This window comes from Pseudophryne corroboree, unplaced genomic scaffold (genome assembly GCF_028390025.1).
Source record: "Pseudophryne corroboree isolate aPseCor3 unplaced genomic scaffold, aPseCor3.hap2 scaffold_213, whole genome shotgun sequence".
Lineage (NCBI taxonomy): Eukaryota > Metazoa > Chordata > Amphibia > Anura > Myobatrachidae > Pseudophryne > Pseudophryne corroboree.
In genome coordinates this window covers 192,222-263,197 of record NW_026968774.1, presented here as the reverse complement: position 1 = coordinate 263,197, position 70,976 = coordinate 192,222, and the positions used below count along the sequence as shown (strand labels likewise).

The 70,976-nt window shown below is 40.3% G+C and overlaps 19 non-coding genes and 1 pseudogene across 19 annotated transcripts; 12 read left to right on the top strand and 8 right to left on the bottom strand.

The window, feature by feature from the left end:
• The first annotated feature begins 24,429 nt into the window (after window positions 1-24,429).
• LOC135006394 (U1 spliceosomal RNA) lies at window positions 24,430-24,593 on the top strand. Its single transcript, XR_010206594.1, has one exon. It is a non-coding gene; the product is annotated as a U1 spliceosomal RNA (small nuclear RNA).
• Window positions 24,594-24,745: 152 nt separating this feature from the next.
• On the top strand, window positions 24,746-24,908 carry LOC135006445 (U1 spliceosomal RNA). Its single transcript, XR_010206644.1, has one exon. It is a non-coding gene; the product is annotated as a U1 spliceosomal RNA (small nuclear RNA).
• Window positions 24,909-25,563: 655 nt separating this feature from the next.
• On the top strand, window positions 25,564-25,727 carry LOC135006355 (U1 spliceosomal RNA). The gene has a single exon (XR_010206557.1). It is a non-coding gene; the product is annotated as a U1 spliceosomal RNA (small nuclear RNA).
• Window positions 25,728-32,459: 6,732 nt separating this feature from the next.
• On the top strand, window positions 32,460-32,623 carry LOC135006375 (U1 spliceosomal RNA). The gene has a single exon (XR_010206577.1). It is a non-coding gene; the product is annotated as a U1 spliceosomal RNA (small nuclear RNA).
• Window positions 32,624-32,775: 152 nt separating this feature from the next.
• On the top strand, window positions 32,776-32,910 carry LOC135006539 (U1 spliceosomal RNA; annotated as a pseudogene).
• A 702-nt stretch (window positions 32,911-33,612) lies between these two features.
• Window positions 33,613-33,776, top strand: LOC135006631 (U1 spliceosomal RNA). The gene has a single exon (XR_010206806.1). It is a non-coding gene; the product is annotated as a U1 spliceosomal RNA (small nuclear RNA).
• A 152-nt stretch (window positions 33,777-33,928) lies between these two features.
• Window positions 33,929-34,091, top strand: LOC135006461 (U1 spliceosomal RNA). The gene has a single exon (XR_010206659.1). It is a non-coding gene; the product is annotated as a U1 spliceosomal RNA (small nuclear RNA).
• Window positions 34,092-34,762: 671 nt separating this feature from the next.
• LOC135006347 (U1 spliceosomal RNA) lies at window positions 34,763-34,926 on the top strand. The gene has a single exon (XR_010206550.1). It is a non-coding gene; the product is annotated as a U1 spliceosomal RNA (small nuclear RNA).
• A 152-nt stretch (window positions 34,927-35,078) lies between these two features.
• LOC135006547 (U1 spliceosomal RNA) lies at window positions 35,079-35,241 on the top strand. The gene has a single exon (XR_010206732.1). It is a non-coding gene; the product is annotated as a U1 spliceosomal RNA (small nuclear RNA).
• Window positions 35,242-35,912: 671 nt separating this feature from the next.
• On the top strand, window positions 35,913-36,076 carry LOC135006623 (U1 spliceosomal RNA). Its single transcript, XR_010206799.1, has one exon. It is a non-coding gene; the product is annotated as a U1 spliceosomal RNA (small nuclear RNA).
• Window positions 36,077-42,707: 6,631 nt separating this feature from the next.
• On the bottom strand, window positions 42,708-42,823 carry LOC135006567 (U5 spliceosomal RNA). The gene has a single exon (XR_010206745.1). It is a non-coding gene; the product is annotated as a U5 spliceosomal RNA (small nuclear RNA).
• A 286-nt stretch (window positions 42,824-43,109) lies between these two features.
• LOC135006609 (U5 spliceosomal RNA) lies at window positions 43,110-43,226 on the bottom strand. The gene has a single exon (XR_010206786.1). It is a non-coding gene; the product is annotated as a U5 spliceosomal RNA (small nuclear RNA).
• Window positions 43,227-43,496: 270 nt separating this feature from the next.
• On the bottom strand, window positions 43,497-43,612 carry LOC135006564 (U5 spliceosomal RNA). Its single transcript, XR_010206742.1, has one exon. It is a non-coding gene; the product is annotated as a U5 spliceosomal RNA (small nuclear RNA).
• Window positions 43,613-43,756: 144 nt separating this feature from the next.
• LOC135006454 (U1 spliceosomal RNA) lies at window positions 43,757-43,920 on the top strand. Its single transcript, XR_010206652.1, has one exon. It is a non-coding gene; the product is annotated as a U1 spliceosomal RNA (small nuclear RNA).
• A 3,841-nt stretch (window positions 43,921-47,761) lies between these two features.
• On the bottom strand, window positions 47,762-47,874 carry LOC135006614 (U5 spliceosomal RNA). Its single transcript, XR_010206790.1, has one exon. It is a non-coding gene; the product is annotated as a U5 spliceosomal RNA (small nuclear RNA).
• A 275-nt stretch (window positions 47,875-48,149) lies between these two features.
• Window positions 48,150-48,265, bottom strand: LOC135006587 (U5 spliceosomal RNA). Its single transcript, XR_010206764.1, has one exon. It is a non-coding gene; the product is annotated as a U5 spliceosomal RNA (small nuclear RNA).
• A 275-nt stretch (window positions 48,266-48,540) lies between these two features.
• LOC135006590 (U5 spliceosomal RNA) lies at window positions 48,541-48,656 on the bottom strand. The gene has a single exon (XR_010206767.1). It is a non-coding gene; the product is annotated as a U5 spliceosomal RNA (small nuclear RNA).
• A 2,437-nt stretch (window positions 48,657-51,093) lies between these two features.
• Window positions 51,094-51,209, bottom strand: LOC135006599 (U5 spliceosomal RNA). Its single transcript, XR_010206776.1, has one exon. It is a non-coding gene; the product is annotated as a U5 spliceosomal RNA (small nuclear RNA).
• A 270-nt stretch (window positions 51,210-51,479) lies between these two features.
• Window positions 51,480-51,595, bottom strand: LOC135006563 (U5 spliceosomal RNA). The gene has a single exon (XR_010206740.1). It is a non-coding gene; the product is annotated as a U5 spliceosomal RNA (small nuclear RNA).
• A 144-nt stretch (window positions 51,596-51,739) lies between these two features.
• Window positions 51,740-51,903, top strand: LOC135006442 (U1 spliceosomal RNA). The gene has a single exon (XR_010206640.1). It is a non-coding gene; the product is annotated as a U1 spliceosomal RNA (small nuclear RNA).
• The last annotated feature ends 19,073 nt before the right edge of the window (window positions 51,904-70,976 follow it).

Here is a 70,976-nt window from a genome sequence, read left to right as displayed (position 1 = left end):
TCTGCCTACCTCTGGGTTATGGACCCAGCATGCTTCCATTACAGTACTCTGCTGCACATGTAAGTGCAAGAGATCCTGAAGCACTCACTCATCATGGGAAAGTACCAATGTGTTTCTTCATTGGTTGATGGAAGAAACATCTTACAAAAACTCTCCACATTATTGACTTTTTAAAATGTTTCTAGGAATCGTTCTAGATGAATGCTTATTAGCCTTTGTCAGTAAGTACTTTTGCAAAGTGTCGCTGTGGCGCAATCAGTTAGTGTGTAAGGCTATTAACCAAAAGGTTGGTGGTTCAATCCCACCCAGGGACTTAATTGACCTTGTTATCAGATTTTGGTGATCTTTAAGCAGACAAGTCAAAATTTCAAACCCCCTGTTATGGTGTAGGGTACCTGGCCTTCTCTGATGTAATCAGAGTTAGATTTGATTCAGTGATTTTATAAAAACAGCTAGGAAGCACAATTTAGCAGTGGGTTGCAGAGAAAAAGAAATATGCTGGCAGAAAAATCCAATTGAGTGATTAAACAGCTCTTCATTTTCTGGCTTTATTTTTATGCTAACTAATTTGTTCTCTGAAAAGTGTCCACAAAGCCAAGTATCTGATTAACATCTTTGTAGGGATGGTTTTTCACCTATTACTAAATTAAACTTGCTTCATTGGAAAGGCAGCAAGATGCATCCTCATTTCAATATCTACTGAAATAATACAGGTTGACACCAGGAAACATTAACGCCACTGCATCCTTGCTGCTTTCTCATGTGGAAGTCTGTTTAATGTGAAAACAAGGTGATATCTAATTAGCACACAGGTAAGGAATTAAGAAAATCTTTATTTAAGGGTGAAGATGTTTCTCACATAATCGTTGCCCCAATGCATCATTGAAATTCAAGCTGGAAAGATGATTTTAATGTATCACTTGTACATTTTGTATTGCTCTTCTGGTGACAATGTAGTTTGTTTTTGTCAATTACCATTTTAATAATAGGGTAAAGAAAATTAAGTGGATTTTTGAAAGAAAACAATACTGTCAATATACTATTAAAACAAATTAAAATGGTAAAAGTTATTGTACTTTAAGTAAAAATAAAAGCTAAAATATCAATCCCAGTTTTGGATTACTTTAATGAACAAAAAAAAATGCATATAGCAAAGGATAGTTTCAATCTGCCTACCTCTGGGTTATGGGCCCAGCATGCTTCCATTGCAGTACTCTGCTGCACATTTAAGTGCAAGAGATCCTGAAGCACTCACTCATCATGCGAAAGTACCAATGTGTTTCTTCATTGGTTGCTGGAAGAAACATCTTACAAAAACTCTCCAGATTATTGACTTTTTAAAGTTTTTCTAGGAAACGTTCTAGATGAATGCTTATTAGTCTTTGTCAGTATGGACTTTTTGCAAAGTGTCTCTGTGGCGCAATCTGTTAGTGTGTTCAGCTATTAATCAAAAGGTTGGTGGTTCAATCCCACCCAGGGACGTAATTGACCTTGTGATCAGATTTTGGTGATATTTAAGTAGACAAGTCAAAATTGCAAACCCTCTCTTATGGTGTAGGGTACCTGGCCTTCTCTGATGTAATCAGAGTTAGATTTGATTAAGTGATTTTATAAAAAAAACAGCTAGGAAGCACAATTTAGCAGTGGGTTGCAGAGAAAAAGAAAAATGCTGGCAGAAAAATCCAATTGAGTGATTAAACAGCTCTTCATTTTCTGGCTTTATTTTTATGATAACAAATTTGTTCTCTGAAAAGTGTCCACAAAGCCAAGTATCTGATTAACATCTTTGTAGGGATGGTTTTTCACCTATTACTAAATTAAACTTGCTTCATTGGAAAGGCAGCAAGATGCATCCTCATTTCAATATCTACGGAAATAATACAGGTTGACACCAGGAAACATTAACGCCACTGCATCTTTGCTGTTTTCTCATGTGGAAGTCTGTTTAATGTGAAAACAAGGTGATATCTAATTAGCACACAGGTAAGGAATTAAGAAAATCTTTATTTAAGGGTGAAGATGTTTCTCACAAAATCGTTGCCCCAATGCATCATTGAAATTCAAGCTGGAAAGATGATTTTAATATATCACTTGTACATTTTGTATTGCTCTTCTGGTGACAATGTAGTTTGTTTTTGTCAATTACCATTTTAAAAATCGGGTAAAGAAAATTAATTGGATTTTTGAAAGAAAACAATACTGTCAATATACTATTAAAACAAATTAAAATGGTAAAAGTTATTGTACTTTAAGTAAAAATAAAAGCTAAAATATCAATCCCAGTTTTGGATTACTTTAATGAACAAAAAAAAATGCATATAGCAAAGGATAGTTTCAATCTGCCTACCTCTGGGTTATGGGCCCAGCATGCTTCCAGTGCAGTACTCTGCTGCACATGTAAGTGCAAGAGATCCTGAAGCACTCACTCATCATGCGAAAGTACCAATGTGTTTCTTCATTGGTTGCTGGAAGAAACATCTTACAAAAACTCTCCAGATTATTGACTTTTTAAAGTTTTTCTAGGAAACGTTCTAGATGAATGCTTATTAGTCTTTGTCAGTATGTACTTTTTGCAAAGTGTCTCTGTGGCGCAATCGGTTAGTGTGTTCAGCTATTAATCAGAAGGTTGGTGGTTCAATCCCACCCAGGGACGTAATTGACATTGTGATCAGATTTTGGTAATATTTAAGTAGACAAGTCAAAATTGCAAAACCCCTCTTATGGTGTAGGGTACCTGGCCTTCTCTGATGTAATCAGAGTTAGATTTGATTAAGTGATTTTATAAAAAAAACAGCTAGGAAGCACAATTTAGCAGTGGGTTGCAGAGAAAAAGAAAAATGCTGGCAGAAAAATCCAATTGAGTGATTAAACAGCTCTTCATTTTCTGGCTTTATTTTTATGATAACAAATTTGTTCTCTGAAAAGTGTCCACAAAGCCAAGTATCTGATTAACATCTTTGTAGGGATGGTTTTTCACCTATTACTAAATTAAACTTGCTTCATTGGAAAGGCAGCAAGATGCATCCTCATTTCAATATCTACGGAAATAATACAGGTTGACACCAGGAAACATTAACGCCACTGCATCTTTGCTGTTTTCTCATGTGGAAGTCTGTTTAATGTGAAAACAAAGTGATATCTAATTAGCACACAGGTAAGGAATTAAGAAAATCTTTATTTAAGGGTGAAGATGTTTCTCACAAAATCGTTGCCCCAATGCATCATTGAAATTCAAGCTGGAAAGATGATTTTAATATATCACTTGTACATTTTGTATTGCTCTTCTGGTGACAATGTAGTTTGTTTTTGTCAATTACCATTTTAATAATCGGGTAAAGAAAATTAATTGGATTTTTGAAAGAAAACAATACTGTCAATATACTATTAAAACAAATTAAAATGGTAAAAGTTATTGTACTTTAAGTAAAAATAAAAGAGCAAAAATATCAATCCCAGTTTTGGATTACTTTAATTAACAAAAAAAAAATGCATATAGCAGAGGATAGTTTCAATCTGCCTACCTCTGGGTTATGGACCCAGCATGCTTTCATAACAGTACTCTGCTGCACATGTAAATGCAAGAGATCCTGAAGCACTCACTCATCATGGGAAAGTACCAATGTGTTTCTTCATTGGTTGATGGAAGAAACATCTTACAAAAACTCTCCAGATTATTGACTATTTAAAGTTTTTATAGGAAACGTTCTAGATGAATGCTTATTAGCCTTTGTCAGTATGTACTTTTGCAAAGTGTCGCTGTGGCGCAATCAGTTAGTGTGTACAGCTATTAACCAAAAGGTTGGTGGTTCAATCCCACCCAGGGACATTATTGACCTTGTTATCAGATTTTGTTGATCTTTAAGTAGACAAGTCAAAATTTCGAAAACCCCTGTTATGGTGTAGGGTACCTGGCCTTCTCTGATGTAATCAGAGTTAGATTTGATTCAGTGATTTTATAAAAACAGCTAGGAAGCACAATTTAGCAGTGGGTTGCAGAGAAAAAGAAATATGCTATCAAAAAAATCCAATTGAGTGATTAAACAGCTCTTCATTTTCTGGCTTTATTTTTATGCTAACAAATTTGTTCTCTGAAAAGTGTCCACAAAGCCAAGTCTCTGATTAACACCTTTGTAGGGATGGTTTTTCACCTATTACTAAATTAAACTTGCTTCATTGGAAAGGCAGCAAGATGCATCCTCATTTCAATATCTACTGAAATAATACAGGTTGACACCAGGAAACATTAACGCCACTGCATCCTTGCTGCTTTCTCATGTGGAAGTCTGTTTAATGTGAAAACAAGGTGATATCTAATTAGCAAACAGGTAAGGAATTAAGAAAATCTTTATTTAAGGGTGAAGATGTTTCTCACAAAATCGTTGCCCCAATGCATCATTGAAATTCAAGCTGGAAAGATGATTTTAATATATCACTTGTACATTTTGTATTGCTCTTCTGGTGACAATGTAGTTTGTTTTTGTCAGTTACCATTTTAATAATCGGGTAAAGAAAATTAATTGGATTTTTGAAAGAAAACAATACTGTCAATATACTATTAAAACAAATTAAAATGGTAAAAGTTATTGTACTTTAAGTAAAAATAAAAGCTAAAATATCAATCCCAGTTTTGGATTACTTTAATGAACAAAAAAAAATGCATATAGCAGAGGATAGTTTCAATCTGCCTACCTCTGGGTTATGGACCCAGCATGCTTCCATTACAGTACTCTGCTGCACATGTAAGTGCAAGAGATCCTGAAGCACTCACTCATCATGGGAAAGTACCAATGTGTTTCTTCATTGGTTGATGGAAGAAACATCTTACAAAAACTCTCCACATTATTGACTTTTTAAAATGTTTCTAGGAATCGTTCTAGATGAATGCTTATTAGCCTTTGTCAGTAAGTACTTTTGCAAAGTGTCGCTGTGGCGCAATCAGTTAGTGTGTACAGCTATTAACCAAAAGGTTGGTGGTTCAATCCCACCCAGGGACATTATTGACCTTGTTATCAGATTTTGTTGATCTTTAAGTAGACAAGTCAAAATTTCGAAAACCCCTGTTATGGTGTAGGGTACCTGGCCTTCTCTGATGTAATCAGAGTTAGATTTGATTCAGTGATTTTATAAAAACAGCTAGGAAGCACAATTTAGCAGTGGGTTGCAGAGAAAAAGAAATATGCTGGCAGAAAAATCCAATTGAGTGATTAAACAGCTCTTCATTTTCTGGCTTTATTTTTATGCTAACTAATTTGTTCTCTGAAAAGTGTCCACAAAGCCAAGTATCTGATTAACATATTTGTAGGGATGGTTTTTCACCTATTACTAAATTAAACTTGCTTCATTGGAAAGGCAGCAAGATGCATCCTCATTTCAATATCTACTGAAATAATACAGGTTGACACCAGGAAACATTAACGCCACTGCATCCTTGCTGCTTTCTCATGTGGAAGTCTGTTTAATGTGAAAACAAGGTGATATCTAATTAGCACACAGGTAAGGAATTAAGAAAATCTTTATTTAAGGGTAAAGATGTTTCTCACAAAATCATTGCCCCAATGCATCATTGAAATTCAAGCTGGAAAGATGATTTTAATATATCACTTGTACATTTTGTATTGCTCTTCTGGTGACAATGTAGTTTGTTTTTGTCAATTACCATTTTAATAATAGGGTAAAGAAAATTAAGTGGATTTTTGAAAGAAAACAATACTGTCAATATACTATTAAAACAAATTAAAATGGTAAAAGTTATTGTACTTTAAGTAAAAATAAAAGCTAAAATATCAATCCCAGTTTTGGATTACTTTAATGAACAAAAAAAAAATGCATATAGCAAAGGATAGTTTCAATCTGCCTACCTCTGGGTTATGGGCCCAGCATGCTTCCATTGCAGTACTCTGCTGCACATGTAAGTGCAAGAGATCCTGAAGCACTCACTCATCATGCGAAAGTACCAATGTGTTTCTTCATTGGTTGCTGGAAGAAACATCTTACAAAAACTCTCCAGATTATTGACTTTTTAAAGTTTTTCTAGGAAACGTTCTAGATGAATGCTTATTAGTCTTTGTCAGTATATTCTTTTTGCAAAGTGTCTCTGTGGCGCAATCGGTTAGTGTGTTCAGCTATTAATCAAAAGGTTGGTGGTTCAATCCCACCCAGGGATGTAATTGACCTTGTGATCAGATTTTGGTGATATTTAAGTAGACAAGTCAAAATTGCAAACCCCCTCTTATGGTGTAGGGTACCTGGCCTTCTCTGATGTAATCAGAGTTAGATTTGATTAAGTGATTTTATAAAAAAACAGCTAGGAAGCACAATTTAGCAGTGGGTTGCAGAGAAAAAGAAAAATGCTGGCAGAAAAATACAATTGAGTGATTAAACAGCTCTTCATTTTCTGGCTTTATTTTTATGATAACAAATTTGTTCTCTGAAAAGTGTCCACAAAGCCAAGTATCTGATTAACATATTTGTAGGGATGGTTTTTCACCTATTACTAAATTAAACTTGCTTCATTGGAAAGGCAGCAAGATGCATCCTCATTTCAATATCTACTGAAATAATACAGGTTGACACCAGGAAACATTAACGCCACTGCATCCTTGCTGCTTTCTCATGTGGAAGTCTGTTTAATGTGAAAACAAGGTGATATCTAATTAGCACACAGGTAAGGAATTAAGAAAATCTTTATTTAAGGGTAAAGATGTTTCTCACAAAATCATTGCCCCAATGCATCATTGAAATTCAAGCTGGAAAGATGATTTTAATATATCACTTGTACATTTTGTATTGCTCTTCTGGTGACAATGTAGTTTATTTTTGTCAATTACCATTTTAATAATAGGGTAAAGAAAATTAAGTGGATTTTTGAAAGAAAACAATACTGTCAATATACTATTAAAACAAATTAAAATGGTAAAAGTTATTGTACTTTAAGTAAAAATAAAAGCTAAAATATCAATCCCAGTTTTGGATTACTTTAATGAACAAAAAAAAAATGCATATAGCAAAGGATAGTTTCAATCTGCCTACCTCTGGGTTATGGGCCCAGCATGCTTCCATTGCAGTACTCTGCTGCACATGTAAGTGCAAGAGATCCTGAAGCACTCACTCATCATGCGGAAGTACCAATGTGTTTCTTCATTGGTTGCTGGAAGAAACATCTTACAAAAACTCTCCAGATTATTGACTTTTTAAAGTTTTTCTAGGAAACGTTCTAGATGAATGCTTATTAGTCTTTGTCAGTATATTCTTTTTGCAAAGTGTCTCTGTGGCGCAATCGGTTAGTGTGTTCAGCTATTAATCAAAAGGTTGGTGGTTCAATCCCACCCAGGGACGTAATTGACCTTGTGATCAGATTTTGGTGATATTTAAGTAGACAAGTCAAAATTGCAAACCCCCTCTTATGGTGTAGGGTACCTGGCCTTCTCTGATGTAATCAGAGTTAGATTTGATTAAGTGATTTTATAAAAAAACAGCTAGGAAGCACAATTTAGCAGTGGGTTGCAGAGAAAAAGAAAAATGCTGGCAGAAAAATACAATTGAGTGATTAAACAGCTCTTCATTTTTTGGCTTTATTTTTATGATCACAAATTTGTTCTCTGAAAAGTGTCCACAAAGCCAAGTCTCTGATTAACACCTTTGTAGGGATGGTTTTTCACCTATTACTAAATTAAACTTGCTTCATTGGAAAGGCAGCAAGATGCATCCTCATTTCAATATCTACTGAAATAATACAGGTTGACACCAGGAAACATTAACGCCACTGCATCCTTGCTGCTTTCTCATGTGGAAGTCTGTTTAATGTGAAAACAAGGTGATATCTAATTAGCACACAGGTAAGGAATTAAGAAAATCTTTATTTAAGGGTGAAGATGTTTCTCACAAAATCGTTGCCCCAATGCATCATTGAAATTCAAGCTGGAAAGATGATTTTAATATATCACTTGTACATTTTGTATTGCTCTTCTGGTGACAATGTAGTTTGTTTTTGTCAGTTACCATTTTAATAATCGGGTAAAGAAAATTAATTGGATTTTTGAAAGAAAACAATACTGTCAATATACTATTAAAACAAATTAAAATGGTAAAAGTTATTGTACTTTTAAGTAAAAATAAAAGCTAAAATATCAATACCAGTTTTGGATTACTTTAATGAACAAAAAAAAAATGCATATAGCAGAGGATAGTTTCAATCTGCCTACCTCTGGGTTATGGACCCAGCATGCTTCCATTACAGTACTCTGCTGCACATGTAAGTGCAAGAGATCCTGAAGCACTCACTCATCATGGGAAAGTACCAATGTGTTTCTTCATTGGTTGATGGAAGAAACATCTTACAAAAACTCTCCACATTATTGACTTTTTAAAATGTTTCTAGGAATCGTTCTAGATGAATGCTTATTAGCCTTTGTCAGTAAGTACTTTTGCAAAGTGTCGCTGTGGCGCAATCAGTTAGTGTGTAAGGCTATTAACCAAAAGGTTGGTGGTTCAATCCCACCCAGGGACTTAATTGACCTTGTTATCAGATTTTGGTGATCTTTAAGCAGACAAGTCAAAATTTCAAACCCCCTGTTATGGTGTAGGGTACCTGGCCTTCTCTGATGTAATCAGAGTTAGATTTGATTCAGTGATTTTATAAAAACAGCTAGGAAGCACAATTTAGCAGTGGGTTGCAGAGAAAAAGAAATATGCTGGCAGAAAAATCCAATTGAGTGATTAAACAGCTCTTCATTTTCTGGCTTTATTTTTATGCTAACTAATTTGTTCTCTGAAAAGTGTCCACAAAGCCAAGTATCTGATTAACATATTTGTAGGGATGGTTTTTCACCTATTACTAAATTAAACTTGCTTCATTGGAATGGCAGCAAGATGCATCCTCATTTCAATATCTACTGAAATAATACAGGTTGACACCAGGAAACATTAACGCCACTGCATCCTTGCTGCTTTCTCATGTGGAAGTCTGTTTAATGTGAAAACAAGGTGATATCTAATTAGCACACAGGTAAGGAATTAAGAAAATCTTTATTTAAGGGTAAAGATGTTTCTCACAAAATCATTGCCCCAATGCATCATTGAAATTCAAGCTGGAAAGATGATTTTAATATATCACTTGTACATTTTGTATTGCTCTTCTGGTGACAATGTAGTTTGTTTTTGTCAATTACCATTTTAATAATAGGGTAAAGAAAATTAAGTGGATTTTTGAAAGAAAACAATACTGTCAATATACTATTAAAACAAATTAAAATGGTAAAAGTTATTGTACTTTAAGTAAAAATAAAAGCTAAAATATCAATCCCAGTTTTGGATTACTTTAATGAACAAAAAAAAAATGCATATAGCAAAGGATAGTTTCAATCTGCCTACCTCTGGGTTATGGGCCCAGCATGCTTCCATTGCAGTACTCTGCTGCACATGTAAGTGCAAGAGATCCTGAAGCACTCACTCATCATGCGAAAGTACCAATGTGTTTCTTCATTGGTTGCTGGAAGAAACATCTTACAAAAACTCTCCAGATTATTGACTTTTTAAAGTTTTTCTAGGAAACGTTCTAGATGAATGCTTATTAGTCTTTGTCAGTATATTCTTTTTGCAAAGTGTCTCTGTGGCGCAATCGGTTAGTGTGTTCAGCTATTAATCAAAAGGTTGGTGGTTCAATCCCACCCAGGGATGTAATTGACCTTGTGATCAGATTTTGGTGATATTTAAGTAGACAAGTCAAAATTGCAAACCCCCTCTTATGGTGTAGGGTACCTGGCCTTCTCTGATGTAATCAGAGTTAGATTTGATTAAGTGATTTTATAAAAAAACAGCTAGGAAGCACAATTTAGCAGTGGGTTGCAGAGAAAAAGAAAAATGCTGGCAGAAAAATACAATTGAGTGATTAAACAGCTCTTCATTTTCTGGCTTTATTTTTATGATAACAAATTTGTTCTCTGAAAAGTGTCCACAAAGCCAAGTATCTGATTAACATATTTGTAGGGATGGTTTTTCACCTATTACTAAATTAAACTTGCTTCATTGGAAAGGCAGCAAGATGCATCCTCATTTCAATATCTACTGAAATAATACAGGTTGACACCAGGAAACATTAACGCCACTGCATCCTTGCTGCTTTCTCATGTGGAAGTCTGTTTAATGTGAAAACAAGGTGATATCTAATTAGCACACAGGTAAGGAATTAAGAAAATCTTTATTTAAGGGTAAAGATGTTTCTCACAAAATCATTGCCCCAATGCATCATTGAAATTCAAGCTGGAAAGATGATTTTAATATATCACTTGTACATTTTGTATTGCTCTTCTGGTGACAATGTAGTTTATTTTTGTCAATTACCATTTTAATAATAGGGTAAAGAAAATTAAGTGGATTTTTGAAAGAAAACAATACTGTCAATATACTATTAAAACAAATTAAAATGGTAAAAGTTATTGTACTTTAAGTAAAAATAAAAGCTAAAATATCAATCCCAGTTTTGGATTACTTTAATGAACAAAAAAAAAATGCATATAGCAAAGGATAGTTTCAATCTGCCTACCTCTGGGTTATGGGCCCAGCATGCTTCCATTGCAGTACTCTGCTGCACATGTAAGTGCAAGAGATCCTGAAGCACTCACTCATCATGCGGAAGTACCAATGTGTTTCTTCATTGGTTGCTGGAAGAAACATCTTACAAAAACTCTCCAGATTATTGACTTTTTAAAGTTTTTCTAGGAAACGTTCTAGATGAATGCTTATTAGTCTTTGTCAGTATATTCTTTTTGCAAAGTGTCTCTGTGGCGCAATCGGTTAGTGTGTTCAGCTATTAATCAAAAGGTTGGTGGTTCAATCCCACCCAGGGATGTAATTGACCTTGTGATCAGATTTTGGTGATATTTAAGTAGACAAGTCAAAATTGCAAACCCCCTCTTATGGTGTAGGGTACCTGGCCTTCTCTGATGTAATCAGAGTTAGATTTGATTAAGTGATTTTATAAAAAAAACAGCTAGGAAGCACAATTTAGCAGTGGGTTGCAGAGAAAAAGAAAAATGCTGGCAGAAAAATACAATTGAGTGATTAAACAGCTCTTCATTTTCTGGCTTTATTTTTATGATAACAAATTTGTTCTCTGAAAAGTGTCCACAAAGCCAAGTATCTGATTAACATATTTGTAGGGATGGTTTTTCACCTATTACTAAATTAAACTTGCTTCATTGGAAAGGCAGCAAGATGCATCCTCATTTCAATATCTACTGAAATAATACAGGTTGACACCAGGAAACATTAACGCCACTGCATCCTTGCTGCTTTCTCATGTGGAAGTCTGTTTAATGTGAAAACAAGGTGATATCTAATTAGCACACAGGTAAGGAATTAAGAAAATCTTTATTTAAGGGTAAAGATGTTTCTCACAAAATCATTGCCCCAATGCATCATTGAAATTCAAGCTGGAAAGATGATTTTAATATATCACTTGTACATTTTGTATTGCTCTTCTGGTGACAATGTAGTTTATTTTTGTCAATTACCATTTTAATAATAGGGTAAAGAAAATTAAGTGGATTTTTGAAAGAAAACAATACTGTCAATATACTATTAAAACAAATTAAAATGGTAAAAGTTATTGTACTTTAAGTAAAAATAAAAGCTAAAATATCAATCCCAGTTTTGGATTACTTTAATGAACAAAAAAAAAATGCATATAGCAAAGGATAGTTTCAATCTGCCTACCTCTGGGTTATGGGCCCAGCATGCTTCCATTGCAGTACTCTGCTGCACATGTAAGTGCAAGAGATCCTGAAGCACTCACTCATCATGCGGAAGTACCAATGTGTTTCTTCATTGGTTGCTGGAAGAAACATCTTACAAAAACTCTCCAGATTATTGACTTTTTAAAGTTTTTCTAGGAAACGTTCTAGATGAATGCTTATTAGTCTTTGTCAGTATATTCTTTTTGCAAAGTGTCTCTGTGGCGCAATCGGTTAGTGTGTTCAGCTATTAATCAAAAGGTTGGTGGTTCAATCCCACCCAGGGACGTAATTGACCTTGTGATCAGATTTTGGTGATATTTAAGTAGACAAGTCAAAATTGCAAACCCCCTCTTATGGTGTAGGGTACCTGGCCTTCTCTGATGTAATCAGAGTTAGATTTGATTAAGTGATTTTATAAAAAAACAGCTAGGAAGCACAATTTAGCAGTGGGTTGCAGAGAAAAAGAAAAATGCTGGCAGAAAAATACAATTGAGTGATTAAACAGCTCTTCATTTTCTGGCTTTATTTTTATGATAACATATTTGTTCTTTGAAAAGTGTCCACAAAGCCAAGTATCTGATTAACATCTTTGTAGGGATGGTTTTTCACCTATTACTAAATTAAACTTGCTTCATTGGAAAGGCAGCAAGATGCATCCTCATTTCAATATCTACGGAAATAATACAGGTTGACACCATGAAACATTAACGCCACTGCATCTTTGCTGTTTTCTCATGTGGAAGTCTGTTTAATGTGAAAACAAGGTGATATCTAATTAGCACACATGTAAGGAATTAAGAAAATATTTATTTAAGGGTGAAGATGTTTCTCACAAAATCGTTGCCCCAATGCATCATTGAAATCCAAGCTGGAAAGATGATTTTAATATATCACTTGTACATTTTGTATTGCTCTTCTGGTGACAATGTAGTTTGTTTTTGTCAATTACCATTTTAATAATCGGGTAAAGAAAATTAAGTGGATTTTTGAAAGAAAACAATACTGTCAATATACTATTAAAACAAATTAAAATGGTAAAAGTTATTGTACTTTAAGTAAAAATAAAAGAGCAAAAATATCAATCCCAGTTTTGGTTTACTTTAATTAACAAAAAAAAATGCATATAGCAGAGGATAGTTTCAATCTGCCTACCTCTGGGTTATGGACCCAGCGAGCTTCCATTACAGTACTCTGCTGCACATGTAATTGCAAGAGATCCTGAAGCACTCACTCATCATGGGAAAGTACCAATGTGTTTCTTCATTGGTTGATGGAAGAAACATCTTACAAAAACTCTCCAGATTATTGACTATTTAAAGTTTTTCTAGGAAACGTTCTAGATGAATGCTTATTAGCCTTTGTCAGTATGTACTTTTGCAAAGTGTCGCTGTGGCGCAATCAGTTAGTGTGTATGGCTATTAACCAAAAGGTTGGTGGTTCAATCCCACCCAGGGACGTAATTGACCTTGTTATCAGATTTTGGTGATCTTTAAGTAGACAAGTAAAAATTTCAAAAACCCCTGTTATGGTGTAGGGTACCTGGCCTTCTCTGATGTAATCAGAGTTAGATTTGATTCAGTGATTTTATAAAAACAGCTAGGAAGCACAATTTAGCAGTGGTTTGCAGAGAAAAAGAAATATGCTGGCAAAAAAATCCAATTGAGTGATTAAACAGCTCTTCATTTTCTGGCTTTATTTTTATGCTAACAAATTTGTTCTCTGAAAAGTGTCCACAAAGCCAAGTATCTGATTAACATCTTTGTAGGGATGGTTTTTCACCTATTACTAAATTAAACTTGCTTCATTGGAAAGGCAGCAAGATGCATCCTCATTACAATATCTACTGAAATAATACAGGTTGACACCAGGAAACATTAACGCCACTGCATCCTTGCTGCTTTCTCATGTGGAAGTCTGTTTAATGTGAAAACAAGGTGATATCTAATTAGCACACAGGTAAGGAATTAAGAAAATCTTTATTTAAGGGTGAAGATGTTTCTCACAAAATCGTTGCCCCAATGCATCATTGAAATTCAAGCTGGAAAGATGATTTTAATATATCACTTGTACATTTTGTATTGCTCTTCTGGTGACAATGTAGTTTGTTTTTGTCAATTACCATTTTAATAATAGGGTAAAGAAAATTAAGTGGATTTTTGAAAGAAAACAATACTGTCAATATACTATTAAAACAAATTAAAATGGTAAAAGTTATTGTACTTTAAGTAAAAATAAAAGAGCAAAAATATCAATCCCAGTTTTGGATTACTTTAATTAACAAAAAAAAATGCATATAGCAGAGGATAGTTTCAATCTGCCTACCTCTGGGTTATGGGCCCAGCATGCTTCCATTGCAGTACTCTGCTGCACATGTAAGTGCAAGAGATCCTGAAGCACTCACTCATCATGGGAAAGTACCAATGCGTTTCTTCATTGGTTGATGGAAGAAACATCTTACAAAATCTCTCCAGATTATTGACTTTTTAAAGTTTTCTAGGAAACGTTCTAGATGAATGCTTATTAGCCTTTGTCAGTAAGTACTTTTGCAAAGTGTCGCTGTGGCGCAATCAGTTAGTGTGTAAGGCTATTAACCAAAAGGTTGGTGGTTCAATCCCACCCAGGGACTTAATTGACCTTGTTATCAGATTTTGGTGATCTTTAAGCAGACAAGTCAAAATTTCAAACCCCCTGTTATGGTGTAGGGTACCTGGCCTTCTCTGATGTAATCAGAGTTAGATTTGATTCAGTGATTTTATAAAAACAGCTAGGAAGCACAATTTAGCAGTGGGTTGCAGAGAAAAAGAAATATGCTGGCAGAAAAATCCAATTGAGTGATTAAACAGCTCTTCATTTTCTGGCTTTATTTTTATGCTAACTAATTTGTTCTCTGAAAAGTGTCCACAAAGCCAAGTATCTGATTAACATATTTGTAGGGATGGTTTTTCACCTATTACTAAATTAAACTTGCTTCATTGGAAAGGCAGCAAGATGCATCCTCATTTCAATATCTACTGAAATAATACAGGTTGACACCAGGAAACATTAACGCCACTGCATCCTTGCTGCTTTCTCATGTGGAAGTCTGTTTAATGTGAAAACAAGGTGATATCTAATTAGCACACAGGTAAGGAATTAAGAAAATCTTTATTTAAGGGTAAAGATGTTTCTCACAAAATCATTGCCCCAATGCATCATTGAAATTCAAGCTGGAAAGATGATTTTAATATATCACTTGTACATTTTGTATTGCTCTTCTGGTGACAATGTAGTTTGTTTTTGTCAATTACCATTTTAATAATAGGGTAAAGAAAATTAAGTGGATTTTTGAAAGAAAACAATACTGTCAATATACTATTAAAACAAATTAAAATGGTAAAAGTTATTGTACTTTAAGTAAAAATAAAAGCTAAAATATCAATCCCAGTTTTGGATTACTTTAATGAACAAAAAAAAAATGCATATAGCAAAGGATAGTTTCAATCTGCCTACCTCTGGGTTATGGGCCCAGCATGCTTCCATTGCAGTACTCTGCTGCACATGTAAGTGCAAGAGATCCTGAAGCACTCACTCATCATGCGAAAGTACCAATGTGTTTCTTCATTGGTTGCTGGAAGAAACATCTTACAAAAACTCTCCAGATTATTGACTTTTTAAAGTTTTTCTAGGAAACGTTCTAGATGAATGCTTATTAGTCTTTGTCAGTATATTCTTTTTGCAAAGTGTCTCTGTGGCGCAATCGGTTAGTGTGTTCAGCTATTAATCAAAAGGTTGGTGGTTCAATCCCACCCAGGGACGTAATTGACCTTGTGATCAGATTTTGGTGATATTTAAGTAGACAAGTCAAAATTGCAAACCCCCTCTTATGGTGTAGGGTACCTGGCCTTCTCTGATGTAATCAGAGTTAGATTTGATTAAGTGATTTTATAAAAAAACAGCTAGGAAGCACAATTTAGCAGTGGGTTGCAGAGAAAAAGAAAAATGCTGGCAGAAAAATACAATTGAGTGATTAAACAGCTCTTCATTTTCTGGCTTTATTTTTATGATCACAAATTTGTTCTCTGAAAAGTGTCCACAAAGCCAAGTCTCTGATTAACACCTTTGTAGGGATGGTTTTTCACCTATTACTAAATTAAACTTGCTTCATTGGAAAGGCAGCAAGATGCATCCTCATTTCAATATCTACTGAAATAATACAGGTTGACACCAGGAAACATTAACGCCACTGCATCCTTGCTGCTTTCTCATGTGGAAGTCTGTTTAATGTGAAAACAAGGTGATATCTAATTAGCACACAGGTAAGGAATTAAGAAAATCTTTATTTAAGGGTGAAGATGTTTCTCACAAAATCGTTGCCCCAATGCATCATTGAAATTCAAGCTGGAAAGATGATTTTAATATATCACTTGTACATTTTGTATTGCTCTTCTGGTGACAATGTAGTTTGTTTTTGTCAGTTACCATTTTAATAATCGGGTAAAGAAAATTAATTGGATTTTTGAAAGAAAACAATACTGTCAATATACTATTAAAACAAATTAAAATGGTAAAAGTTATTGTACTTTAAGTAAAAATAAAAGCTAAAATATCAATACCAGTTTTGGATTACTTTAATGAACAAAAAAAAAATGCATATAGCAGAGGATAGTTTCAATCTGCCTACCTCTGGGTTATGGACCCAGCATGCTTCCATTACAGTACTCTGCTGCACATGTAAGTGCAAGAGATCCTGAAGCACTCACTCATCATGGGAAAGTACCAATGTGTTTCTTCATTGGTTGATGGAAGAAACATCTTACAAAAACTCTCCACATTATTGACTTTTTAAAATGTTTCTAGGAATCGTTCTAGATGAATGCTTATTAGCCTTTGTCAGTAAGTACTTTTGCAAAGTGTCGCTGTGGCGCAATCAGTTAGTGTGTAAGGCTATTAACCAAAAGGTTGGTGGTTCAATCCCACCCAGGGACTTAATTGACCTTGTTATCAGATTTTGGTGATCTTTAAGCAGACAAGTCAAAATTTCAAACCCCCTGTTATGGTGTAGGGTACCTGGCCTTCTCTGATGTAATCAGAGTTAGATTTGATTCAGTGATTTTATAAAAACAGCTAGGAAGCACAATTTAGCAGTGGGTTGCAGAGAAAAAGAAATATGCTGGCAGAAAAATCCAATTGAGTGATTAAACAGCTCTTCATTTTCTGGCTTTATTTTTATGCTAACTAATTTGTTCTCTGAAAAGTGTCCACAAAGCCAAGTATCTGATTAACATATTTGTAGGGATGGTTTTTCACCTATTACTAAATTAAACTTGCTTCATTGGAATGGCAGCAAGATGCATCCTCATTTCAATATCTACTGAAATAATACAGGTTGACACCAGGAAACATTAACGCCACTGCATCCTTGCTGCTTTCTCATGTGGAAGTCTGTTTAATGTGAAAACAAGGTGATATCTAATTAGCACACAGGTAAGGAATTAAGAAAATCTTTATTTAAGGGTAAAGATGTTTCTCACAAAATCATTGCCCCAATGCATCATTGAAATTCAAGCTGGAAAGATGATTTTAATATATCACTTGTACATTTTGTATTGCTCTTCTGGTGACAATGTAGTTTGTTTTTGTCAATTACCATTTTAATAATAGGGTAAAGAAAATTAAGTGGATTTTTGAAAGAAAACAATACTGTCAATATACTATTAAAACAAATTAAAATGGTAAAAGTTATTGTACTTTAAGTAAAAATAAAAGCTAAAATATCAATCCCAGTTTTGGATTACTTTAATGAACAAAAAAAAAATGCATATAGCAAAGGATAGTTTCAATCTGCCTACCTCTGGGTTATGGGCCCAGCATGCTTCCATTGCAGTACTCTGCTGCACATGTAAGTGCAAGAGATCCTGAAGCACTCACTCATCATGCGAAAGTACCAATGTGTTTCTTCATTGGTTGCTGGAAGAAACATCTTACAAAAACTCTCCAGATTATTGACTTTTTAAAGTTTTTCTAGGAAACGTTCTAGATGAATGCTTATTAGTCTTTGTCAGTATATTCTTTTTGCAAAGTGTCTCTGTGGCACAATCGGTTAGTGTGTTCAGCTATTAATCAAAAGGTTGGTGGTTCAATCCCACCCAGGGATGTAATTGACCTTGTGATCAGATTTTGGTGATATTTAAGTAGACAAGTCAAAATTGCAAACCCCCTCTTATGGTGTAGGGTACCTGGCCTTCTCTGATGTAATCAGAGTTAGATTTGATTAAGTGATTTTATAAAAAAACAGCTAGGAAGCACAATTTAGCAGTGGGTTGCAGAGAAAAAGAAAAATGCTGGCAGAAAAATACAATTGAGTGATTAAACAGCTCTTCATTTTCTGGCTTTATTTTTATGATAACAAATTTGTTCTCTGAAAAGTGTCCACAAAGCCAAGTATCTGATTAACATATTTGTAGGGATGGTTTTTCACCTATTACTAAATTAAACTTGCTTCATTGGAAAGGCAGCAAGATGCATCCTCATTTCAATATCTACTGAAATAATACAGGTTGACACCAGGAAACATTAACGCCACTGCATCCTTGCTGCTTTCTCATGTGGAAGTCTGTTTAATGTGAAAACAAGGTGATATCTAATTAGCACACACGTAAGGAATTAAGAAAATCTTTATTTAAGGGTAAAGATGTTTCTCACAAAATCATTGCCCCAATGCATCATTGAAATTCAAGCTGGAAAGATGATTTTAATATATCACTTGTACATTTTGTATTGCTCTTCTGGTGACAATGTAGTTTATTTTTGTCAATTACCATTTTAATAATAGGGTAAAGAAAATTAAGTGGATTTTTGAAAGAAAACAATACTGTCAATATACTATTAAAACAAATTAAAATGGTAAAAGTTATTGTACTTTAAGTAAAAATAAAAGCTAAAATATCAATCCCAGTTTTGGATTACTTTAATGAACAAAAAAAAAATGCATATAGCAAAGGATAGTTTCAATCTGCCTACCTCTGGGTTATGGGCCCAGCATGCTTCCATTGCAGTACTCTGCTGCACATGTAAGTGCAAGAGATCCTGAAGCACTCACTCATCATGCGGAAGTACCAATGTGTTTCTTCATTGGTTGCTGGAAGAAACATCTTACAAAAACTCTCCAGATTATTGACTTTTTAAAGTTTTTCTAGGAAACGTTCTAGATGAATGCTTATTAGTCTTTGTCAGTATATTCTTTTTGCAAAGTGTCTCTGTGGCGCAATCGGTTAGTGTGTTCAGCTATTAATCAAAAGGTTGGTGGTTCAATCCCACCCAGGGATGTAATTGACCTTGTGATCAGATTTTGGTGATATTTAAGTAGACAAGTCAAAATTGCAAACCCCCTCTTATGGTGTAGGGTACCTGGCCTTCTCTGATGTAATCAGAGTTAGATTTGATTAAGTGATTTTATAAAAAAACAGCTAGGAAGCACAATTTAGCAGTGGGTTGCAGAGAAAAAGAAAAATGCTGGCAGAAAAATACAATTGAGTGATTAAACAGCTCTTCATTTTCTGGCTTTATTTTTATGATAACAAATTTGTTCTCTGAAAAGTGTCCACAAAGCCAAGTATCTGATTAACATATTTGTAGGGATGGTTTTTCACCTATTACTAAATTAAACTTGCTTCATTGGAAAGGCAGCAAGATGCATCCTCATTTCAATATCTACTGAAATAATACAGGTTGACACCAGGAAACATTAACGCCACTGCATCCTTGCTGCTTTCTCATGTGGAAGTCTGTTTAATGTGAAAACAAGGTGATATCTAATTAGCACACAGGTAAGGAATTAAGAAAATCTTTATTTAAGGGTAAAGATGTTTCTCACAAAATCATTGCCCCAATGCATCATTGAAATTCAAGCTGGAAAGATGATTTTAATATATCACTTGTACATTTTGTATTGCTCTTCTGGTGACAATGTAGTTTATTTTTGTCAATTACCATTTTAATAATAGGGTAAAGAAAATTAAGTGGATTTTTGAAAGAAAACAATACTGTCAATATACTATTAAAACAAATTAAAATGGTAAAAGTTATTGTACTTTAAGTAAAAATAAAAGCTAAAATATCAATCCCAGTTTTGGATTACTTTAATGAACAAAAAAAAAATGCATATAGCAAAGGATAGTTTCAATCTGCCTACCTCTGGGTTATGGGCCCAGCATGCTTCCATTGCAGTACTCTGCTGCACATGTAAGTGCAAGAGATCCTGAAGCACTCACTCATCATGCGGAAGTACCAATGTGTTTCTTCATTGGTTGCTGGAAGAAACATCTTACAAAAACTCTCCAGATTATTGACTTTTTAAAGTTTTTCTAGGAAACGTTCTAGATGAATGCTTATTAGTCTTTGTCAGTATATTCTTTTTGCAAAGTGTCTCTGTGGCGCAATCGGTTAGTGTGTTCAGCTATTAATCAAAAGGTTGGTGGTTCAATCCCACCCAGGGACGTAATTGACCTTGTGATCAGATTTTGGTGATATTTAAGTAGACAAGTCAAAATTGCAAACCCCCTCTTATGGTGTAGGGTACCTGGCCTTCTCTGATGTAATCAGAGTTAGATTTGATTAAGTGATTTTATAAAAAAACAGCTAGGAAGCACAATTTAGCAGTGGGTTGCAGAGAAAAAGAAAAATGCTGGCAGAAAAATACAATTGAGTGATTAAACAGCTCTTCATTTTCTGGCTTTATTTTTATGATAACAAATTTGTTCTCTGAAAAGTGTCCACAAAGCCAAGTATCTGATTAACATCTTTGTAGGGATGGTTTTTCACCTATTACTAAATTAAACTTGCTTCATTGGAAAGGCAGCAAGATGCATCCTCATTTCAATATCTACGGAAATAATACAGGTTGACACCATGAAACATTAACGCCACTGCATCTTTGCTGTTTTCTCATGTGGAAGTCTGTTTAATGTGAAAACAAGGTGATATCTAATTAGCACACATGTAAGGAATTAAGAAAATCTTTATTTAAGGGTGAAGATGTTTCTCACAAAATCGTTGCCCCAATGCATCATTGAAATCCAAGCTGGAAAGATGATTTTAATATATCACTTGTACATTTTGTATTGCTCTTCTGGTGACAATGTAGTTTGTTTTTGTCAATTACCATTTTAATAATCGGGTAAAGAAAATTAAGTGGATTTTTGAAAGAAAACAATACTGTCAATATACTATTAAAACAAATTAAAATGGTAAAAGTTATTGTACTTTAAGTAAAAATAAAAGAGCAAAAATATCAATCCCAGTTTTGGTTTACTTTAATTAACAAAAAAAAATGCATATAGCAGAGGATAGTTTCAATCTGCCTACCTCTGGGTTATGGACCCAGCGAGCTTCCATTACAGTACTCTGCTGCACATGTAATTGCAAGAGATCCTGAAGCACTCACTCATCATGGGAAAGTACCAATGTGTTTCTTCATTGGTTGATGGAAGAAACATCTTACAAAAACTCTCCAGATTATTGACTATTTAAAGTTTTTCTAGGAAACGTTCTAGATGAATGCTTATTAGCCTTTGTCAGTATGTACTTTTGCAAAGTGTCGCTGTGGCGCAATCAGTTAGTGTGTACGGCTATTAACCAAAAGGTTGGTGGTTCAATCCCACCCAGGGACGTAATTGACCTTGTTATCAGATTTTGGTGATCTTTAAGTAGACAAGTAAAAATTTCAAAAACCCCTGTTATGGTGTAGGGTACCTGGCCTTCTCTGATGTAATCAGAGTTAGATTTGATTCAGTGATTTTATAAAAACAGCTAGGAAGCACAATTTAGCAGTGGTTTGCAGAGAAAAAGAAATATGCTGGCAAAAAAATCCAATTGAGTGATTAAACAGCTCTTCATTTTCTGGCTTTATTTTTATGCTAACAAATTTGTTCTCTGAAAAGTGTCCACAAAGCCAAGTATCTGATTAACATCTTTGTAGGGATGGTTTTTCACCTATTACTAAATTAAACTTGCTTCATTGGAAAGGCAGCAAGATGCATCCTCATTTCAATATCTACTGAAATAATACAGGTTGACACCAGGAAACATTAACGCCACTGCATCCTTGCTGCTTTCTCATGTGGAAGTCTGTTTAATGTGAAAACAAGGTGATATCTAATTAGCACACAGGTAAGGAATTAAGAAAATCTTTATTTAAGGGTGAAGATGTTTCTCACAAAATCGTTGCCCCAATGCATCATTGAAATTCAAGCTGGAAAGATGATTTTAATATATCACTTGTACATTTTGTATTGCTCTTCTGGTGACAATGTAGTTTGTTTTTGTCAATTACCATTTTAATAATAGGGTAAAGAAAATTAAGTGGATTTTTGAAAGAAAACAATACTGTCAATATACTATTAAAACAAATTAAAATGGTAAAAGTTATTGTACTTTAAGTAAAAATAAAAGAGCAAAAATATCAATCCCAGTTTTGGATTACTTTAATTAACAAAAAAAAATGCATATAGCAGAGGATAGTTTCAATCTGCCTACCTCTGGGTTATGGGCCCAGCATGCTTCCATTGCAGTACTCTGCTGCACATGTAAGTGCAAGAGATCCTGAAGCACTCACTCATCATGGGAAAGTACCAATGCGTTTCTTCATTGGTTGATGGAAGAAACATCTTACAAAATCTCTCCAGATTATTGACTTTTTAAAGTTTTCTAGGAAACGTTCTAGATGAATGCTTATTAGCCTTTGTCAGTATGTACTTTTGCAAAGTGTCTCTGTGGTGCAATCGGTTAGTGTGTTTGGTTATTAACCAAAGGGTTGGTGGTTCAATCCCACCCAGGGATGTTATTGACCTTGTCATCAGATTTTGGTGATCTTTAAGTAGACAAGTCAAAATTTCAAACCCCCTCTTATGGTGTAGGGTACCTGGCCTACTCTGATGTAATCAGAGTTAGATTTGATTAAGTGATTTTATCAAAAAACAGCTAGGAAGCACAATTTAGCAGTGGGTTGCAGAGAAAATGAAATATGCTGGCAGAAAAATCCAATTGAGTGATTAAACAGCTCTTCATTTTCTGGCTTTATTTTTATGCTAACAAATTTGTTCTCTGAAAAGTGTCCACAAAGCCAAGTATCGGATTAACATCTTTGTAGGGATGGTTTTTCACCTATTACTAAATTAAACTTGCTTCATTGGAAAGGCAGCAAGATGCATCCTCATTTCAATATCTACTGAAATAATACAGGTTGACACCAGGAAACATTAACGCCACTGCATCCTTGCTGCTTTCTCATGTGGAAGTCTGTTTAATGTGAAAACAAGGTGATATCTAATTAGCACACAGGTAAGGAATTAAGAAAATCTTTATTTAAGGGTGAAGATGTTTCTCACAAAATCGTTGCCCCAATGCATCATTGAAATTCAAGCTGGAAAGATGATTTTAATATATCACTTGTACATTTTGTATTGCTCTTCTGGTGACAATGTAGTTTGTTTTTGTCAATTACCATTTTAATAATCGGGTAAAGAAAATTAAGTGGATTTTTGAAAGAAAACAATACTGTCAATATACTATTAAAACATATTAAAATGGTAAAAGTTATTGTACTTTAAGTAAAAATAAAAGAGAAAAAATATCAATCCCAGTTTTGGATTACTTTAATTAACAAAAAAAAAATGCATATAGCAGAGGATAGTTTCAATCTGCCTACCTCTGGGTTATGAACCCAGCATGCTTTCATTACAGTACTCTGCTGCACATGTAAGTGCAAGAGATCTTGAAGCACTCACTCATCATGGGAAAGTAACAATGTGTTTCTTCGTTGGTTGATGGAAGAAACATCTTACAAAAACTCTCCAGATTATTGACTTTTTAAAGTTTTTCTAGGAAACGTTCTAGATGAATGCTTATTAGCCTTTGTCAGTATGGACTTTTGCAAAGTGTCTCTGTGGCGCAATTGGTTAGTGTGATTGGTTATTAACCAAAGGGTTGGTGGTTTAATCCCACCCAGGGATGTAATTGACCTTGTTATCAGATTTTGGTGATCTTTAAGTAGACAAGTCAAAATTTCAAAAACCCCTGTTATGGTGTAGGGTACCTGGCCTTCTCTGATGTAATCAGAGTTAGATTTGATTCAGTGATTTTATAAAAACAGCTAGGAAGCACAATTTAGCAGTGGTTTGCAGAGAAAAAGAAATATGCTGGCAAAAAAATCCAATTGAGTGATTAAACAGCTCTTCATTTTCTGGCTTTATTTTTATGCTAACAAATTTGTTCTCTGAAAAGTGTCCACAAAGCCAAGTATCTGATTAACATCTTTGTAGGGATGGTTTTTCACCTATTACTAAATTAAACTTGCTTCATTGGAAAGGCAGCAAGATGCATCCTCATTTCAATATCTACTGAAATAATACAGGTTGACACCAGGAAACATTAACGCCACTGCATCCTTGCCGATGATAACCTCAAGTTGGGTCATTCGGTGCTGCAGAGTCGTACGCACTCTTCCACCCGTTCAAGAGCTTTGGTATAACCCCATGGTTCTTAATGTGACCCCAGCATCCTCTAGGTCGTATGAGAAAATAGGATTTTAATACCTACCGGTAAATCCTTTTCTCTTAGTCTGTAGAGGATGCTGGAGTTCCCTTGTGCTGCCTCAGTTGAATCTCCTTTACTTGACAGAGATGTGCCTGAGCAGCGGCCCTCCCCAGCCCTATCCCAAATCATACTTATTTTGCATAGGAGATACCATGGTCATGAAGATTATTCTCCCAGGGTGAGGTTCATTCATTGCATTCTGGGTATGCTGACCCCTGTGATTTCCCCAAATGTGGGTAACTCGACTGCATTATTTGTGGTAGTGGGGGACTGTGTTTGTGTTTTCCTCTGGTCAGCTCTGGTAAAAGTCAGATTTCTTTGTTTCAGATCTTCCTCTAGCCTTGTTCTTCTTTCGAGAGTTCCCTTGTGCTGCCTCAGTTGGATCTCCTTCACTTGACAGGGGGGTGCCCGAGCAGCGACCCTCCCCAGCTCAAGCCCAACTCCTACTTACCTGCCAGGTGAGATACTATGATCATGAAGGTGCTTCTCCCAGGGCAAGGCTCACCCATTGCACTCTGGGTGTGCTGCCCCTGCGATTTCCCCAAATGTGGGAAACTTGACTGCATAATTTGTGTTTCCCCTGGTCGGCTCTCGTATAATTCAGATCTCTTTGTCTCAGGTCTCTCTCCAGCCTAGTTTGCTGTCTGTTTCCACTTCTTTTTTCTTGAGCCCCTCCCTTTTATACCCTTGTGCACTATCCTGACTTCTCCTCCTGTCTGCTTACTTTGTGCCTTCCAATGCACAATGCAAACTACACACCCTTTTACTTGCCTTACAGAGCAGCTCTGGAGCTGTTACAGTGCCAAGCTGCTGTAAGAAATCAGCTTGAATGCTTCAGGGGCTGGGGCATTGTCAACATGAGCCCCACACCGAAGGAGGGTGGGGGTGTTTAATGCGAACTAAGGGTCATCCAAGCGCCGCAAAAGGCCGCCATGCCCTGCATACCCCTTTTCTCTTTTCATATGCAGATGAGGGTTCCAGCCAACTTTGGCCCACTGCTTGGATGACATCACCGTATGCAAATCCATCTTCTGCAGAACTTCCCCCAGGAATGCTTGTACTAGTTGTTGCATTTGGTTTGTTGTTTGGGGGTGCTTCAGTATTAGGCAGCCTTCTGCCCTCCCATGTTCATCTGAAAATATGTGTTCTCCCTGCAGTTGTTGTCTCCAGATGAGAGTTCCCTTGTGCTGCCTCAGTTGAATCTCCTTTACTTGACAGAGATGTGCCTGAGCAGCGGCCCTCCCCAGCCCTATCCCAAATCATACTTATTTTGCATAGGCGATACCATGGTCATGAAGATTGTTCTCCCAGGGTGAGGTTCATTCATTGCATTCTGGGTATGCTGACCCCTGTGATTTCCCCAAATGTGGGAAACTCGACTGCATTATTTGTGGTAGTGGGGGACTGTGTTTGTGCTTTCCTCTGGTCAGCTCTGGTAAAAGTCAGATTTCTTTGTCTCAGATCTTCCTCTAGCCTTGTTCTTCTTTCGAGAGTTCCCTTGTGCTGCCTCAGTTGGATCTCCTTCACTTGACAGGGGGTGCCCGAGCAGCAATCCTCCACAGCTCTGGCCCAACTCCTACTTACCTGCCAGGAGAGATACTATGATCTTCACTGTTAGGGCAATCAGGATGTGGAATTCCCTGCCAGGGAAGGTGGTAATGGCGGACTCTGTAATTGGATTTAAAAAAGGAATGGATACATTTCTGAATGAAAAAGCTATCCAAGGTTATAATACTTAAAATATCAACATGGTTAATCCGGGGGTAACATGAGTTGTAGTAGCTAACTAGTCATAAAACATTATTCAGCAAGTATGTAGAATCATCACAACTTAAAACAGGTTGAACACGATGGGCAATTTGCCTCTATTCAACCTCAAAAACTATGTTACTATATGTTACTATATTACTATGTTACTGTAGTATACAGAACACCACAATGCAATGAGCAGTGATAGTGAGCACTGATGAGGATACTAGAACTGACACTGAGCAGCAAGATGCAGCACTGGACTATTAGTAATGTACTGTAGTATGCTGAGCACAACAATGCAGCACAAGACAATGAGCAGTGATACTGAGCACTGATGAGGATACTACTGAGAACTGACACTGAGCAGGAGAGACACACTACTAGTATTACTGAGCAGCAATAAGTATCCACTGATACTGAGCACTGATATTGAGATTTCCACTGAGAGAACATAGCCACGTCCTCTCCGCTCTCTCTTCAATGCACGAGTAAAAATGGCGGCAACGCGCAGCTCTTTATATGGAATCCGAATCTCGCGAGAATCCGACAGCGGGATGATGACATTTTCCCTTGTTCAGGTTTTCCGAGTCAGGCGGGAACAACCGAGCCTGCCTCATACCAGTGTAAACCACGTGGAGTTCGTGGGGAATTCGGTTCTCGGAGAACCGAACCCGCTCCTCTCTACCTTATACCCATCAATTTTTTTTATTTTCAATCTAAGCCCCTGCAGTTTTCTGTAAGCATCTGCTTTGCTATGATGATCAACAAGTCACAAGGGCAAACACTCAGGGCTTGAGGCGTAGATCTTAGGACCAGCTGCTACAAGCATGGCAGAGGTGTCACTATCACTGGTGACACCCAGAGAGGTGGCGAGGGAGATTGTAATGCAGTGCGCGCAGATAAGCAGCGCAATGGTAAAAAGGAGGCATGGTTTCATAGGTAGGGGCGTGGCCTGGTGGCCTGAATCTACATTTTGTTGCTCCGGGTGTCCCGGGGGTTGGGGGCTGCACCGGGGACTAGTGTGTGAGCGGTGCTGGCTCCTGCACAGTGACATGGCATGGCCACTAGAGATGTGCACCGGAAATTTTTCGGGTTTTGTGTTTTGGTTTTGGGTTCGGTTCCGCGGCCGTGTTTTGGGTTCGAACGCGTTTTGGCTAAACCTCACCGAATTTTTTTTGTCGGATTCGGGTGTGTTTTGGATTCGGGTGTTTTTTTCAAAAAACCCTAAAAAACAGCTTAAATCATAGAATTTGGGAGTCATTTTGATCCCAAAGTATTATTAACCTCAATAACCATAATTTCCACTCATTTTCAGTCTATTCTTAACACCTCACACCTCACAATATTATTTTTAGTCCTAAAATTTGCACCGAGGTCGCTGGATGACTAAGCTCAGTGACCCAAGTGGCCGACACAAACACCTGGCCCATCTAGGAGTGGCACTGCAGTGTCACGCATGATGGCCCTTCCAAAAAACACTCCCCAAACAGCACATGACGCAAAGAAAAAAAGAGGCGCAATGAGGTAGCTGTGTGACTAAGCTCAGCGACCCAAGTGGCCGACACAAACACCTGGCCCATCTAGGAGTGGCACTGCAGTGTCACGCAGGATGGCCCTTCCAAAAAACACTCCCCAAACAGCACATGACGCAAAGAAAAAAAGAGGCGCAATGAGGTAGCTGTGTGACTAAGCTCAGCGACCCAAGTGGACGACACAAACACCTGGCCCATCTAGGAGTGTCACTGCAGTGTCACGCAGGATGGCCCTTCCAAAAAACACTCCCCAAACAGCACATGACGCAAAGAAAAAAAGAGGCGCAATGAGGTAGCTGTGTGACTAAGCTCAGCGACCCAAGTGGCCGACACAAACACCTGGCCCATCTAGGAGTGGCACTGCAGTGTCACGCAGGATGGCCCTTCCAAAAAACACTCCCCAAACAGCACATGACGCAAAGAAAAATAAAAGAAAAAAGAGGTGCAAGGTGGAATTGCCTTGGGCCCTCCCACCCACCCTTATGTTGTATAAACAGGACATGCACACTTTAACCAACCCATCATTTCAGTGACAGGGTCTGCCACACGACTGTGACTGAAATGACGGGTTGGTTTGGACCCCCACCAAAAAAGAAGCAATTAATCTCTCCTTGCACAAACTGGCTCTATAGAGGCAAGATGTCCACCTCATCATCCTCCGATTCATCACCGTGTACATCCCCCTCCTTACAGATTATCAATTCGTCCCCACTGGAATCCACCATCTCAGCTCCCTGTATACTTTGTGGAGGCAATTGCTGCTGGTCAATGTCTCCACGGAGAAATTGATTATAATTCATTTTAATGAACATCATCTTCTCCACATTTTCTGGAAGTAACCTCGTACGCCGATTGCTGACAAGGTGAGCGGCGGCACTAAACACTCTTTCGGAGTACACACTTGTGGGAGGGCAACTTAGGTAGAATAAAGCCAGTTTGTGCAAGGGCCTCCAAATTGCCTCTTTTTCCTGCCAGTATACGTACGGACTGTCTGACGTGCCTACTTGGATGCGGTCACTCATATAATCCTCCACCATTCTTTCAATGGTGAGAGAATCATATGCAGTGACAGTAGACGACATGTCCGTAATCGTTGGCAGGTCCTTCAGTCCGGACCAGATGTCAGCATCAGCAGTCGCTCCAGACTGCCCTGCATCACCGCCAGCGGGTGGGCTCGGAATTCTGAGCCTTTTCCTCGCACCCCCAATTGCGGGAGAATGTGAAGGAGGAGCTGTTGACCGATCAAGTTCCGCTTGACTTGATAATTTTCTCACCAGCAGGTCTTTGAACCCCTGCAGACTTGTGTCTGCCGGAAAGAGAGATACAACGTAGGTTTTAAATCTAGGATCGAGCACTGTGGCCAAAATGTAGTGCTCTGATTTCAACAGATTGACCACCCGTGAATCCTGGTTAAGCGAATGAAGGGCTCCATCCACAAGTCCCACATGCCTAGCGGAATCGCTCTGTCTTAGCTCCTCCTTCAATGTCTCCAGCTTCTTCTGCAAAAGCCTGATGACGGGAATGACCTGACTCAGGCTGGCAGTGTCTGAACTGACTTCACGTGTGGCAAGTTCAAAAGGTTGCAGAACCTTGCACAACGTTGAAATCATTCTCCACTGCGCTTGAGACAGGTGCATTCCACCTCCTATATCGTGGTCAGATGTATAGGCTTGAATGGCCTTTTGCTGCTCCTCCATCCTCTGAAGCATATAGAGGGTTGAATTCCACCTCGTTACCACTTCTTGCTTCAGATGATGGCAGGGCAGGTTCAGGCGTTTTTGGTGTTGCTCCAGTCTTCTGTACGTGGTGCCTGTACGCCGAAAGTGTCCCGCAATTCTTGTGGCCACCGACAGCATCTCTTGCACGCCCCTGTCGTTTTTTAAATAATTCTGCACCACCAAATTCAAGGTATGTGCAAAACATGGGACGTGCTGGAATTTGCCCAGATATAATGCACGCACAATATTGCTGGCGTTGTCCGATGCCACAAATCCACAGGAGAGTCCAATTGGGGTAAGCCATTCTGTGATGATCTTCCTTAGTTGCCGTAAGAGGTTTTCAGCTGTGTGCGTATTCTGGAAAGCGGTGATACAAAGCGTAGCCTGCCTAGGAAAGAGTTGGCGTTTGCGAGATGCTGCTACTGGTGCCGCCGCTGCTGTTCTTGCGGCGGGAGTCAATACATCTACCCAGTGGGCTGTCACAGTCATATAGTCCTGAGTCTGCCCTGCTCCACTTGTCCACATGTCCGTGGTTAAGTGGACATTGGGTACAACTGCATTTTTTAGGACACTGGTGAGTCTTTTTCTGAGGTCTGTGTACATTTTCGGTATCGCCTGCCTAGAGAAATGGAACCTAGATGGTATTTGGTACCGGGGACACAGTACCTCAATCAAGTCTATAGTTGGCTCTGAAGTAATGATGGATACCGGAACCACGTTTCTCACTGCCCAGGATGCCAAGGCCTCAGTTATCCGCTTTGCAGCAGGATGACTGCTGTGATATTTCATCTTCCTTGCAAAAGACTGTTGGACAGTCAATTGCTTGGTGGAAGTAGTAAAAGTGGTCTTACGACTTCCCCTCTGGGATGACCATCGACTCCCAGCAGCAACAACAGCAGCGCCAGCAGCAGTAGGCGTTACACTCAAGGATGCATCGGAGGAATCCCAGGCAGGAGAGAACTCGTCAGAATTGTCAGTGACATGGCCTGCAGGACTATTGGCATTCCTGGGGAAGGAGGAAATTGACACTGAGGGAGTTGGTGGGGTGGTTTGCGTGAGCTTGGTTACAAGAGGAAGGGATTTACTGGTCAGTGGACTGCTTCCGCTGTCGCCCAAAGTTTTTGAACTTGTCACTGACTTATGATGAATGCGCTGCAGGTGACGTATAAGGGAGGATGTTCCGAGGTGGTTAACGTCCTTACCCCTACTTATTACAGCTTGACAAAGGCAACACACGGCTTGACACCTGTTGTCCGCATTTCTGTTGAAATACTTCCACACCGAAGAGCTGATTTTTTTGGTATTTTCACCAGGCATGTCAATGGCCATATTCCTCCCACGGACAACAGGTGTCTCGCCGGGTGCCTGACTTAAACAAACCACCTCACCATCAGAATCCTCCTTGTCAATTTCCTCCCCAGCGCCAGCAACACCCATATCCTCCTCATCCTGGTGTACTTCAACACTGACATCTTCAATCTGACTATCAGGAACTGGACTGCGGGTGCTCCTTCCAGCACTTGCAGGGGGCGTGCAAATGGTGGAAGGTGCATGCTCTTCACGTCCAGTGTTGGGAAGGTCAGGCATCGCAACCGACACAATTGGACTCTCCTTGTGGATTTGTGATTTTGAAGAACGCACAGTTCTTTGCTGTGCTTTTGCCAGCTTAAGTCTTTTCATTTTTCTAGCGAGAGGCTGAGTGCTTCCATCCTCATGTGAAGCTGAACCACTAGCCATGAACATAGGCCAGGGCCTCAGCCGTTCCTTGCCACTCCGTGTGGTAAATGGCATATTGGCAAGTTTACGCTTCTCCTCTGACGATTTTTATTTAGATTTTTGAGTCCTTTTTTTACTGATCTTTTGTGTTTTGGATTTTACATGCTCTGTACTATGACATTGGGCATCGGCCTTGGCAGACGACGTTGATGGAATTTCATCGTCTCGGCCATGACTAGTGGCAGCAGCTTCAGCACGTGGTGGAAGTGGATCTTGATCTTTCCCTATTTTTGGAACCTCAACATTTTTGTTCTCCATATTTTAATAGGCACAACTAAAAGGCACCTCAGGTAAACAATGGAGATGGATGGATACTAGTATACTTATGGATGACGAGTGACTGACGACACAGAGGTAGCTACAGCCGTGGACTACCGTACTGCGTCTGCTAGTATAGAGATGATAATTAATGATATAAAAAAAAAATATATATAACTACTGTAGGTATATATAATATAATGACGGACCTGGTGGACACTGTCAGCAGACTGCTAAACTACTAGTATGAAGAAGATAGAAAAAAACTTCCACCACAGGTAGGTAGGTATACAATTATGGACGAGCACTGACGACACAGAGATAGCCACAGCCGTGGACTACCGTACTGCGTCTGCTAGTATAGAGATGATAATTAATGATATAAAAAAAAATATATATAACTACTGTTGGTATATATAATATAATGACGGACCTGGTGTAATTCAGATCTCTTTGTCTCAGGTCTCTCTCCAGCCTAGTTTGCTGTCTGTTTCCACTTCTCTTTTCTTGAGCCGCTGCCTTCTATGCCCTTGTGCACTCTCCTGACTTCTCCTGTCTGCTTACTTTGTGCCTTCCAACGCACAATGCAAACTACAGGTAGTGCTGCAGGGCCCACACCCTTTTACCTTGCCTTACAGAGCAGCTCTGGAGCTGTTACAGTGCCCAGCTGCAGCAAGAAATCAGCTTGAATGCTTCAGGTGCTGGGGCATAGCCAACAAGAGCCCCACACCGACGGAGGGTGGAGGTGTTTAATGCAAACTAGGGGTCAGCCAAGCGCCGCAAAAGGCCGCCATGCCCTGCATGCCCCTTTTCTCTTTTCATATGCAGACGAGGGTTGAAGCCAACTTTGACCCACTGCTTGGATGACATCACCATATGCAAATCCATCTGCGGCAGGCCTTCCCCCAGGAATGCTTGCACTAGTTGTTGCATTTGGTTTGTTGTTTGGGGGTGCTTCAGTATTAGGCAGCCTTCTGCCCTCCCATGTTCATCTGAAAATATGTGTTCTCCCTGCAGTTGTTGTCCCCAGATGAGAGTTCCCTTGTGCTGCCTCAGTTGAATCTCCTTTACTTGACAGAGATGTGCCTGAGCAGCGGCCCTCCCCAGCCCTATCCCAAATCATACTTATTTTGCATAGGAGATAACATGGTCATGAAGATTGTTCTCCCAGGGTTAGGTTCATTCATTGCATTCTGGGTATGCTGACCTCTGTGATTTCCCCAAATGTGGGAAACTCAACTGCATTATTTGTGGTAGTGGGGGACTGTGTTTGTGCTTTCCTCTGGTCAGCTCTGGTAAAAGTCAGATTTCTTTGTCTCAGATCTTCCTCTAGCCTTGTTCTTCTTTCAAGAGTTCCCTTGTGCTGCCTCAGTTGGATCTCCTTCACTTGACAGGGGGGTGCCCGAGCAGCGACCCTCCCCAGCTCTAGCCCAACTCCTACTTACCTGCCAGGTTAGATACTATGATCATGAAGTTGCTTCTCCCAGGGCAAGGCTCACCCATTGCACTCTGGGTGTGCTGCCCCTGCGATTTCCCCAAATGTGGGAAACTTGACTGCATAATTTGTGTTTCCCCTAGTCGGCTCTCATATAATTCAGATCTCTTTGTCTCAGGTCTCTCTCCAGCCTAGTTTGCTGTCTGTTTCCACTTCTTTTTTCTTGAGCCCCTCCCTTCTACACCCTTGTGCACTATCCTGACTTCTCCTCCTGTCTGCTTACTTTGTGCCTTCCGATGCACAATGCAAACTACAGGTAGTGCTGCAGGGCCCACACCCTTTTACTTGCCTTACAGAGCAGCTCTGGAGCTGTTACAGTGCCAAGCTGCTGAAAGAAATCAGCTTGAATGCTTCAGGGGCTGGGGCATGGCCAACATGAGCCCCACACCGAAGGAGGGTGGGGGTGTTTAATGCGAACTAAGGGTCATCCAAGCGCCGCAAAAGGCCGCCCTGCCCTGCATACCCCTTTTCTCTTTTCATATGCAGATGAGGGTTCCAGCCAACTTTGGCCCACTGCTTGGATGACATCACTGTATGCAAATCCGTCTTCTGCAGACCTTCCCCCAGGAATGCTTGAACTAGTTGTTGCATTTGGTTTGTTGTTTGGGGGTGCTTCAGTATTAGGCAGCCTTCTGCCCTCCCATGTTCATCTGAAAATATGTGTTCTCCCGGCAGTTGTTGTCCCCAGATGAGAGTTCCTTTGTGCTGCCTCAGTTGAATCTCCTTTACTTGACAGAGATGTGCCTGAGCAGCGGCCCTCCCCAGCCCTTTCCCAAATCATACTTATTTTGCATAGGAGATACCATGGTCATAAAGATTGTTCTCCCAGGGTGAGGTTCATTCATTGCATTCTGGGTATGCTGACCCCTGTGATTTCCCCAAATGTGGGAAACTCAACTGCATTATTTGTGGTAGTGGGGGACTGTGTTTGTGTTTTCCTCTGGTCAGCTCTGGTAAAAGTCAGATTTCTTTGTCTCAGATCTTCCTCTAGCCTTGTTCTTCTTTCGAGAGTTCCCTTGTGCTGCCTCAGTTGGATCTCTTTCACTTGACAGGGGGGTGCCCGAACAGCGACTTTCCCCAGCTCTAGCCCAACTCCTACTTACCTGCCAGGTGAGATACTATGATCATGAAGGTGCTTCTCCCAGGGCAAGGCTCACCCATTGCACTCTGGGTGTGCTGCTCCTGCGATTTCCCCAAATGTGGGAAACTTGACTGCATAATTTGTGTTTCCCCTGGTCGGCTCTCGTATAATTCAGATCTCTTTGTCTCAGGTCTCTCTCCAGCCTAGTTTGCTGTCTGTTTCCACTTCTCTTTTCTTGAGCCGCTGCCTTCTATGCCCTTGTGCACTCTCCTGACTTCTCCTGTCTGCTTACTTTGTGCCTTCCAACGCACAATGCATACTACAGGTAGTGCTGCAGGGCCCACACCCTTTTACTTGCCTTTCAGAGCAGCTCTGGAGCTGTTACAGTGCCCAGCTGCTGCAAGAAATCAGCTTGAATGCTTCAGGGGCTGGGGCATAGCCAACATGAGCCCCACACCGACGGAGGGTGGAGGTGTTTAATGCGAACTAAGGGTCATCCAAGCGCCGCAAAAGGCCGCCATGCCCTGCATACCCCTTTTCTCTTTTCATATGCAGATGAGGGTTCCAGCCAACTTTGGCCCACTGCTTGGATGACATCACCGTATGCAAATCCGTCTTCTGCAGACCTTTTCCCAGGAATGCTTGTACTAGTTGTTGCATTTGGTTTGTTGTTTGGGGGTGCTTCAGTATTAGGCAGCCTTCTGCTCTCCCATGTTCATCTGAAAATATGTGTTCTCCCTGCAGTTGTTGTCCCCAGATGAGAGTTCCCTTGTGCTGCCTCAGTTGAATCTCCTTTACTTGACAGAGATGTGCCTGAGCAGCGGCCCTCCCCAGCCCTATCCCAAATCATACTTATTTTGCATAGGAGATACCATTGTCATGAAGATTGTTCTCCCAGGGTGAGGTTCATTCATTGCATTCTGGGTATGCTGACCCCTGTGATTTCCCCAAATGTGGGAAACTCGACTGCATTATTTGTGGTAGTGGGGGACTGTGTTTGTGCTTTCCTCTGGTCAGCTCTGGTAAAAGTCAGATTTCTTTGTCTCAGATCTTCCTCTAGCCTTGTTCTTTTTTCGAGAGTTTCCTTGTGCTGCCTCAGTTGGAGCTCCTTCACTTGACAGGGGGGTGCCCGAACAGCGACCCTCCCCAGCTCTAGCCCAACTCCTACTTACCTGCCAGGTGAGATACTATGATCAGGAAGGTGCTTCTCCCAGGGCAAGGCTCACCCAATGCACTCTGGGTGTGCTGCTCCTACGATTTCCCCAAATGTGGGACACTTGATTACATAATTTGTGTTTCCTCTGGTCGGCTCTCGTATAATTCAGATCTCTTTGTCTCAGGTCTCTCTCCAGCCTAGTTTGCTGTCTGTTTCCACTTCTCTTTTCTTGAGCCGCTCCCTTCTATGCCCTTGTGCACTATCCTGACTTCTCCCGTCTGCTTACTTTGTGCCTTCCAAAGCACAATGCAAACTACAGGTAGTGCTGCAGGGCCCACACCCTTTTACTTGCTTTACAGAGCAGCTCTGGAGCTGTTACAGTGCCCAGCTGCTGCAAGAAATCAGCTTGAATGCTTCAGGGGCTGGGGCATAGCCAACATGAGCCCCACACCGAAGGAAGGTGGAGGTGTTTAATGCGAACTAGGGGTCATCCAAGCGCCGCAAAAGGCCGCCATGCCCTGCACACCCCATTTTTATTTTCATATGCAGACGAGGGTTGAAGCCAACTTTGACCCACTGCTTGGATGACATCACCATATGCAAATCCATCTGCTGCAGGCCTTCCCCCAGGAATGCTTGCACTAGTAGTTGCATTTGGTTTGTTGTTTGGGGGTGCTTCAGTATTAGGCAGCCTTCTGCCCTCCCATGTTCATCTGAAAATATGTGTTCTCCCTGCAGTTGTTGTCCCCAGATGAGAGTTCCCTTGTGTTGCCTCAGTTGAATCTCCTTTACTTGACAGAGATGTGCCTGAGCAGCGGCCCTCCCCAGCCCTATCCCAAATCATACTTATTTTGCATAGGAGATACCATGGTCATGAAGATTGTTCTCCCAGGGTGAGGTTCATTCATTGCACTCTGGGTATGCTGACCCCTGTGATTTCCCCAAATGTGGGAAACTCGACTGCATTATTTGTGGTAGTGGGGGACTGTGTTTGTGCTTTCCTCTGGTCAGCTCTGGTAAAAGTCAGATTTCTTTGTCTCAGATCTTCCTCTAGCCTTGTTCTTCTTTCGAGAGTTCCCTTGTGCTGCCTCAGTTGGATCTCCTTCACTTGACAGGGGGTGCCCGAGCAGCAATCCTCCACAGCTCTAGCCCAACTCCTACTTACTTGCCAGGTGAGATACTATGATCTTCACTGTTAGGGCAATCAGGATGTGGAATTCCCTGCCAGGGAAGGTGGTAATGGCGGACTCTGTAATTGGATTTAAAAAAGGAATGGATACATTTCTGAATGAAAAAGCTATCCAAGGTTATAATACTTAAAATATCAACATGGTTATTCCGGGGGTAACATGAGTTATAGTAGTTAACTAGTCATAAAACATTATTCAGCAAGTATGTAGAATCATCACAACTTAAAACAGGTTGAACACGATGGGCAATTTGCCTCTATTCAACCTCAAAAACTATGTTACTATATGTTACTATATTACTATGTTACTGTAGTATACAGAACACCACAATGTAATGAGCAGTGATAGTGAGCACTGATGAGGATACTAGAACTGACACTGAGCAGCAAGATGCAGCACTGGACTATTAGTAATGTACTGTAGTATGCTGAGCACCACAATGCAGCACAAGACAATGAGCAGTGATACTGAGCACTGATGAGGATACTACTGAGAACTGACACTGAGCAGGAGAGACACACTACTAGTATTACTGAGCAGCAATAAGTAACCACTGATACTGAGCACTGATATTGAGATTTCCACTGAGAGAACATAGCCACGTCCTCTCCGCTCTCTCTTCAATGCACGAGTAAAAATGGCGGCAACGCGCAGCTCTTTATATGGAATCCGAATCTCGCGAGAATCCGACAGCGGGATGATGACATTTTCCCTTGTTCAGGTTTTCCGAGTCAGGCGGGAACAACCGAGCCTGCCTCGGACCAGTGTAAACCACGTGGAGTTCGTCGGGAATTCGGTTCTCGGAGAACCGAACCCGCTCCTCTCTACCTTATACCCATCAATTTTTTTATTTTCAATCTAAGCCCCTGCAGTTTTCTGTAAGCATCTGCTTCGCTATGATGATCAACAAGTCACAAGGGCAAACACTCAGGGCTTGAGGCGTAGATCTTAGGACCAGCTGCTACAAGCATGGCAGAGGTGTCACTATCACTGGTGACACCCAGAGAGGTGGCGAGGGAGATTGTAATGCAGTGCGCGCAGATAAGCAGTGCAATGGTAAAAAGGAGGCATGGTTTCATAGGTAGGGACGTGGCCTGGTGGCCTGAATCTACATTTTGTTGCTCCGGGTGTCCCGGGGGTTGGGGGCTGCACCCGGGGACTAGTGTGTGTGCGGTGCTGGCTCCTGCACAGTGACAGTGCATGGCCACCGAGCATGACGCCTCCATTCTTGACCATGCTGTAATTGCAGTCGCACTGCAGTTCAGCGTGATCATATAAAATGGTGTAGCCTCCTGCTGGTGCAGACTGTATGTGCGCGCAGGAAGCCGCCACCATTTTTGTGATCACAGCGGCTGAATGTGATGTCATACAGCCGCTGTGACCACGCCCCCTGTGTCTCCTCCGTTGCAGACCCCATTTTGAAGCCTTGCCCCCGCACCGCTCCATCCCTGACTTGGAAATGGAGTGTTGCTGACCCCCCTCTCCCCCCCCCCCCCGGCCCCGATTGACAGGCAGAGGCGATCGCATTCTCTGCGGGGTGCCGCAGAAAATGTAGGCACATGCGTATGCTCTTAGCAATTTTTGCAGTTGGATCGCTTATTGTGATTGCAATCCAACCTGAATCAGGCCCTATTACCTATCACAATGCGCTGCGGGCAGTACAAAATTGGGTTAATATAGGAGTAAAACTCCCAGACCTGTGCTCCTTAACTGTACCTGGTGGCTAGTGGAGCGGCTGCCCAGTAATCAGTGTCCACGCCAGTGCGCACACGGTCCACCCCCTACGGCCACGCTCCCCTTCATCAGCGGCCTCGTGATCCGGTAGGGCGGTGTGTGTGTGACTGACCTTAGGAAGAAACTGGAGCCTCCGCTGCAGTGACCCAGCAACCAGGGCACGGGAGTATACAGCGCCGCTGGGAGTGATGAAGCTGCAGTAAAGATGTCTATTAGACCTAGCCTGCTGCAGCCCTTGTAGATTCTCATAAAACAAGTTCTTCTTTTCTTGTCAAAATTTATAGCTAAGAATAGGCTGCTTGAGGCAGGCCCCTGTTAAGAGGCCTGCTACTGAAGGCACCAACTACAAACTGAGCTCCCTGTTCATGGAAGCGGGGTTATAGAGGAGAATGCACTGAGCATCTTGGGAACAGTCAAAAGCTTTGAGCCGGTTGGTGCCTCAGATCAAGATCCTACTCTACACCCCAATGTGAATCCTTGTGGAGTCCAGTGTACCCCACAGAAGAAATTAATGTGTCACACCCATTGGCAGCAACCTTAGAATAGCTGCTGACGGGCACAATTGAGAAAGGAAGGGGGGGGGGGACATTTGAATCCAGCACATAGATGCAATTCAAATATGTAATTTGTACCTTCCTATTTTAAAATATAATGGATGAACCTCACCCTGTGAGAACAATCTTCATGATCAAGAGATCTCATATGCAAAATAAGTATGAGTTGGGATAGGGCTGGGGAGGGTGGCTGCTCGGGCAGCCCCTCCCCCGTCAAGTTAAGGAGATTCAACTGAGGACGCACAAGGGAACTCTCGTCTGGGGACAACAACTGCAGGGAGACCACATCTGTTCAGATGAACATGGGAGGGTGGAAGGCTGCCTAATATTGAAGCACCATCAAATATCAAACCATATGCAACAACTAGTACAAGCATTCCAGGGGGAAGGTCTGCAGAAGACGGATTTGCATACGGTGATGTCATCCAAGCAGTGGACCAAAGTTGGCTGGAACCCTCATCTGCATATGAAAAGAGAAAAGGGGCATGCAGGGCATGGCGGCCTTTTGCGGTGCTTGGATGACCCCTAGTTCGCATTAAACACCCCCACCCTCCTTTGGTGTGGGGCTCATGTTGGCCATGCCCCATCCCCTGAAGCATTCAAGCTGATTTCTTGCAGCAGCTGGGCACTGTAACAGCTCCAGAGCTGTTCTGTAAGGCAAGTAAAAGGGTGTGGGCCCTGCAGCACCACCTGTAGTTCGCATTGTGCGTTGGAAGGCACAAAGTAAGCAGACGGGAGGAGAAGTCAGGATAGTGCGCAAGGGCATCCTTTTCTCTTAGTCCGTAGAGGATGCTGGGGTCACATTAAGAACCATGGGGTATAGACGGGATCCGCAAGAGACATGGGCACTTTAAGACTTTCAAAGGGTGTGAACTGGCTCCTCCCTCTATGCCCCTCCTCCAGACTCCAGTTATAGGAACTGAGCCCAGGGAGACGGACATTTCGAGGAAAGGATTTATTGTTAAACTAAGGTGAGCATCTTACCAGCTCACACCTTAAGCATGCCGCAGAATGTGGCATTCAACAGAACACAAGCCAACGGCATGAACAATTGCAGCAAAAAGCTGACCAGAACCATAACACAACATGTGTATAACCACAAGTAATAACTGCAGACACAGTATGGACTGGGACGGGTGCCCAGCATCCTCTACGGACTAAGAGAAAAGGATTTACCGGTAGGTATTAAAATCCTATTTTCTCATACGACCTAGAGGATGCTGGGGTCACATTAAGAACCATGGGGTTATACCAAAGCTCTTGAACGGGTGGGAGAGTGCGTACGACTCTGCAGCACCGAATGACCCAACTTGAGGTTATCATCAGCCAAGGTATCAAACTTGTAAAACTTAGCAAAAGTGTTTACTAAATAGCTGCTCGGCAAAATTGCAATGCCGAGACTCCCCGACCAGCTGCCCAGGATGAACCCACCTTTCTAGTAGAATGGGTCTTCACCTATTTCAGTAACGGCAATCCTGCCGTGGAATGAGCATGCTGAATCTTACCACAGATCCAGCGCATAATGGTCTACATGGAAGCAGGACACCCAATCCTGTTGGGAGCATACAGGACAAACAGAGCCTCTGTTTTCCTAATCTGAACCGTTCTGGTGACATAAATTTTCAAAGTTCTGACCACAGCCAGAGACTTTGACTCAACGAAGGTGTCAGTGGCCAAAGGCACCATGTGGAAAGATGAACCACCTTCGGCAGAAATTGTTGACGTGTCCTCAATTCTGCTCTATCTTCATGAAAGATCAAATAAAGGATCTTGTGATACTGCATGGTTTGTACTGTTTTCCATGTGCTCCCAGATCTTTCAAGCAAGTAGCATGGTCAAGAAAGTTCTGTTTGAAAAGTAACAACATTTACTGTCATTGTTATAGAATTTGGGAGAAAAAACAAGAAGAAATCTGCACTGTTGACGCACTGGACAGAATGAATGAATCATAAAATATAACCTTTATTAAGTATGTATTAAAATTGGATAAATATTAATATTATTATCCCAAACTGCAGTGAAACATAAAGGTTAAAATCACAGAACTAACATACATGTGCATAAGAAGAATAAAGAGATGTGAAAAAAAGGTTTAAAAAGCGTGTCCGTGTGTGATTATTTTTGAAGGCACAACCCTGGCGGGGTTGTTTATATAGATATATATGTTGCTAATAATCACTTTCTAGCGTAATGTTATTAAATAGCTGTTAGTATCTATGTCGTCAGGTACCACTGGGTCGTATCCTATATACTCCCTTCACTCAATAGGGGTTACCTCCCGGGAAGCCATCCCCATTGGCGAATTTGTGGGGGTGATTGAGTATAACCGGTAAGCTAACCTCCAATTTGTGGGGTGCTTAGGTAGATGGGGATCACTTATTTCTCTGTGTCCCCTAAGACTATATTCCTAAATTCAATACCATAGGGGGATAGCTTTCTATATCGGATAAGGAATCACTTGATAGGGAAATCTCTATGCATCATGGAAAGATCATATTTATTAATATCCAAACTAAAAAAATGATGAATAGCTTTAATTTAGCTGTTTAGATATAGTTAATTGGCGAGATATACCAACAGGTGCGGTTGCCTTAAGGAATATGGCAATTCCAATATAAATAGCAGCCCTCCTTCATATAATCAGCCAGATCTTATTAAATCTGGTCCAGATATAGCCGTTCAGATATACTTAATTGACAACATATATCAATCGGTGGGGTTGCCTTAAGGAATATAGCAATTCCAATTCTCATATAAATAGCAACCTTCCTTCATATATTCAGCCAGATCTTATTTAATCTGATCTAGGCGTAGGCAATAATGCTTTCCTTAGAGGTATAGCCACCTCAATTCTTATTAGGAAGCAAAGTGTCTGTCATAATGGTTTATCCAATTCATCTAAGAAATAATATATTCCATGTGTCAGAGATTCATTACTCTCTATTTACACTGTTAAAGAGTTAATTCTTATTATGTTACAGTGTAATGAAATTATCATATAGGGAGATGTGGCAATTCCATGTGCTATATATATAATAACCCTTAGTGGTCCAGATTCCACAATGAGGAATTTTCTTATAAACCGCTGAAACACACAGCTGTTTGACTGACTTCCAAATATATCTATCTCACTTTGTAACAGTCTTATGATAGAGAAACTGTTACATATTCGGTCACTTAGTTATCTAAAGGTAAACAGACTCAGTGTGAGGGTAATATAATATATCAAATGCGCTGTCAATAATCGTGGTAACTGGTGTAATAATGTGGTATATTGAGTATGCTAGTAAGGCATATAACTGCTCTCCAGCCTTTAAGTGTTACCAATCAATTTGTTACACTGTAAAGGATTTATGGTGTCCTGTTAGGACATGCAGCTGCTAGGCTGACTCAAAGATTTATCCATTTGTAACAATTATGTAACAGTTATATACATGTTACTGGTATTACATAGAAATAGTATGACACAGGCCAGCAGTCCCATGTGTCTAGATTCCACAATAGGAGATTTTCTTTGTCTTATAAACTGCTGGAACACACAGCTGCTAGACTGACTTCAAATATATATATTACTTTGTAACAGTCTTATAGTAAAGAGACTGTTACACACTGTCATTTAGTTATCTCAAGGTTAGCAGATTCTGTGTGAGGATAGTGTTCTGTTAGAACATGCAGCTGCTAGGCTGACTCATAGAAAATGTATCCATTTGTAACAAATGACACATACAGCATTAAATTAATATCTATAGCAGCCCATGTGACATCTCTACTCTTATCATAATTGTCTGGTTATTGCCAATCTGGACAGCAGGAGTGATATATATTCACTAGTCCCAATATCCCATCATATAAATATACCCACACTGATATACTTTCTTATCAAGAGTTATTAGTAGCTATCTGTATGCACTTTAGACATTGTAATTGCTAAGTGACATCATATCTAGTGTATTCCTTTCTTATAGCTCAGCTTCTATTCCCTATTAGTGGAGACTAACAGCTAACATCATAATCATATATTTTTGTTTTATAACATTTCACATGAGTCAAATACACGAGGACACGCCGTGCCCTACACGCGTGTTTCACTGCATCTATGGCAACTTACATTAAAGCTAACAAGAAAGCACACTCGTTCTGTCTTTAAACAGATAAAAGAAACCCCAATAATATGGGGCATGCAAAAATTTAGATAAAACTCAGTTTTGCTCCTCTCCACGGAAATCTTTAGTAAAAGGCGAAAGATTTGTTCGTTCTGAAGAGAAACCAGAGCATGACCAAGATTCCACCTGTCGCCTGAGTGCCATGCCAGCAGTCCTCATTCAGCTCAAAGTGAGCACCCAATATGAAAGAAAGAAAGCAGATTTCTCACCAGGCTTCCCCTTGCTATAAGCATGGTTTGTACTCTTTTCCATGTGCTCCCAGATCTTTCAAGCAATTAGTATGGTCAAGAAAGTTCTGCTTGAAAAGAAACAGACATTTACTGTCATTGTTATACAAATAAACTTACATTAAAGCCAACAAGAAAGCTCACTCGTTCTGTCTTTAAACTGATAAAAGAAACCCCAATAATATGGGGCATGCAAAAATTGAGATAAAACTCAGTTTTGCTCCTCTCCACGGATAATCTTTAATAAAAGGCGAAAGATTTGTTCATTCTGAAGAGAAACCAGAGCATGACCAAGATTCCACCTGTCGCCTGAGTGCCATGCCAGCAGTCCTCATTCAGATCAAAGTGAGCGCCCAATTTGAAAGAAAGCAGATTTCTCACCTGGCTTCTCCTTGCTATAAGCATGGTTTGTACTGTATTCCATGTGCTCCCAGATCTTTCAAGTAAGTAGCATGGTCAAGAAAGTTCTGTTTGAAAAGAAACAAACATTTACTGTAATTTCTATGCAAATGAGCTTTCATTAAAGCACACTCATTCTATCTTTAAACCGATAAAAGAAACCCCAAAAAGATGGGGCATGCAAAAATTGAGGTAAAACTCAGTTTTGCTCCTCTCCACGGAAATCTTTAGTAAAAGGCGAAAGATTTGTTCGTTCTGAAGAGAAACCAGAGCATGACCAAGATTTTCATCTGAAAATATGTGTTCTCCCTGCAGTTGTTGTCCCCAGATGAGAGTTCCCTTGTGCTGCCTCAGTTGAATCTCCTTTACTTGACAGAGATGTGCCTGAGCAGCGGCCCTCCCCAGCCCTATCCCAAATCATACTTATTTTGCATAGGAGATACCATGGTCATGAAGATTGTTCTCCCAGGGTGAGGTTCATTCATTGCATTCTGGGTATGCTGACCCCTGTGATTTCCCCAAATGTGGGAAACTCGACTGCATTATTTGTGGTAGTGGGGGACTGTGTTTGTGCTTTCCTCTGGTCAGCTCTGGTAAAAGTCAGATTTCTTTGTCTCAGATCTTCCTCTAGCCTTGTTCTTCTTTCGAGAGTTCCCTTGTGCTGCCTCAGTTGGATCTCCTTCACTTGACAGGGGGTGCCCGAGCAGCAATCCTCCACAGCTCTAGCCCAACTCCTACTTACCTGCCAGGTGAGATACTATGATCTTCACTGTTAGGGCAATCAGGATGTGGAATTCCCTGCCAGGGAAGGTGGTAATGGCGGACTCTGTAATTGGATTTAAAAAAGGAATGGATACATTTCTGAATGAAAAAGCTATCCAAGGTTATAATACTTAAAATATCAACATGGTTAATCCGGGGGTAACATGAGTTATAGTAGCTAACTAGTCATAAAACATTATTCAGCAAGTATGTAGAATCATCACAACTTAAAACAGGTTGAACACGATGGGCAATTTGCCTCTATTCAACCTCAAAAACTATGTTACTATATGTTACTATATTACTATGTTACTGTAGTATACAGAAAACCAAAATGCAATGAACAGTGATAGTGAGCACTGATGAGGATACTAGAACTGACACTGAGCAGCAAGATGCAGCACTGGACTATTAGTAATGTACTGTAGTATGCTGAGCACCACAATGCAGCACAAGACAATGAGCAGTGATCTGAGCACTGATGAGGATACTACTGAGAACTGACACTGAGCAGGAGAGACACACTACTAGTATTACTGAGCAGCAATAAGTAACCACTGATACTGAGCACTGCTATTGAGATTTCCACTGAGAGAACATAGCCACGTCCATTCCGCTCTCTCTTCAATGCACGAGTAAAAATGGCGGCAACGCGCAGCTCTTTATATGGAATCCGAATCTCGCGAGAATCCGACAGCGGGATGATGACATTTTCCCTTGTTCAGGTTTTCCGAGTCAGGCGGGAACAACCGAGCCTGCCTCGGACCAGTGTAAACCACGTGGAGTTCGTGGGGAATTCGGTTCTCGGAGAACCGAACCCGCTCCTCTCTACCTTATACCCATCAATTTTTTTATTTTCAATCTAAGCCCCTGCAGTTTTCTGTAAGCATCTGCTTCGCTATGATGATCAACAAGTCACAAGGGCAAACACTCAGGGCTTGAGGCGTAGATCTTAGGACCAGCTGCTACAAGCATGGCAGAGGTGTCACTATTACTGGTGACACCCAGAGAGGTGGCGAGGGATATTGTAATGCAGTGCGCGCAGATAAGCAGCGCAATGGTAAAAAGGAGGCATGGTTTCATAGGTAGGGACGTGGCCTGGTGGCCTGAATCTACATTTTGTTGCTCCGGGTGTCCCGGGGGTTGGGGACTGCACCCGGGGACTAGTGTGTGAGCGGTGCTGGCTCCTGCACAGTGAAAAGGCATGGCCACCCAGCATGACGCCTCCCTTCTTGACCATGCTGTAATTGCAGTCGCACTGCAGTTCAGCGTGATCATAAAAAATGGTGTAGCCTCCTGCTGGTGCAGACTGTATGTGCGCGCAGGAAGCCGCCACCATTTTTGTGATCACAGCGGCTGAATGTGATGTCATACAGCCGCTGTGACCACGCCCCCTGTGTCTCCTCCATTGCAGACCCCATTTTGAAGCCTTGCACCCGCACCGCTCCATCCCTCACTTGGAAATGGAGTGTTGCTGACCCACCTATCCCCCCCCCCCCCGCCCCGATTGACAGGCAGAGGCGATCGCATTCTCTGCGGGGTGCCGCAGAAAATGCAGGCACATGCGTATGCTCTTAGCAATTTTTGCAGTTGGATCGCTTATTGTGATTGCAATCCAACCTGAATCAGGCCCTATTACCTATCACAATGCGCTGCGGGCAGTACAAAATTGGGTTAATATAGGAGAAAAACCCCCAGACCTGTGCTCCTTAACTGTACCTGGTGGCTAGTGGAGCGGCTGCCCAGTAATCAGTGTCCACGCCAGTGCGCACACGGTCCACCCCCTACGGCCACGCTCCCCTTCAACAGCGGCCTCGTGATCCGGAAGGGTGGTGTGTGTGTGACTGACCTTAGGATGAAACCGGAGCCTCCGCTGCAGTGACCCAGCAACCAGGGCACGGGAGTATACAGCGTCGCTGGGAGTGATGAAGCTGCAGTAAAGATGTCTATTAGACCTAGCCTGCTGCAGCCCTTGTAGATTCTCATAAAACAAGTTCTTCTTTTCTTGTCAAAATTTATAGCTAAGAATAGGCTGCCTGAGGCAGGCCCCTGTTAAGTGGCCTGCTACTGAAGGCACCAACTACAAACTGAGCTCCCTGTTCATGGAAGCGGGGTTATAGAGGAGAATGCACTGAGCATCTTGGGAACAGTCAAAAGCTTTGAGCCGGTTGGTGCCTCAGATCAAGATCCTACTCTACACCCCAATGTGAATCCTTGTGGAGTCCAGTGTACCCCACAGAAGAAATTAATGTGTCACACCCATTGGCAGCAACCTTAGAATAGCTGCTGACGGGCACAATTGAGAATGGAAGGGGGGGGGGGGACATTTGAATCCAGCACATAAATGCAATTCAAATATGTAATTTGTACCTTCCTATTTTAAAATATAATGGATGAACCTCACCCTGTGAGAACAATCTTCATGATCAAGAAATCTCATATGCAAAATAAGTATGAGTTGGGATAGGGCTGGGGAGGGTGTCTGCTCTGGCAGCCCCTCCCCCGTCAAGTTAAGGAGATTCAACTGAGGAAGCACAAGGGAACTCTCGTCTGGGGACAACAACTGCAGGGAGACCACATCTTTTCAGATGAACATGGGAGGGCGGAAGGCTGCCTAATACTGAAGCACCATCAAATATCAAACCATATGCAACATCTAGTACAAGCATTCCTGGGGGAAGGTCTGCAGCAGACGGATTTGCATACAGTGATGTTATCCAAGCAGTGGGCCAAAGTTGGCTGGAACCCTCATCTGCATATGAAAAGAGAAAAGGGGCGTGCAGGGCATGGCGGCCTTTTGCAGTGCTTGGATGACCCCTAGTTCTCATTAAACACCCCCACCCTCCTTTGGTGTGGGGCTCATGTTGGCCATGCCCCATCCCCTGAAGCATTCAAGCTGATTTCTTGCAGCAGCTGGGCACTGTAACAGCTCCAGAGCTGTTCTGTAAGGCAAGTAAAAGGGTGTGGGCCCTGCAGCACCACCTGTAGTTCGCATTGTGCGTTGGAAGGCACAAAGTAAGCAGACGGGAGGAGAAGTCAGGATAGTGCGCAAGGGCATCCTTTTCTCTTAGTCCGTAGAGGATGCTGGGGTCACATTAAGAACCATGGGGTATAGACGGGATCCGCAAGAGACATGGGCACTTTAAGACTATCAAAGGGTGTGAACTGGCTCCTCCCTCTATGCCCCTCCTCCAGACTCCAGTTATAGGAACTGTGCCCAGGGAGACGGACATTTCGAGGAAAGGATTTATTGTTAAACTAAGGTGAGCATCTTACCAGCTCACACCTTAAGCATGCCGCAGAACGTGGCATTCAACAGAACACAAGCCAACGGCATGAACAATTGCAGCGTGGCCTAAGTTAAAGGGGGTGTGACTTCGCGGGAGGACCCGCGATCGCGAGTCACGCCCCCGTTTTCGGCACTGAGGGGGCATGCCCAGCGCTCTGTGAGCCGCTGGCATGCCACCTCTCCCTCTGACTTCAGTGAATAGACGCTGTGCGCATGCGCACAGCGTCTATTCACCGCTGCTCTGCTAAGCAGGGCAGCGACAGACAGAGCCTCCCAACTGTCCTCCCCACCGCGGGACACTGCGGCCCGCAGGTGGGACAGCGGGACAGTCCCCAAAAAACGGGACTGTCCCGCGAAAATCGGGACAGTTGGGAGGTATGATATGGGGCATGCAAAAATTGAGATAAAACTCAGTTTTGCTCCTCTCCACGGAAATCTTTAATAAAAGGCGAAATATTTGTTAGTTCTGAAGAGAATCCAGAGCATGACCAAGATTCCACCTGTCGCCTGAGTGCCATGCCAGCAGTTCTCATTCAGCTGAAAGTGAGCACCCAATTTGAATGAAAGAAAGCAGATTTCTCACCAGGCTTACCCTTGCTATAAACATGGTTTGTACTCTTTTCCATGTGCTCCCAGATCTTTCAAGCAATTAGTGTGGTCAAGAAAGTTCTGTTTGAAAAGAAACAAACATTTACTGTAATTTCTATGCAAATGAGCTTACATTAAAGCACACTCGTTCTATCTTTAAACAGATAAAATAAAACCCCAATAAGATGGGGCAAGGAAAAAATGAGATAAAACTCAGTTTTGCTCCTCTCCACGGAAATCTTTAGTAAAAGGCGAAAGATTTGTTCGTTCTGAAGAGAAACCAGAGCATGACCAAGATTCCACCTGTCGCCTGAGTGCCATGCCAGCAGTTCTTATTCAGCTCAAAGTGAGCACCCAATTTGAAAGAAAGAAAGCAGATTTCTCACCAGGCTTCCCCTAGCTATAAACATGGTTTGTATTTTTTTCCATGTGTTCCCAGATCTTTCAAGCAATTAGTATAGTCAAGAAAGTTCTGTTTGAAAAGAAACAAACATTTACTGTCATTTCTATGCAAATGAGCTTACATTAAAGCACACTCGTTCTATCTTTAAACCGATAAAATAAAACCCCAATAAGATGGGGCATGCAAAATTTGAGATAAAACTCAGTTTTGCTCCTCTCCATGGAAATCTTTAGTAAAAGGCGAAAGATTTGTTCGTTCTGAAGAGAAACCAGAGCATGACCAAGATTCCACCTGTCGCCTGAGTGCCATGCCAGCCAGGGCCGGCTCCAGGCCTACTAGCACCCTGAGCGAGAAAATGTAAAAGTGCCCCCCCCCCATGCGCGCGCCGAAGGCGCGCGCGCCCTTGGAAAAGTGGGTGTGGCCTCTTGAAAAAGTGGGCGTGGTCTCGTCCCCCAGCAGTGCCAGCTACACATGACATGCCCTCCAGCAGTGCCAGCTACACGTGCTAGTGTTCACTTTTTAGGGCAGGTTGCTGATCACAGGGAGGGCACATTTTTAAGTTAGGTGGGCAAAATGATGTACATACTGTAATGCTTGTTGTTCCCATTTCCACACGCTAAAGCATGGACAGTGCGCGCCGAAGGCGCGCAGCAAAAATTTAGGGGAGTTACTTCGTGGGGAAGGTGCGTAGCCACATTATAGTGGCAATTCACATTACACCACACAGTAGTGCAGCTAATACACATTGCACCAGGTAGAACCTCCTATAAGAGCACGTTAGACACATTGCGCCAGGTAGAGCACTGAGACACACTGCCCAGCCACAGACGCCTAGCGGGAACACTACATGATATGCCCCCCAGCAGTGCCAGCTACACATGACATGCCCCCCAGCAGTGCCAGCTACACGTGACATGCCCCCCAGCAGTGCCAGCTACATAAATGGCCACACAGTTCCAGATGGATAAATGCCCCCACAGCGCAGATATGCCCCCACAGTGCCACATACATTAATGCCCTCACAGTGCAAGATATGCCCCCACAGTGCAAGAAATGTCCCCACAGTGCAAGAAATGCCCCCACAGTGCAAGAAATGCCCCCACGGTGCCAGATACATAAATGCCCCCACGGTGCCAGATACATAAATGCCCCCACGGTGCCAGATACATAAATGCCCCCACGGTGCCTGATACATAAATGCCCCCACGGTGCCAGATACATAAATGCCCCCACGGTGCCAGATACATAAATGCCCCCACGGTGCCAGATACATAAATGTCCCCACGGTGCCTGATACATAAATGCCCCCACGGTGCATGATACATAAATGCCCCCACGGTGCATGATACATAAATGCCCCCACGGTGCCTGATACATAAATGCCCCCACGGTGCCTGATACATAAATGCCCCCACAGAGCCAGATAAATGCCCCCACAGTGCCAGATATGTCCCCACAGTGCCAGATATGCCCCCACAGTGCCAGATATGCCCCCACGGTGCCAGAAATGCCCCCACAGTGCCAGATAAATGCCCCCAGTGCCAGATAAATGCCCCCACAGTGCCAGATAAATGCCCCCACAGAGCCAGATAAATGCCCCCACAGTGCCAGAAATGCCCCCACAGTGCCAGAAATGCCCCCACAGTGCCAGATATGCCCCCACAGTGCCAGATATGCCCCCACAGTGCCAGATATGCCCCCACAGTGCCTGATATGTCCCCACAGTGCCAGAAATGCCCCCACAGTGCCAGAAATGCCCCCACAGTGCCAGATAAATGCCCCCACAGAGCCAGATAAATGCCCCCACAGAGCCAGATAAATGCCCCCACAGTGCCAGAAATGCCCCCACAGTGCCAGAAATGCCCACACAGTGCCAGAAATGCCCCCACAGTGCCAGAAATGTCCCCACAGTGCCTGATATGTCCCCACAGTGCCAAATATGCCCCCACAGAGCCAGATATGCAATGCCCCCACAGTGCCAGAAATGCCCCCACAGTGCCAGAAATGCCCCCCACAGAGCCAGAAATGCCCCCACAATGCCAGAAATGCCCCCACATAACCAAAAATGCCCCCTGTGTGCCAGAAATGCCCCCACAGTGCGGATCTCCCCCCCCCAAAAAAAAAAAAATACCTGCGGCGCTGGGGAGGAGTACTGCTGTCCGCCTGTGTGGGAGCGCTGGCGGGCGGGCGGGAGGCCGGGCGAGTGAGCCTGAGCCTGGGTCCGGGCTGGCGGGCGGGTGGGCGGCCACTTGTGCAGGCGGGCTATGCGCGGCGCCGGCGTCTGACGTTAGATACCGGCGCCGCGCAGCGCGCATACACAGCGCGACCGCCAAATGCTGCAGCAGCACACACACAGGGCCGGCTCCAGCATCGAATATGGCGGCGCCAGCGCGTGGCGCCCATTAAGGGTGGCGCCCTGCGCGGCCGCTCTATTCGAACATGCCTAGAGCCGGCCCTGATGCCAGCAGTCCTCATTCAGCTCAAAGTGAGCACCCAATTTGAAAGAAAGAAAGCAGATTTCTCACCAGGCTTCCCCTTGCTATAAGCATGGTTTGTACTCTTTTCCATGTGCTCCCAGATCTTTCAAGCAATTAGTATGGTCAAGAAAGTTCTGCTTGAAAAGAAACAGACATTTACTGTCATTGTTATACAAATAAACTTACATTAAAGCTAACAAGAAAGCACACTCGTTCTGTCTTTAAACTGATAAAAGAAACCCCAATAATATGGGGCATGCAAAAATTGAGATAAAACTCAGTTTTGCTCCTCTCCACGGAAATCTTTAATAAAAGGCGAAATATTTGTTAGTTCTGAAGAGAAACCAGAGCATGACCAAGATTCCACCTGTCGCCTGAGTGCCATGCCAGCAGTCCTCATTCAGATCAAAGTGAGCGCCCAATTTGAAAGAAAGCAGATTTCTCACCTGGCTTCTCCTTGCTATAAGCATGGTTTGTACTGTATTCCATGTGCTCCCAGATCTTTCAAGCAAGTAGCATGGTCAAGAAAGTTCTGTTTGAAAAGAAACAAACATTTACTGTCATTTCTATGCAAATGAGCTTTCATTAAAGCACACTCATTCTATCTTTAAACCGATAAAAGAAACCCCAAAAAGATGGGGCATGCAAAAATTGAGGTAAAACTCAGTTTTGCTCCTCTCCACGGAAATCTTTAGTAAAAGGCGAAAGATTTGTTCGTTCTGAAGAGAAACCAGAGCATGACCAAGATTTTCATCTGAAAATATGTGTTCTCCCTGCAGTTGTTGTCCCCAGATGAGAGTTCCCTTGTGCTGCCTCAGTTGAATCTCCTTTACTTGACAGAGATGTGCCTGAGCAGCGGCCCTCCCCAGCCCTATCCCAAATCATACTTATTTTGCATAGGAGATACCATGGTCATGAAGATTGTTCTCCCAGGGTGAGGTTCATTCATTGCATTCTGGGTATGCTGACCCCTGTGATTTCCCCAAATGTGGGAAACTCGACTGCATTATTTGTGGTAGTGGGGGACTGTGTTTGTGCTTTCCTCTGGTCAGCTCTGGTAAAAGTCAGATTTCTTTGTCTCAGATCTTCCTCTAGCCTTGTTCTTCTTTCGAGAGTTCCCTTGTGCTGCCTCAGTTGGATCTCCTTCACTTGACAGGGGGTGCCCGAGCAGCAATCCTCCACAGCTCTAGCCCAACTCCTACTTACCTGCCAGGTGAGATACTATGATCTTCACTGTTAGGGCAATCAGGATGTGGAATTCCCTGCCAGGGAAGGTGGTAATGGTGGACTCTGTAATTGGATTTAAAAAAGGAATGGATACATTTCTGAATGAAAAAGTTATCCAAGGTTATAATACTTAAAATATCAACATGGTTAATCCGGGGGTAACATGAGTTATAGTAGCTAACTAGTCATAAAACATTATTCAGCAAGTATGTAGAATCATCACAACTTAAAACAGGTTGAACACGATGGGCAATTTGCCTCTATTCAACCTCAAAAACTATGTTACTATATGTTACTATATTACTATGTTACTGTAGTATACAGAAAACCAAAATGCAATGAACAGTGATAGTGAGCACTGATGAGGATACTAGAACTGACACTGAGCAGCAAGATGCAGCACTGGACTATTAGTAATGTACTGTAGTATGCTGAGCACCACAATGCAGCACAAGACAATGAGCAGTGATACTGAGCACTGATGAGGATACTACTGAGAACTGACACTGAGCAGGAGAGACACACTACTAGTATTACTGAGCAGCAATAAGTAACCACTGATACTGAGCACTGATATTGAGATTTCCACTGAGAGAACATAGCCACGTCCATTCCGCTCTATCTTCAATGCACGAGTAAAAATGGCGGCAACGCGCAGCTCTTTATATGGAATCCGAATCTCGCGAGAATCCGACAGCGGGATGATGACATTTTCCCTTTTTCAGGTTTTCCGAGTCAGGCGGGAACAACCGAGCCTGCCTCGGACCAGTGTAAACAACGTGGAGTTCGTGGGGAATTCGGTTCTCGGAGAACCGAACCCGCTCCTCTCTACCTTATACCTATCAATTTTTTTATTTTCAATCTAAGCCCCTGCAGTTTTCTGTAAGCATCTGCTTCGCTATGATGATCAACAAGTCACAAGGGCAAACACTCAGGGCTTGAGGCGTAGATCTTAGGACCAGCTGCTACAAGCATGGCAGAGGTGTCACTATCACTGGTGACACCCAGAGAGGTGGCGAGGGAGATTGTAATGCAGTGCGCGCAGATAAGCAGCGCAATGGTAAAAAGGAGGCATGGTTTCATAGGTAGGGGCGTGGCCTGGTGGCCTGAATCTACATTTTGTTGCTCCGGGTGTCCCGGGGGTTGGGGGCTGCACCCGGGGACTAGTGTGTGAGCGGTGCTGGCTCCTGCACAGTGAAAGGGCATGGCCACCCAGCATGACGCCTCCCTTCTTGTCCATGCTGTAATTGCAGTCGCACTGCAGTTCAGCGTGATCATAAAAAATGATGTAGCCTCCTGCTGGTGCAGACTGTATGTGCGCGCAGGAAGCCGCCACCATTTTTGTGATCACAGCGGCTGAATGTGATGTCATACAGCCGCTGTGACCACGCCCCCTGTGTCTCCTCCGTTGCAGACCCCATTTTGAAGCCTTGCCCCCGCACCGCTCCATCCCTGACTTGGAAATGGAGTGTTGCTGACCCACCTATCCCCCCCCCCCGCCCCGATTGACAGGCAGAGGCGATCGCATTCTCTGCGGGGTGCCACAGAAAATGCAGGCACATGCGTATGCTCTTAGCAATTTTTGCAGTTGGATCGCTTATTGTGATTGCAATCCAACCTGAATCAGGCCCTATTACCTATCACAATGCGCTGCGGGCAGTACAAAATTGGGTTAATATAGGAGAAAAACCCCCAGACCTGTGCTCCTTAACTGTACCTGGTGGCTAGTGGAGCGGCTGCCCAGTAATTAGTGTCCACGCCAGTGCGCACACGGTCCACCCCCTACGGCCACGCTCCCCTTCATCAGCGGCCTCGTGATCCGGAAGGGTGGTGTGTGTGTGACTGACCTTAGGATGAAACCGGAGCCTCCGCTGCAGTGACCCAGCAACCAGGGCATGGGAGTATACAGCGCCGCTGGGAGTGATGAAGCTGCAGTAAAGATGTCTATTAGACCTAGCCTGCTGCAGCCCTTGTAGATTCTCAAAAAACAAGTTCTTCTTTTCTTGTCAAAATTTATAGCTAAGAATAGGCTGCCTGAGGCAGGCCCCTGTTAAGTGGCCTGCTACTGAAGGCACCAACTACAAACTGAGCTCCCTGTTCATGGAAGCGGGGTTATAGAGGAGAATGCACTGAGCATCTTGGGAACAGTCAAAAGCTTTGAGCCGGTTGGTGCCTCAGATCAAGATCCTACTCTACACCCCAATGTGAATCCTTGTGGAGTCCAGTGTACCCCACAGAAGAAATTAATGTGTCACACCCATTGGCAGCAATCTTAGAATAGCTGCTGACGGGCACAATTGAGAATGGAAGGGGGGGGGGGACATTTGAATCAAGCACATAAATGCAATTCAAATATGTAATTTGTACCTTCCTATTTTAAAATATAATGGATGAACCTCACCCTGTGAGAACAATCTTCATGATCAAGAGATCTCATATGCAAAATAAGTATGAGTTGGGATAGGGCTGGGGAGGGTGGCTGCTCGGGCAGCCCCTCCCCCGTCAAGTTAAGGAGATTCAACTGAGGAAGCACAAGGGAACTCTCGTCTGGGGACAACAACTGCAGGGAGACCACATCTTTTCAGATGAACATGGGAGGGCGGAAGGCTGCCTAATACTGAAGCACCATCAAATATCAAACCATATGCAACATCAAGTACAAGCATTCCTGGGGGAAGGTCTGCAGCAGACGGATTTGCATACAGTGATGTTATCCAAGCAGTGGGCCAAAGTTGGCTGGAACCCTCATCTGCATATGAAAAGAGAAAAGGGGCGTGCAGGGCATGGCGGCCTTTTGCAGTGCTTGGATGACCCCTAGTTCTCATTAAACACCCACACCCTCCTTTGGTGTGGGGCTCATGTTGGCCATGCCCCATCCCCTGAAGCATTCAAGCTGATTTCTTGCAGCAGCTGGGCACTGTAACAGCTCCAGAGCTGTTCTGTAAGGCAAGTAAAAGGGTGTGGGCCCTGCAGCACCACCTGTAGTTCGCATTGTGCGTTGGAAGGCACAAAGTAAGCAGACGGGAGGAGAAGTCAGGATAGTGCGCAAGGGCATCCTTTTCTCTTAGTCCGTAGAGGATGCTGGGGTCACATTAAGAACCATGGGGTATAGACGGGATCCGCAAGAGACATGGGCACTTTAAGACTATCAAAGGGTGTGAACTGGCTCCTCCCTCTATGCCCCTCCTCCAGACTCCAGTTATAGGAACTGTGCCCAGGGAGACGGACATTTCGAGGAAAGGATTTATTGTTAAACTAAGGTGAGCATCTTACCAGCTCACACCTTAAGCATGCCGCAGAACGTGGCATTCAACAGAACACAAGCCAACGGCATGAACAATTGCAGCAAAAAGCTGACCAGAACCATAACACAACATGTGTATAACCACAAGTAATAACTGCAGACACAGTATGGACTGGGACGGGTGCCCAGCATCCTCTACAGACTAAGAGAAAAGGATTTACCGGTAGGTATTAAAATCCTATTTTCTCATACGACCTAGAGGATGCTGGGGTCACATTAAGAACCATGGGGTTATACCAAAGCTCTTGAACGGGTGGAAGAGTGCGTACGACTCTGCAGCACCGAATGACCCAACTTGAGGTTATCATCGGCAAGGATGCAGTGGCGTTAATGTTTCCTGGTGTCAACCTGTATTATTTCAGTAGATATTGAAATGAGGATGCATCTTGCTGCCTTTCCAATGAAGCAAGTTTAATTTAGTAATAGGTGAAAAACCATCCCTACAAAGATGTTAATCAGATACTTGGCTTTGTGGACACTTTTCAGAGAACAAATTTGTTAGCATAAAAATAAAGCCAGAAAATGAAGAGCTGTTTAATCACTCAATTGGATTTTTTTGCCAGCATATTTCTTTTTCTCTGCAAACCACTGCTAAATTGTGCTTCCTAGCTGTTTTTATAAAATCACTGAATCAAATCTAACTCTGATTACATCAGAGAAGGCCAGGTACCCTACACCATAACAGGGGTTTTTGAAATTTTGACTTGTCTACTTAAAGATCACCAAAATCTGATAACAAGGTCAATTACATCCCTGGGTGGGATTGAACCACCAACCCTTTGGTTAATAACCAATCACACTAACCAATTGCGCCACAGAGACACTTTGCAAAAGTCCATACTGACAAAGGCTAATAAGCATTCATCTAGAACGTTTCCTAGAAAAACTTTTAAAAGTCAATAATCTGGAGAGTTTTTGTAAGATGTTTCTTCCATCAACCAACGAAGAAACACATTGTTACTTTCCCATGATGAGTGAGTGCTTCAAGATCTCTTGCACTTACATGTGCAGCAGAGTACTGTAATGAAAGCATGCTGGGTTCATAACCCAGAGGTAGGCAGATTGAAACTATCCTCTGCTATATGCATTTTTTTTTGTTAATTAAAGTAATCCAAAACTGGGATTGATATTTTTTCTCTTTTATTTTTACTTAAAGTACAATAACTTTTACCATTTTAATATGTTTTAATAGTATATTGACAGTATTGTTTTCTTTCAAAAATCCACTTAATTTTCTTTACCCGATTATTAAAATGGTAATTGACAAAAACAAACTACATTGTCACCAGAAGAGCAATACAAAATGTACAAGTGATATATTAAAATCATCTTTCCAGCTTGAATTTCAATGATGCATTGGGGCAACGATTTTGTGAGAAACATCTTCACCCTTAAATAAAGATTTTCTTAATTCCTTACCTGTGTGCTAATTAGATATCACCTTGTTTTCACATTAAACAGACTTCCACATGAGAAAGCAGCAAGGATGCAGTGGCGTTAATGTTTCCTGGTGTCAACCTGTATTATTTCAGTAGATATTGAAATGAGGATGCATCTTGCTGCCTTTCCAATGAAGCAAGTTTAATTTAGTAATAGGTGAAAAACCATCCCTACAAAGATGTTAATCCGATACTTGGCTTTGTGGACACTTTTCAGAGAACAAATTTGTTAGCATAAAAATAAAGCCAGAAAATGAAGAGCTGTTTAATCACTCAATTGGATTTTTCTGCCAGCATATTTCATTTTCTCTGCAACCCACTGCTAAATTGTGCTTCCTAGCTGTTTTTTGATAAAATCACTTAATCAAATCTAACTCTGATTACATCAGAGTAGGCCAGGTACCCTACACCATAAGACGGGGTTTGAAATTTTGACTTGTCTACTTAAAGATCACCAAAATCTGATGACAAGGTCAATAACATCCCTGGGTGGGATTGAACCACCAACCCTTTGGTTAATAACCAAACACACTAACCGATTGCACCACAGAGACACTTTGCAAACGTACATACTGACAAAGGCTAATAAGCATTCATCTAGAACAATTCCTAGAAAACTTTAAAAAGTCAATAATCTGGAGAGATTTTGTAAGATGTTTCTTCCATCAACCAATGAAGAAACGCATTGGTACTTTCCCATGATGAGTGAGTGCTTCAGGATCTCTTGCACTTACATGTGCAGCAGAGTACTGCAATGGAAGCATGCTGGGCCCATAACCCAGAGGTAGGCAGATTGAAACTATCCTCTGCTATATGCATTTTTTTTTGTTAATTAAAGTAATCCAAAACTGGGATTGATATTTTTGCTCTTTTATTTTTACTTAAAGTACAATAACTTTTACCATTTTAATTTGTTTTAATAGTATATTGACAGTATTGTTTTCTTTCAAAAATCCACTTAATTTTCTTTACCCTATTATTAAAATGGTAATTGACAAAAACAAACTACATTGTCACCAGAAGAGCAATACAAAATGTACAAGTGATATATTAAAATCATCTTTCCAGCTTGAATTTCAATGATGCATTGGGGCAACGATTTTGTGAGAAACATCTTCACCCTTAAATAAAGATTTTCTTAATTCCTTACCTGTGTGCTAATTAGATATCACCTTGTTTTCACATTAAACAGACTTCCACATGAGAAAGCAGCAAGGATGCAGTGGCGTTAATGTTTCCTGGTGTCAACCTGTATTATTTCAGTAGATATTGAAATGAGGATGCATCTTGCTGCCTTTCCAATGAAGCAAGTTTAATTTAGTAATAGGTGAAAAACCATCCCTACAAAGATGTTAATCAGATACTTGGCTTTGTGGACACTTTTCAGAGAACAAATTTGTTAGCATAAAAATAAAGCCAGAAAATGAAGAGCTGTTTAATCACTCAATTGGATTTTTTTGCCAGCATATTTCTTTTTCTTTGCAAACCACTGCTAAATTGTGCTTCCTAGCTGTTTTTATAAAATCACTGAATCAAATCTAACTCTGATTACATCAGAGAAGGCCAGGTACCCTACACCATAACAGGGGTTTTTGAAATTTTGACTTGTCTACTTAAATATCACCAAAATCTGATCACAAGGTCAATTACGTCCCTGGGTGGGATTGAACCACCAACCTTTTGATTAATAGCTGAACACACTAACCGATTGCGCCACAGAGACACTTTGCAAAAAGAATATACTGACAAAGACTAATAAGCATTCATCTAGAACGTTTCCTAGAAAAACTTTAAAAAGTCAATAATCTGGAGAGTTTTTGTAAGATGTTTCTTCCAGCAACCAATGAAGAAACACATTGGTACTTTCGCATGATGAGTGAGTGCTTCAGGATCTCTTGCACTTACATGTGCAGCAGAGTACTGCAATGGAAGCATGCTGGGCCCATAACCCAGAGGTAGGCAGATTGAAACTATCCTTTGCTATATGCATTTTTTTTTTGTTCATTAAAGTAATCCAAAACTGGGATTGATATTTTAGCTTTTATTTTTACTTAAAGTACAATAACTTTTACCATTTTAATTTGTTTTAATAGTATATTGACAGTATTGTTTTCTTTCAAAAATCCACTTAATTTTCTTTACCCTATTATTAAAATGGTAATTGACAAAAACAAACTACATTGTCACCAGAAGAGCAATACAAAATGTACAAGTGATATATTAAAATCATCTTTCCAGCTTGAATTTCAATGATGCATTGGGGCAATGATTTTGTGAGAAACATCTTTACCCTTAAATAAAGATTTTCTTAATTCCTTACCTGTGTGCTAATTAGATATCACCTTGTTTTCACATTAAACAGACTTCCACATGAGAAAGCAGCAAGGATGCAGTGGCGTTAATGTTTCCTGGTGTCAACCTGTATTATTTTAGTAGATATTGAAATGAGGATGCATCTTGCTGCCTTTCCAATGAAGCAAGTTTAATTTAGTAATAGGTGAAAAACCATCCCTACAAATATGTTAATCAGATACTTGGCTTTGTGGACACTTTTCAGAGAACAAATTTGTTATCATAAAAATAAAGCCAGAAAATGAAGAGCTGTTTAATCACTCAATTGTATTTTTCTGCCAGCATTTTTCTTTTTCTCTGCAACCCACTGCTAAATTGTGCTTCCTAGCTGTTTTTTTATAAAATCACTTAATCAAATCTAACTCTGATTACATCAGAGAAGGCCAGGTACCCTACACTATAAGAGGGGGTTTGCAATTTTGACTTGTCTACTTAAATATCACCAAAATCTGATCACAAGGTCAATTACGTCCCTGGGTGGGATTGAACCACCAACCTTTTGATTAATAGCTGAACACACTAACCGATTGCGCCACAGAGACACTTTGCAAAAAGAATATACTGACAAAGACTAATAAGCTTTCATCTAGAACGTTTCCTAGAAAAACTTTAAAAAGTCAATAATCTGGAGAGTTTTTGTAAGATGTTTCTTCCAGCAACCAATGAAGAAACACATTGGTACTTTCGCATGATGAGTGAGTGCTTCAGGATCTCTTGCACTTACATGTGCAGCAGAGTACTGCAATGGAAGCATGCTGGGCCCATAACCCAGAGGTAGGCAGATTGAAACTATCCTTTGCTATATGCATTTTTTTTTTGTTCATTAAAGTAATCCAAAACTGGGATTGATATTTTAGCTTTTATTTTTACTTAAAGTACAATAACTTTTACCATTTTAATTTGTTTTAATAGTATATTGACAGTATTGTTTTCTTTCAAAAATCCACTTAATTTTCTTTACCCTATTATTAAAATGGTAATTGACAAAAACAAACTACATTGTCACCAGAAGAGCAATACAAAATGTACAAGTGATATATTAAAATCATCTTTCCAGCTTGAATTTCAATGATGCATTGGGGCAATGATTTTGTGAGAAACATCTTTACCCTTAAATAAAGATTTTCTTAATTCCTTACCTGTGTGCTAATTAGATATCACCTTGTTTTCACATTAAACAGACTTCCACATGAGAAAGCAGCAAGGATGCAGTGGCGTTAATGTTTCCTGGTGTCAACCTGTATTATTTCAGTAGATATTGAAATGAGGATGCATCTTGCTGCCTTTCCAATGAAGCAAGTTTAATTTAGTAATAGGTGAAAAACCATCCCTACAAATATGTTAATCAGATACTTGGCTTTGTGGACACTTTTCAGAGAACAAATTAGTTAGCATAAAAATAAAGCCAGAAAATGAAGAGCTGTTTAATCACTCAATTGGATTTTTCTGCCAGCATATTTCTTTTTCTCTGCAACCCACTGCTAAATTGTGCTTCCTAGCTGTTTTTATAAAATCACTGAATCAAATCTAACTCTGATTACATCAGAGAAGGCCAGGTACCCTACACCATAACAGGGGGTTTGAAATTTTGACTTGTCTGCTTAGAGATCACCAAAATCTGATAACAAGGTCAATTATGTCCCTGGGTGGGATTGAACCACCAACCTTTTGGTTAATAGCCTTACACACTAACTGATTGCGCCACAGCGACACTTTGCAAAAGTACTTACTGACAAAGGCTAATAAGCATTCATCTAGAACGATTCCTAGAAACATTTTAAAAAGTCAATAATGTGGAGAGTTTTTGTAAGATGTTTCTTCCATCAACCAATGAAGAAACACATTGGTACTTTCCCATGATGAGTGAGTGCTTCAGGATCTCTTGCACTTACATGTGCAGCAGAGTACTGTAATGGAAGCATGCTGGGTCCATAACCCAGAGGTAGGCAGATTGAAACTATCCTCTGCTATATGCATTTTTTTTTGTTCATTAAAGTAATCCAAAACTGGGATTGATATTTTAGCTTTTATTTTTACTTAAAGTACAATAACTTTTACCATTTTAATTTGTTTTAATAGTATATTGACAGTATTGTTTTCTTTCAAAAATCCAATTAATTTTCTTTACCCGATTATTAAAATGGTAACTGACAAAAACAAACTACATTGTCACCAGAAGAGCAATACAAAATGTACAAGTGATATATTAAAATCATCTTTCCAGCTTGAATTTCAATGATGCATTGGGGCAACAATTTTGTGAGAAACATCTTCACCCTTAAATAAAGATTTTCTTAATTCCTTACCTGTGTGCTAATTAGATATCACCTTGTTTTCACATTAAACAGACTTCCACATGAGAAAGCAGCAAGGATGCAGTGGCGTTAATGTTTCCTGGTGTCAACCTGTATTATTTCAGTAGATATTGAAATGAGGATGCATCTTGCTGCCTTTCCAATGAAGCAAGTTTAATTTAGTAATAGGTGAAAAACCATCCCTACAAAGGTGTTAATCAGAGACTTGGCTTTGTGGACACTTTTCAGAGAACAAATTTGTTATCATAAAAATAAAGCCAGAAAATGAAGAGCTGTTTAATCACTCAATTGTATTTTTCTGCCAGCATTTTTCTTTTTCTCTGCAACCCACTGCTAAATTGTGCTTCCTAGCTGTTTTTTTATAAAATCACTTAATCAAATCTAACTCTGATTACATCAGAGAAGGCCAGGTACCCTACACCATAAGAGGGGGTTTGCAATTTTGACTTGTCTACTTAAATATCACCAAAATCTGATCACAAGGTCAATTACGTCCCTGGGTGGGATTGAACCACCAACCTTTTGATTAATAGCTGAACACACTAACCGATTGCGCCACAGAGACACTTTGCAAAAAGAATATACTGACAAAGACTAATAAGCATTCATCTAGAACGTTTCCTAGAAAAACTTTAAAAAGTCAATAATCTGGAGAGTTTTTGTAAGATGTTTTTTCTAGCAACCAATGAAGAAACACATTGGTACTTTCGCATGATGAGTGAGGGCTTCAGGATCTCTTGCACTTACATGTGCAGCAGAGTACTGCAATGGAAGCATGCTGGGCCCATAACCCAGAGGTAGGCAGATTGAAACTATCCTTTGCTATATGCATTTTTTTTTTGTTCATTAAAGTAATCCAAAACTGGGATTGATATTTTAGCTTTTATTTTTACTTAAAGTACAATAACTTTTACCATTTTAATTTGTTTTAATAGTATATTGACAGTATTGTTTTCTTTCAAAAATCCACTTAATTTTCTTTACCCTATTATTAAAATGGTAATTGACAAAAACAAACTACATTGTCACCAGAAGAGCAATACAAAATGTACAAGTGATATATTAAAATCATCTTTCCAGCTTGAATTTCAATGATGCATTGGGGCAATGATTTTGTGAGAAACATCTTCACCCTTAAATAAAGATTTTCTTAATTCCTTACCTGTGTGCTAATTAGATATCACCTTGTTTTCACATTAAACAGACTTCCACATGAGAAAGCAGCAAGGATGCAGTGGCGTTAATGTTTCCTGGTGTCAACCTGTATTATTTCAGTAGATATTGAAATGAGGATGCATCTTGCTGCCTTTCCAATGAAGCAAGTTTAATTTAGTAATAGGTGAAAAACCATCCCTACAAATATGTTAATCAGATACTTGGCTTTGTGGACACTTTTCAGAGAACAAATTAGTTAGCATAAAAATAAAGCCAGAAAATGAAGAGCTGTTTAATCACTCAATTGGATTTTTCTGCCAGCATATTTCTTTTTCTCTGCAACCCACTGCTAAATTGTGCTTCCTAGCTGTTTTTATAAAATCACTGAATCAAATCTAACTCTGATTACATCAGAGAAGGCCAGGTACCCTACACCATAACAGGGGGTTTGAAATTTTGACTTGTCTGCTTAAAGATCACCAAAATCTGATAACAAGGTCAATTAAGTCCCTGGGTGGGATTGAACCACCAACCTTTTGGTTAATAGCCTTACACACTAACTGATTGCGCCACAGCGACACTTTGCAAAAGTACTTACTGACAAAGGCTAATAAGCATTCATCTAGAACGATTCCTAGAAACATTTTAAAAAGTCAATAATGTGGAGAGTTTTTGTAAGATGTTTCTTCCATCAACCAATGAAGAAACACATTGGTACTTTCCCATGATGAGTGAGTGCTTCAGGATCTCTTGCACTTACATGTGCAGCAGAGTACTGTAATGGAAGCATGCTGGGTCCATAACCCAGAGGTAGGCAGATTGAAACTATCCTCTGCTATATGCATTTTTTTTTGTTCATTAAAGTAATCCAAAACTGGGATTGATATTTTAGCTTTTATTTTTACTTAAAGTACAATAACTTTTACCATTTTAATTTGTTTTAATAGTATATTGACAGTATTGTTTTCTTTCAAAAATCCAATTAATTTTCTTTACCCGATTATTAAAATGGTAACTGACAAAAACAAACTACATTGTCACCAGAAGAGCAATACAAAATGTACAAGTGATATATTAAAATCATCTTTCCAGCTTGAATTTCAATGATGCATTGGGGCAACGATTTTGTGAGAAACATCTTCACCCTTAAATAAATATTTTCTTAATTCCTTACCTGTGTGCTAATTAGATATCACCTTGTTTTCACATTAAACAGACTTCCACATGAGAAAGCAGCAAGGATGCAGTGGCGTTAATGTTTCCTGGTGTCAACCTTTATTATTTCAGTAGATATTGAAATGAGGATGCATCTTGCTGCCTTTCCAATGAAGCAAGTTTAATTTAGTAATAGGTGAAAAACCATCCCTACAAAGGTGTTAATCAGAGACTTGGCTTTGTGGACACTTTTCAGAGAACAAATTTGTTAGCATAAAAATAAAGCCAGAAAATGAAGAGCTGTTTAATCACTCAATTGGATTTTTTTGATAGCATATTTCTTTTTCTCTGCAACCCACTGCTAAATTGTGCTTCCTAGCTGTTTTTATAAAATCACTGAATCAAATCTAACTCTGATTACATCAGAGAAGGCCAGGTACCCTACACCATAACAGGGGTTTTCGAAATTTTGACTTGTCTACTTAAAGATCAACAAAATCTGATAACAAGGACAATTATGTCCCTGGGTGGGATTGAACCACCAACCTTTTGGTTAATAGCTGTACACACTAACTGATTGCGCCACAGCGACACTTTGCAAAAGTGCATACTGACAAAGGCTAATAAGCATTCATCTAGAACGTTTCCTATAAAAACTTTAAATAGTCAATAATCTGGAGAGTTTTTGTAAGATGTTTCTTCCATCAACCAATGAAGAAACACATTGGTACTTTCCCATGATGAGTGAGTGCTTCAGGATCTCTTGCACTTACATGTGCAGCAGAGTACTGTTATGAAAGCATGCTGGGTCCATAACCCAGAGGTAGGCAGATTGAAACTATCCTCTGCTATATGCATTTTTTTTTGTTAATTAAAGTAATCCAAAACTGGGATTGATATTTTTGCTCTTTTATTTTTACTTAAAGTACAATAACTTTTACCATTTTAATTTGTTTTAATAGTATATTGACAGTATTGTTTTCTTTCAAAAATCCAATTACTTTTCTTTACCCGATTATTAAAATGGTAATTGACAAAAACAAACTACATTGTCACCAGAAGAGCAATACAAAATGTACAAGTGATATATTAAAATCATCTTTCCAGCTTGAATTTCAATGATGCATTGGGGCAACGATTTTGTGAGAAACATCTTCACCCTTAAATAAAGATTTTCTTAATTCCTTACCTGTGTGCTAATTAGATATCACTTTGTTTTCACATTAAACAGACTTCCACATGAGAAAACAGCAAAGATGCAGTGGCGTTAATGTTTCCTGGTGTCAACCTGTATTATTTCCGTAGATATTGAAATGAGGATGCATCTTGCTGCCTTTCCAATGAAGCAAGTTTAATTTAGTAATAGGTGAAAAACCATCCCTACAAAGATGTTAATCAGATACTTGGCTTTGTGGACACTTTTCAGAGAACAAATTTGTTATCATAAAAATAAAGCCAGAAAATGAAGAGCTGTTTAATCACTCAATTGGATTTTTCTGCCAGCATTTTTCTTTTTCTCTGCAACCCACTGCTAAATTGTGCTTCCTAGCTGTTTTTTTTATAAAATCACTTAATCAAATCTAACTCTGATTACATCAGAGAAGGCCAGGTACCCTACACCATAAGAGGGGTTTTGCAATTTTGACTTGTCTACTTAAATATTACCAAAATCTGATCACAAGGTCAATTACGTCCCTGGGTGGGATTGAACCACCAACCTTCTGATTAATAGCTGAACACACTAACCGATTGCGCCACAGAGACACTTTGCAAAAAGTACATACTGACAAAGACTAATAAGCATTCATCTAGAACGTTTCCTAGAAAAACTTTAAAAAGTCAATAATCTGGAGAGTTTTTGTAAGATGTTTCTTCCAGCAACCAATGAAGAAACACATTGGTACTTTCGCATGATGAGTGAGTGCTTCAGGATCTCTTGCACTTACATGTGCAGCAGAGTACTGCACTGGAAGCATGCTGGGCCCATAACCCAGAGGTAGGCAGATTGAAACTATCCTTTGCTATATGCATTTTTTTTTTGTTCATTAAAGTAATCCAAAACTGGGATTGATATTTTAGCTTTTATTTTTACTTAAAGTACAATAACTTTTACCATTTTAATTTGTTTTAATAGTATATTGACAGTATTGTTTTCTTTCAAAAATCCAATTAATTTTCTTTACCCGATTTTTAAAATGGTAATTGACAAAAACAAACTACATTGTCACCAGAAGAGCAATACAAAATGTACAAGTGATATATTAAAATCATCTTTCCAGCTTGAATTTCAATGATGCATTGGGGCAACGATTTTGTGAGAAACATCTTCACCCTTAAATAAAGATTTTCTTAATTCCTTACCTGTGTGCTAATTAGATATCACCTTGTTTTCACATTAAACAGACTTCCACATGAGAAAACAGCAAAGATGCAGTGGCGTTAATGTTTCCTGGTGTCAACCTGTATTATTTCCGTAGATATTGAAATGAGGATGCATCTTGCTGCCTTTCCAATGAAGCAAGTTTAATTTAGTAATAGGTGAAAAACCATCCCTACAAAAATGTTAATCAGATACTTGGCTTTGTGGACACTTTTCAGAGAACAAATTTGTTATCATAAAAATAAAGCCAGAAAATGAAGAGCTGTTTAATCACTCAATTGGATTTTTCTGCCAGCATTTTTCTTTTTCTCTGCAACCCACTGCTAAATTGTGCTTCCTAGCTGTTTTTTTTATAAAATCACTTAATCAAATCTAACTCTGATTACATCAGAGAAGGCCAGGTACCCTACACCATAAGAGGGGGTTTGCAATTTTGACTTGTCTACTTAAATATCACCAAAATCTGATCACAAGGTCAATTATGTCCCTGGGTGGGATTGAACCACCAACTTTTTGATTAATAGCTGAACACACTAACCAATTGCGCCACAGAGACACTTTGCAAAAAGTACATACTGACAAAGACTAATAAGCATTCATCTAGAACGTTTCCTAAAAAAACTTTAAAAAGTCAATAATCTGGAGAGTTTTTGTAAGATGTTTCTTCCAGCAACCAACGAAGAAACACATTGGTACTTTCGCATGATGAGTGAGTGCTTCAGGATCTCTTGCACTTACATGTGCAGCAGAGTACTGCAATGGAAGCATGCTGGGCCCATAACCCAGAGGTAGGCAGATTGAAACTATCCTTTGCTATATGCATTTTTTTTTGTTCATAAAAGTAATCCAAAACTGGGATTGATATTTTAGCTTTTATTTTTACTTAAAGTACAATAACTTTTACCATTTTAATTTGTTTTAATAGTATATTGACAGTATTGTTTTCTTTAAAAAATCCAATTAATTTTCTTTACCCGATTATTAAAATGGTAATTGACAAAAACAAACTACATTGTCACCAGAAGAGCAATACAAAATGTACAAGTGATACATTAAAATCATCTTTCCAGCTTGAATTTCAATGATGCATTGGGGCAACGATTATGTGAGAAACATCTTCACCCTTAAATAAAGATTTTCTTAATTCCTTACCTGTGTGCTAATTAGATATCACCTTGTTTTCACATTAAACAGACTTCCACATGAGAAAGCAGCAAGGATGCAGTGGCGTTAATGTTTCCTGGTGTCAACCTGTACTATTTCAGTAGATATTGAAATGAGGATGCATCTTGCTGCCTTTCCAATGAAGCAAGTTTAATTTAGTAATAGATGAAAAACCATCCCTACAAATATGTTAATCAGATACTTGGCTTTGTGGACACTTTTCAGAGAACAAATTAGTTAGCATAAAAATAAAGCCAGAAAATGAAGAGCTGTTTAATCACTCAATTGGATTTTTCTGCCAGCATATTTCTTTTTCTCTGCAACCCACTGCTAAATTGTGCTTCCTAGCTGTTTTTATAAAATCACTGAATCAAATCTAACTACATCAGAGAAGGCCAGGTACCCTACACCATAACAGGGGGTTTGAAATTTTGACTTGTCTACTTAAAGATCACCAAAATCTGATAACAAGGTCAATTAAGTCCCTGGGTGGGATTGAACCACCAACCTTTTGGTTAATAGCCTTACACACTAACTGATTGCGCCACAGTGACACTTTGCAAAAGTACTTACTGACAAAGGCTAATAAGCATTCATCTAGAACGATTCCTAGAAACATTTTAAAAAGTCAATAATGTGGAGAGTTTTTGTAAGATGTTTCTTCCATCAACCAATGAAGAAACACATTGGTACTTTCCCATGATGAGTGAGTGCTTCAGGATCTCTTGCACTTACATGTGCAGCAGAGTACTGTAATGGAAGCATGCTGGGTCCATAACCCAGAGGTAGGCAGATTGAAACTATCCTCTGCTATATGCATTTTTTTTTGTTAATTAAAGTAATCCAAAACTGGGATTGATATTTTTGCTCTTTTATTTTTACTTAAAGTACATTAACTTTTACCATTTTAATTTGTTTTAATAGTATATTGACAGTATTGTTTTCTTTCAAAAATCCAATTAATTTTCTTTACCCGATTATTAAAATGGTAATTGACAAAAGCAAACTACATTGTCACCAGAAGAGCAATACAAAATGTACAAGTGATATATTAAAATCATCTTTCCAGCTTGAATTTCAATGATGCATTGGGGCAACGATTTTGTGAGAAACATCTTCACCCTTAAATAAAGATTTTCTTAATTCCTTACCTGTGTGCTAATTAGATATCACCTTGTTTTCACATTAAACAGACTTCCACATGAGAAAGCAGCAAGGATGCAGTGGCGTTAATGTTTCCTGGTGTCAACCTGTATTATTTCAGTAGATATTGAAATGAGGATGCATCTTGCTGCCTTTCCAATGAAGCAAGTTTAATTTAGTAATAGGTGAAAAACCATCCCTACAAAGATGTTAATTAGATACTTGGCTTTGTGGACACTTTTCAGAGAACAAATTTGTTAGCATAAAAATAAAGCCAGAAAATGAAGAGCTGTTTAATCACTCAATTGGATTTTTTTGCCAGCATATTTCTTTTTCTCTGCAACCCACTGCTAAATTGTGCTTCCTAGCTGTTTTTATAAAATCACTGAATCAAATCTAACTCTGATTACATCAGAGAAGGCCAGGTACCCTACACCATAACAGGGGTTTTCGAAATTTTGACTTGTCTACTTAAAGATCAACAAAATCTGATAACAAGGTCAATTACGTCCCTGGGTGGGATTGAACCACCAACCTTTTGGTTAATAGCCGTACACACTAACTGATTGCGCCACAGCGACACTTTGCAAAAGTACTTACTGACAAAGGCTAATAAGCATTCATCTAGAATGTTTCCTAGAAAAACTTTAAAAAGTCAATAATCTGGAGAGTTTTTGTAAGATGTTTCTTCCATCAACCAACGAAGAAACACATTGGTACTTTCCCATGATGAGTGAGTGCTTCAGGATCTCTTGCACTTACATGTGCAGCAGAGTACTGCATTGGAAACATGCTGGGCCCATAACCCAGAGGTAGGCAGAATGAAACTATCCTCTGCTATATGCATTTTTTATTGTTAATTAAAGTAATCCAAAACTGGGATTGATATTTTTGCTCTTTTATTTTTACTTAAAGTACAATAACTTTTACCATTTTAATTTGTTTTAATAGTATATTGACAGTATTGTTTTCTTTCAAAAATCCACTTAATTTTCTTTACCCTATTATTATAATGGTAATTGACAAAAACAAACTACATTGTCACCAGAAGAGCAATACAAAATGTACAAGTGATATATTAAAATCATCTTTCCAGCTTGAATTTCAATGATGCATTGGGGCAACGATTTTGTGAGAAACATCTTCACCCTTAAATAAAGATTTTCTTAATTCCTTACCTGTGTGCTAATTAGATATCACCTTGTTTTCACATTAAACAGACTTCCACATGAGAAAACAGCAAAGATGCAGTGGCGTTAATGTTTCCTGGTGTCAACCTGTATTATTTCCGTAGATATTGAAATGAGGATGCATCTTGCTGCCTTTCCAATGAAGCAAGTTTAATTTAGTAATAGGTTAAAAACCATCCCTACAAAGATGTTAATCAGACACTTGGCTTTGTGGACACTTTTCAGAGAACAAATTAGTTAGCATAAAAATAAAGCCAGAAAATGAAGAGCTGTTTAATCACTCAATTGGATTTTTCTGCCAGCATATTTCTTTTTCTCTGCAACCCACTGCTAAATTGTGCTTCCTAGCTGTTTTTTTATAAAATCACTTAATCAAATCTAACTCCATCAGAGAAGGCCAGGTACCCTACACCATAAGAGGGGGTTTGAAATTTTGACTTGTCTACTTAAAGATCACCAAAATCTGATAACAAGGTCAATTACATCCCTGGGTGGTATTGAACCACCAACCCTTTGATTAATAACCAAACACACTAACCGATTGCGCCACAGAGACACTTTGCAAACTTACATACTGACAAAGGCTAATAAGCATTCATCTAGAACGTTTCCTAGAAAAACTTTAAAAAGTCAATAATCTGGAGAGTTTTTGTAAGATGTTTCTTCCATCAACCAACGAAGAAACACATTGGTACTTTCCCATGATGAGTGAGTGCTTCAGGATCTCTTGCACTTACATGTTCAGCAGAGTACTGCATTGGAAACATGCTGGGCCCATAACCCAGAGGTAGGCAGATTGAAACTATCCTCTGCTATATGCATTTTTTATTGTTAATTAAAGTAATCCAAAACTGGGATTGATATTTTTGCTCTTTTATTTTTACTTAAAGTACAATAACTTTTACCATTTTAATTTGTTTTAATAGTATATTGACAGTATTGTTTTCTTTCAAAAATCCACTTAATTTTCTTTACCCTATTATTATAATGGTAATTGACAAAAACAAACTACATTGTCACCAGAAGAGCAATACAAAATGTACAAGTGATATATTAAAATCATCTTTCCAGCTTGAATTTCAATGATGCATTGGGGCAACGATTTTGTGAGAAACACCTTCACCCTTAAATAAAGATTTTCTTAATTCCTTACCTGTGTGCTAATTAGATATCACCTTGTTTTCACATTAAACAGACTTCCACATGCGAAAGCAGCAAGGATGCAGTGGCGTTAATGTTTCCTGGTGTCAACCTGTATTATTTCAGTAGACATTGAAATGAGGATGCATCTTGCTG